Below are 59,681 nucleotides of genomic sequence, written 5' to 3' on the forward strand. Positions count from 1 at the left end.
TATCAATCAGTTGAGGTGTCATTCTCTGTCACAGGTAGATGCCCACAATATCGTACCTTGCTGGGAGGCCTCACCTAAACTGGCTATCAATCAGTTGAGGTGTCATTCTCTGTCACAGGTAGATGCCCACAATATTGTTCCTTGCTGGGAGGCCTCACCTAAACTGGCTATCAATCAGTTGAGGTGTCATTCTCTGTCACAGGTTGATGCGCACAATATAGTGCCCTGCTGGGAGGCCTCACCTAAACTGGAGTACGGAGCCAGGACCATCAGGAAGAAAATTCACGACCAGTTGTCTGGTTATCTGACAGGCTTCCCTCCAGTTTGCAAGCATCCCTACAAGGCAGAGTTCAAAGCTGAGGTAAGTGAGGATGTCTTTGTTGTCAGCCAGTTTTACCTGGCCAAGATACTAGCAGCATGAGCTGGACTTGAACTCACCATCACCACATTTGTGGGAGGCTCTTAGGTCTTTGCGCCGCGCTGGTACGCTCAAATGGTCATTCACTTTGTAGCTGCTTGATGAAAACAGTGTGAGATGTTAAGGGCTCAACTTTAAGGGTTGTCTGGTCATCAGAGACAACTGAATTCGCCTGCAGACAACCATAAAGTCCCGTCACACATGTAAAATAACCTGCGCTAGACGAAAAATCAAACCTGAGAAGCTACATGTATTTTTGCAGGTGTCACGGCCATTTTTGCGGGAGTCACGGCCAATATGACAGAAGCATGTTCAGATTTACCATACATTGCTGTGTTGCCACCCTCCACCATGTTAAAACAAAACTGTCCTCATTAAAGTTTGGTACTAACCGTGATCCCAACTCTCCTCCCACCTGGTATCCCCGTTCAAACACCCAGCCTGGATAATTATGTTCACGCCCCCATGTCCTGGTGAACAACCCCACGTTGTCTAGAGTGGACTTCATGATGTTGTCCTCTGATGACAGGGCTTCAGATTACACACCACATGTACTTTCCAATGTAAATGTTATGCTCGAACAACTCTCAGCTCAGCACAAATTGAGTCACCAATAACCAGAGCCCTCTTATAAACAGTTACAAATCTCTCTTTGTTTATAAAGTTAAATTTACGAAATCAAATTCAGAATATTTTTGTGCTGGACACAAAATTTTGATGGGCAAATTTCACTCTTCCCATGACCATCATGTTATCCTGGTTCACAGGCACCATCACTACATTATGCTATGTTAGCTGGGAGACACATGGTCCTTTTGGTCAGTAAATAAACCCAGCAGGAGCCAACCAGATGTCTTCAGAAAATGAGTTTCTTAGACAGGGCTCACTGATAATGCCATTACGGATTAAACAGTGAACTCGCCAAGTGTTGCAATCTTATCAAAGCTCACGTGTTAGAAAAAGTGTTCACAAGTTTGAAATTTACATGTAGTTTTCAAAATGTTTAAGTGGGATTTAAGTGCGAAATTATTTTTGCCACAAAGTCATTAATGCTATAATTTATGGTCGGCTTCACTGAAGTTGTCATCACCTCTGAATTTCTGTTTCAACAACAACATATACATGCGACTCATGCCTTCATCTGTAAGCACTGGTTTCACTTTCAGATGCACAAGTGTTTTACATGTAGCACTAGCCACTCAAAAATATCACTGTGCAGCCTGGTGTCATGTGATATATTTCAGACACCAGAACACTCACTTGTAATAAGTGTAAATTTTTTTGTTGTTGTTGGTTATTTGGTTTAATACCATGTTGGGAAAATAGGTATACATGTATCAATCTATTGTGCACAAAACTGTCCAGGCAACCAATTTCTGTGTCAGTTTCAAAGACAGACTATGGTTTGTCCAGGAAAAATCCTTAAAATTGAGCCCTGGTTATTGTTTGCTTGTGAATTCTGTCTCTACAGAACTGCAGAGTATTTCATCGATGAAAGCTGTTTTATGATATCTCCACAAAGCCATATTATCCGCTGATATCCTTACCAACAGAACAGTGATATTAAAAAGGCCAGTATAAGGTGCCTCTTGTACGGGATAAGCTTCCAGTAACTTAACAGAATTTTTACTTAATGGTATTATCCACTGATATCCTCACCAACAGAACAGTGAAAGTAAAAAGGCCAGTATAAGGTGCCTCTTTGTGCAGGATAATCTTCCAGTAACTTAACAGAATTTTTACTTAATGGTATTATCCACTGATATCCTTACCAACAGAACAGTGATATTAAAAAGGCCAGTATAAGGTGCCTCTTTGTGCAGGATAATCTTCCAGTAACTTCGCAGAATTTTTACTTAATGGTATTATCCACTGATATCCTTACCAACAGAACAGTGATATTAAAAAGACCAGTATAAGGTGCCTCTTTGTGCAGGATAATCTTCCAGTAACTTAACAGAATTTTTACTTAATGGTATTATCCACTGATATCCTTACCAACAGAACAGGGAAAGTAAAAAGGCCAGTATAAGGTGCCTCTTTGTGCGGGATAATCTTCCAGTGACTTCACAGAATTTTTACTTAATGGTATTATCCACTGATATCCTTACCAACAGAACAGTGAAAGTAAAAAGGCCAGTATAAGGTGCCTCTTTGTGCAGGATAATCTTCCAGTAACTTAACAGAATTTTTACTTAATGGTATTATCCACTGATATCCTTACCAACAGAACAGTGATATGAAACATGTCAAATGAGGATAAGCGTTCAGTACCTTTGCGGAATTTTGACTGAGCCTGTTATTAAAACTATTGTGTTTTCCTTAAATCACATACGTGAAAACCATCTGAAATTTGAAATATTAAAGGGTAGACCATAAAATCCCAGTGAAACCAATAAATAAGTGGGTCTTACTTTGTTAGCTGTTCATAAGGCTGTCCTTTAAAAAATTTTCATTTTGTATAACCTAAAAAAAGTAGTGTGGGTTGACAAAAACTTAAATCAGTAGGGCCTTTTTTGGAGGGTCAGTGGGATTACGCCCATTAAAATACATTTTTAATGATGGTCCCAGATCTGAGTTTAATCAGCCTTGTTCATTTTCAGCCCATTGACTGGGAAGCTGCAGAGGCAAGTCTAGAAGTGGACCGATCCGTTACTGAGGTGGATTGGGCCATTCCAGGGACAGAGGGGGGACTCAGAATGCTGGAATCTTTCTGCAATAAGAGGTTGAAATATTTTAATGCTGATAGAAACAACCCAAACAAGGCAGCACTGAGTAATCTGTCCCCATGGATACATTTTGGTGAGTGCCTGAAAGTTACTTTTCCTGATGAAAATATTTTTAGCTCATATTTGAACAAAAGTGATGCTTTTGGTTGCAGGGTGTATTTTATGTAAAGCCCCCCCCCCCCCCCCCCAACCTAAAAAAAATCTTTAATGTGCTGCTTGTTCAATACACGTAGATCTGTATTTGAGACTGAAAGAATGGATGAGGTGGTTAACCTGCCAGCACAGCGCAATGAACCAGTTCAAATCTGCAGCAACCTGTGGATGATCTTGAGTTCCCCCCTGGCTCTTTCCGGTTTCTGGCCGCCATCGTTTGACGTGAAACATTCTTGAGTATGACATAAACACCAAGGAAATAAAGTAGACTGAAAGGATAGAAACTGTATTCTTTAAAAATTCTTTCCCCTTACGAACACTTCTTACAGTTTCCCCTTCCAAAGTTTCTTTTCACAAACTACTCTTTACCTACAGTTTATCCTTCCAAAGTTTCCTTTCACAAACTGTTTCTCCTCACATAAAGTTCCCCTTTCAAAGCTTCCTTTCCCAAACTGCTCCTCCTCACATAAAGTTTCCCCTTACAAGGTTTCCTTTCCCAAACTGCTCTTTACATACAATTCCCTTCCCAAATCTTCCTTTTTTAAACTGCTCCTCCTTACGAACAGTTAACTCTTCGAAAACTTTGTCTTTCAAACTGCTCCTATTACAAACAGTTAACTCTTCAAAAACTTTCTCTTTCAAACTGCTCCTCCTTGCGAACCGTTTACCCTTCCAAAGTATCCTTTCACAAACTGGTCCTCCTTACCCATAGTTTACCCTTCCAAAGTTTCCTTTCACAGACTGCTCCTCCTTGCGAACAGTTTACCCTTCCAAAGTGTCCTTTCACAAACTGCTCCTCCTTACCTATAGTTTACCCTTCCAAAGTTTCCTTTCACAAACTACTCCTCCTTGCGAACAGTTTACCCTTCCAAAGTTTCCTTTCACAGACTGCTCCTCCTTGCAAACTGTTTACCCTTGCGAAGTGTCCTTTCACAAACTGGTCCTCCTTACCTATAGTTTACTCTTCCAAAGTTTCCTTTCACAGACTGGTCCTCTTTGCGAACAGTTTACCCTTCCAAAGTTTCCTTTCACAGATTGCCCCTCCTTGTGAACCGTTTACCCTTCCAAAATGTCCTTTCACAAACTGGCCCTCCTTACCTATAGTTTACTCTTCCAAAGTTTCCTTTCACAGACTGCTCCTCTTTGCAAACTGTTTACCCTTCCAAAGTGTCCTTTCACAAACTGCTCCTCCTTGCGAACAGTTTACCCTTCCAAAGTTTCCTTTCACAGACTGCTCCTCCTTGTGAACTGTTTACTTTTCCAAAGTGTCCTTTCACAAACTGGTCGTCCTTACCTATAGTTTACCTTTCCAAAGTTTCCTTTCACAGACTGCTCCTCCTTGCGATCTGTTTACCCTTCCAAAGTGTCCTTTCACAAACTGGTGGTCCTTGCGAACAGTTTACCCTTCCAAAGTGTCCTTTCACAAACTGCTCCTCCTTGCGAACAGTTTACCCTTTCAAAGTTTCCTTTCACAGACTGCTCCTTCTTGCGAACTGTTTACCCTTCCAAAGTGTCCTTTCACAAACTGGTCCTCCTTACCTATAATTTACCCTTCCAAAGTTTCTTTTCACAGACTGCTCCTCCTTGCGAACAGTTTACCCTTCCAAAGTGTCCTTTCACAAACTGCTCCTCCTTACCTATAGTTTACCCTTCCAAAGTGTCCTTTCACAAACTGGTGGTCCTTGCGAACAGTGTACCCTTCCAAAGTGTCCTTTCACAAACTGGTGGTCCTTGCGAACAGTGTACCCTTCCAAAGTGTCCTTTCACAGACTGGTGGTCCTTGCGAACAGTGTACCCTTCCAAAGTGTCCTTTCACAAACTGCTCCTCCTTTTGTACAATTTCACCTTACCAACTGCTTCTTTGCCGTTTTGTTTGCAGGCCAGATTTCTGTCCAGCGATGTATTTTGACAGTGAAGGAATATCGCAGTAAATACAAGGAGAGTGTGGACGGCTACATTGAGGAGGCTGTTATTCGTAGAGAACTGGCTGACAATTTCTGTTTTTACAACAAAAATTATGACAAGATTGAAGGTACATTTACTGGTAGATGTATTACCTGAGGTGTGTGATTCCAGGCCTTAACAGTCGATTTAATTGGAATCAGAGTTTTGGAAATTGCCGTAAAATTTTTTTTGAAAAAAGAGGTAAATAAATTTCATTAATACCACTTTCATGCTGAATATTTTTGTCGACAAAATATCATCTTAGCAACTCTCTAAGATGGATAAAACTCTCAGATCAATCAATAAATTTGATTGATTAATTGATTGAAAGCATGTTTGTTTGTTGTTGTTTTTTTAATAGATGGGAAGTGATGTTTGTTCTTATTTTATTTTTATAGGTTTGTTTTTAAATTCAACCTTTGTATATGTCCAGTTAGCTACTTGAAGGAATCATTATCATGAAGTTTGTCTACGATGATGTTTGTCTACGATGACGTTTGTCTACGATGTTTTGCTGTCAGGTGCTTACGACTGGGCAAAGAAAAGTCTAGAGCTGCACAAGGGAGATAAGCGTGAATATTTGTACAGTCGAGAGAAGCTGGAGGCGGGCAAAACTCACGATGATCTCTGGAACGCTGCTCAGGTATTATACATGGAATAGTAGGGGAGCTCTGAGAAACGTGAACTTATCAACTCGAGGTCAAATTTTAAACAATAAGTGTTTAAATACTTGTGAGGAACTAGCTACATCTGAAAGGCACTTGTTAGGCTTGAAAGCCAGGTAATTTGAAGCTGGAATTTTGTAGATGTCCTCGCTCTCATGGTTTGTTGTATTTTGGTGAAAATAAGCGTTGTACAACAGTTGTAAGGGTGTGTGTGTGTGCAGTCTACCATGTGTTAAAGACCACTTGTCTTCCACCAGTATGGTGAGCTTATCTGTACCTCACGTGTGGGAAAGTTTGTCAAAACTTGCCAAAGGTCAATCGCTTGTGCCTAACATTCCAGGTTCCTTCAATTATCAAACTGTCCAAATTCATCTGTTTCACTCAAGCATGAAAACAGTGTTTTGTTTTATTTTTATCCGTATCATGTAAATATGTGAAGGTTGGAGATCAGAAATGCTCAAGCAGGCTGAATGGTTTTGTTTCTCAGATCCAGATGGTTAGAGAAGGCAAAATGCATGGCTTCCTGAGAATGTACTGGGCCAAAAAAATCTTGGAGTGGACTGAGAGTCCTGAACAGGCATTGGTTGAAGCAATTTACTTGAATGACAAGTACGAGTTAGATGGGAGAGACCCGAATGGTTATGTGGGTGAGTACTGAACAGGTGTTGTTAGAAGTGATATATCTGAGACCCGAATGGTTATGTGGGTGAGTACTGAACAGGTGTTGTTAGAAGTGATTTGTGTGAATGACAAGTATGAGTTAGACGAGAGATACCCGAATGGTTATGTGGGTGAGTACTGAACAGGTGTTGTTGAAGGTGATTTGTCTGGATGACAAGTATGAGTTAGATTAGAGAGACCCGAATGGTTATGTGGGTGAGTACTGAACAGGTGTTGTTAGAAGTGATTTATCTGAGACCCGAATGGTTATGTGGGTGAGTACTAAACAGGTGTTGTTGAAGGTGATTTGTCTGGATGACAAGTATGAGTTAGATGGGAGATACCCGAATGGTTATGTGGGTGAGTACTGAACAGGTGTTGTTAGAAGTGATTTGTGTGAATGACAAGTATGAGTTAGACGAGAGAGACCCGAATGGTTATGTGGGTGAGTACTGAACAGGTGTTGTTAGAAGTGATTTATCTGAGACCCGAATGGTTATGTGGGTGAGTACTGAACAGGTGCTGATAGAGGTGATTTGTCTGAACGAGGAGTTAGACAAAAGAGATTGTATTTTGAGGTTGTGTGTGGTTTGTCTGTAGTGATTACTTTTTTATTTGTATTTTCAGGTTGTATATGGTCTATTTGTATCATTGACAGAGAATATGTATTTTCAGGTTGTACAGTACAGCCAGATCTTAACCATCAATCTTACGCCCATTGTGGCCGGTCGGCGTATGATACACAGACCATGCACCTTCGTGCGCCTAGACCGTGACGCAATCTTCCAGCCATCATATGCTGACCCTCGGTGAACTGTTAGCGGCCATCGGCCCATAATCATCAAATGTTTTAAAGCTAAATACAGATCGATTTCCTGTAAACTGTCATGTCTGTTAAGAACACAGTGATGGCTCGCAGCATATTTACTTGCACACAAATTTCACACAAAGGTCGAGTTTTAATAGCTTACTGTTTGGGAACCCTGCTGTTTTGGTCTGCCACCCATATAGATGTACATGTACACCGTTCCTTTGAGGACAGGGGGATTCACGTTTGTACTATGCATCTCAAGTATACAATATTTTGTTTTAATATAAATTACTTCACTAATTATTAAATAATAAGCCTACATAGAGGCATTTGTGGCTGTTTTATGTGCCGACATATATATGTATATGCAACTCATTGATGTCTCTGAAGTCTGCACTCTACACGGTGGCTCTATACAACCGTGACGGCGTTTTAGAATTTGGAAACGAACTTGAGTTCTTTCACTTATCATAAATTTATCACAGTTTCATGTTGGAGACAAAATTGTGCTGGAATATTTGACTTTATTGTGTGATGTGTGTCAGTCTGCGTGCTTATATATTCTTAAAAAACCTCTGTTGAAAATGTATATGTAATGAGTTATATCAGTACACCATCAAGACCTACAATTTATAAAAGTCGAACTGCTGATGCGTATAAACACCAGCAAGTTAATATTTTTCCCTTTAATCTTGAGTCCCTAAATTGAATCCCTGGTTTCATAATTGTCGATCCTATCGTTTAATAATTTTATATGTACAAAAGCGTGTTTGTTATATGACAAACATAATCCTATGTAACCTTTATATACGCATGAAGACATGCGATGTAAACCCTAAGCCTGTATATATAGATGCACCCTAAATCTTGCATAAAATGAAGCTATAAAATGTATTACATATTTTGAGAATATTCCTCCACCATTCATACATTAATTATGAAAATACACCCAGGAAAGTAAAAGTCAAAACTGAAGATTTTTGGTACCGGTAAAAAAGAAATCTATTGGCACAGTTACAGTCCAGTTTTTTGCTTTTTACTTAAGAATAGCCTAATTAAATTGCCTTTCATGAAATATCAGCCTCGTCTGTGCACACGTTATATTCAAAATCTGTAATAAAGTTGTAAAAATTTATAGGAAAAGTTAGGCGAATAATGCAAGGCCTACACTGCACATGTACATCTGATGTTGTTACATCAAACTCCAGCGAGTGAATAAATGACGTAATATGATACACTAACCATGGTGCTACGATGTATGGACTGTCTGCAGACTGGGGCCGACCCTACGCCAATGGTAGGCAGAGGGTGATGGTGTGTTTGATCAGGGACCAGCCAGGGTTGGGGTATAGTGGGCATCTATACATGTACCGTCGGACCACAATGGGCATAGGATTGATGGTTAGGATCTGGCTGTACTGTATTTGTGGTATTCGCATGGTATTTGTATTTTCATGCTATATGGGGTTTATTTGTGGTGTTCATGGTAGTTGTATATTCAGGTCATATGTGGTCTTGTTTGTGGTATTCACACAGTATTTATATTTTCAGGTTGTATGTGGTCTATTTGTGGCATCCACGACCAGGGCTGGGCAGAGAGACCTGTCTTTGGAAAAATCAGATACATGAACTACAATGGCTGTAAGAGGAAATTTGACGTCCCTGAATTTGTCCGTCAATACAAGGCAAAGAAAGCTTGAGAATGGATGAATCGTGCACAAAACAGGCTATTCAGATCCTTGTTACCTCTCAGTCTGTGGAGAACTCCATATAAGCCTGCCCATTTCTATAGTCGGAAACACTACATCCAAATTTATGCTATGTTTAACAATCACAGCTGTAAGTCAGTATCCAGTATATCATTTGTTTTGTGTACTTTAATACCTTAGTACAATCAGTGTATTACATGTTCCAGTATAAAATGTTTCATTTTGTCTGTTAGAAAATATAAAGTAAAATAATATTCATATTGAAAGATGTTACAGTTTGCTCCCTGTCATTTTGTCCACATCTTACGGAAAGTGGCCTTAAGTCTTTATCTATATGTGAAAGGACATCTTTTGATACATTTTATACACCTTTATTGTTTTTGTTTTGTTTTTGGATTTTAACCACATTGGTTATTTTGAGAGCAGTATTTCTCTTCTGGACATGATAATGTCCTCAGTCTGTTAGTATGTTATCATGTTAGCATGTTATGGAAGGAGATTTCAGAAGTCCTGAAATATTCATAGACAAACCTGGACATTAACAAACACCGGTGATCCTTAACGTTCACAGACACACCTGAACAATAACAAACACTGGCGATCCTTAATGTTCACAGACACACCTGAACATTAACAAACACTGGTGATCCATAATGTTCACAGATAAACCTGAACATTAACAAACACTGGTGATCCTTAACGTTCACGGACAAACCTGGACATTAACAAACACCGGTGATCCTTAACATTCACAGACACACCTGAACATTAAAAAACACTGGTGATCCTTAATGTTCACAGATAAACCTGGACATTAACAAACACCGGTGATCCTTAACGTTCACAAACACACTTGTACATTAACAAACACCGGTGATCCTTAACGTTCACAGACACACCTGAACATTAACAAACACTGGTGATCGTTAATGTTCACAGATACACCTGGACATTAACAAACACCGGTGATCCTTAACATTCACAGACACATCTGAACATTAACAAACACTGGTGATCCTTAATGTTCACAGATAAACCTGGACATTAACAAACACCGGTGATCCTTAACGTTCACAGACAAACCTGGACATTAACAAACACCGGTGATCTTTAACATTCACAGACAAACCTGGACATTAACAAACACGGGTGATCCTTAACGTTCACAGGCAAACCTGGACATTAACAAACACTGGTGATCCTTAACGTTCACAGACAAACCTGGACATTAACAAACACCGGTGATCCTTAACATTCACAGACAAACCTGGACATTAACAAACACTAGTGATCCTTAACGTTCACAGGCAAACCTGGACATTAACAAACACCGGTGATCCTTAACGTTCACAGACAAACCTGGACATTAACAAACACCAGTGATCCTTAACATTCAAAGACAAACCTGGACATTAACAAACACCGGTGATCCTTAACGTTCACAGACAAACCTGGACATTAACAAACACCAGTGATCCTTAACATTCACAGACACACCTGAACATTAACCAGCACTGGTGATCCTTAACATTAAGAGATAAAGCTGGACATTAACAAACACCGGTGATCCTTAACATACTGAGATAAATCTGGACATTAACATTAATGAGGGCCACCTGTCAGTACTCTCTGTTTTCGGTGCTGGTCTTGTTGAGAAAACCTCTACATGGGTGTACATGTGGTTACAAATATTCATCCATGACATGTTTGTACATTATTAATGTATGTCTTGTAACTAGAATCGAGTGACTTTAGCTTCAAATTTGTCTGAAGGGATCTCTTTGTACTACATGTACGTGTAGAACTTTTATTGCATTTATTGCACATATACATGTAGGTCTATATCAATATGGATGTTAATTCCAATATTTAATCATACTCAATAGTCATATTTTTGTGGAAAATATTTTTGACTTGAAATATTATACATGCTACCATACCTCACAAGTTTTCTATTTCAGTACACATACATCTTGTTCATTCACAAAAGAAGTATTTGTTCACATTTTTATTACCTCGTACACGGAACTTTCATTATCTGTCATGATAGCAGATTGTAAGTCCGCTCTACACTGACATGTCACTATCTGGATCTGAAGTAACACAGGTTTTTTGGACAGACCACTTATTACAACAATCATTTTAATACATGATTAGCTGAAAGAGCAGAATTCACTTCCCCAATTTCACAGGCAAGAATTGAATTAGACCAGCTGTGGATGGACAGAAAGTTACTTTTCACTCAGATCTGGTTCATGCAAAATCATTGTTGATACTAACTAGGGCCATCTTCAGTGGGATTATGCAGATTTTGGTGCAATAATTTTGCAAATCGCATTTGGTTGCACGGATTTTTTCTTGGCTTTGTAAGGTGTTGAGAAATGCAAGTATGCATTTAGTGTCTGGTTTCTCTTGCATTTTTGGGGCTTTACCTTTATATACATTGATTGTTGACTACATCTCTTTTGTATTACAGTAGATATGCTCATAAGGAATCAGATTATAATAGTGATACAAGTTCTGATGTGTGCTGTTGTTCTTGTCATACATTACAAGTATTAGTTACGTAAATTTGACATTTTCTGTTCCTACATTTATCTCGTTGTTACTTTGCCAATAAATTCAAGATTTTCAGCTAAAGAATCCTGTTCAGTACTGTTTTAATCCTTGCTCAAAACATACGTTGAGACAATTTTCCTACACAGTGGATAGTTACATTAATTAGATTTGTTTTTTTATTCCGTACAGAAGAATATTTCACTTATATGATGGCAGCCAGCATTATGGTGGGAGGAAAACAGACAGTGCCCAGCTGAAGTCCGCAATCATATGCTGGTTGCTGGCACATCTTCCCACAAATGGCCAGGTCTTCCCAAATACGGCCAGAGAGGAAACCAGCATGACCTGGACCTGAACTCACAACGACCGCATTGGTGAGTCTCCTGTCACTGCGCCATTGCGCTGGGCAGAGAAGCTAACCAGGATAGTTATAAATTTTGTGTAGATTTTAATATATTAGGCCGCTTTGGGGAGAAAGGAGTGGCAATATTTTGATACGGACACAATATAGATCTCATTTTGGACATTTTTTGGCCTGGAACAGCCAGACTTGCCCATATCAGGCAACTGATTTTTTAAGCCAAAAATCATGTGGAGCTTATTTTGTAGTACATTTGTGCTCGCGCTGTCGCATTACACTGAAACAATAGCCACAGTTGTGCTACTGCCATGTGAAATCAACTGTGACCACTTACACAACATCACTTGAAATCAAACCAGACTGGATTTGCAAGTATTTCTTTGGGAAACTGTGCTGAATAGGTTAGATGCTCACTGATGTGCATAAATCAGGCAGGTTTTCATTATGAGGACCTGACTTTAAAATTGCGAGGTTTGTCAGATACCTGGTTAAGTGTAGTGATCTTCTCTAGTTTCCTTCTTTACTACTTTGTCATTGTATAAAGAAAAATATTCATTTATATGGCAGTAAATTTAAAAAGGTGTACGACTAAAAGCTACCAAGTGTGACACAAGGAATCAGGTGTGACATTAGACATGACGCAAGACGTGACACCAAGTGTGACAAGGCAATACAGCCGGTGGAACACAAATCATGACACCAGATTTAAAAGGACCTGGTACAAAACATGACACCAGGTGTAAGAAGGCATGACACCAAGTGTGACACCAGATGTGACTCAACAGCCAGATGTTACACAATACAGATGTCACACTGAATCCATGCCTATTGCTGGTATGCAGAATAAAAGAAATCCTGACTCGTTTTAGAGCACTCTGTAGCGTACTCTCTCCACAATAGATTATTCAAATCTACCTGTATCAACCTGGAGCTTTATTGCCAGACAGATTGACGAGTGAAAAGTGATGTAATCCGTGTTAGTCAATGAACACTCTGTAAAAGAAAAATACCCTGGCAAGTCAGTACAAATTTTCACTGATCGAAATGAGGTGTGTCTTCAGTAACATTCGCATAACGTTATATATATAGGCAGATGGTCAACTAAAATAACACGTACTTCAGCAATACCTGGCGTCACTGATCACCCACAAATGACTATAAACAGTCTCAATACTTAAAACCCAATTTCTGTCAACAAATTTGGTAACATCTGACCCATATTCACCCTTCCGCTTCATTCATTTACAGTAACTTTACAACAACATGTTATGGATGGTATGCTAAGATGGTATGTCATTTCCATTAGGCATTCTGGATTATGCTGATTAGCCATCTGTACAAGGTTTGTGAGCTCTTTCAGCAGAGGCAGTCTTCACCACTCTATGGGCCTCTGTATTACTTATTTGATTGGTGTCTTACGCCGTACTCAAGAATATTTCAGTGATACAATGTCCGCTAGCATTATGGTGAGAGGAAACCAGGCAGAGCATGAGGAAAACAAGGCAGAGCATGAGAGGAAACCAGGCAGAGCATGAGAGGAAACCAGGCAGAGCATGAGAGGAAACCAGGCAGAGCATGAGAGGAAACCAGTCACAACTTTAGGGAATCCCAGGACCATGCGCACGTTGCTCTACATGAGGAGAGTATATGTAGTATAACAGGATACCTGAAACAAAAATTGGATAACAAAACAATCTTCACCTTTCTGTAACACAAATTTCAAGGGATAATTTATTTGTAGAAATCATACATTTTTTACATGTACATAAAATACAGTTTGGCATTATTCCTATGTACAAAGTGAACCAGCAGTTAACCATAAAATGTGATGTCTGGAACATTAATTGTTCAAGGCCTTTCACTGATATCACAAACTAAAATGTGCCCCTACACGAAATAAAACATTTGTATATAATTATGTGATTCTATGCTTATACATGTAAACCATGATAAAAGCATGAAGACACATGTAGAATGTAGTATTTTTGTCGTCGCCAGCTGGCGTAAAAATTACAAACATGACTGGGGAATATGAAGTCAATAAAATGATAATTAATGTAAAAATACATGAATAAAACTATACCAATTTATACACATAACAGTATATATATGTAAGAAGAAGTCCAGGTTTCCCATAATACTGACCATGATGACCTCTGACATGACCAATGGGAAAATGTATCACAGACTATATATATACTGTGTATACCGGTTACAGGACTCCGGAGCTTACACGACTCCGGGGCTTACAGGACTCCGGGGCTTACAGGACGCCGGGACTTACAGGACTCCAGGGCTTACAGGACTCCGGGGCTTACAGGACTCCGGGGCTTACAGGACTCCAGGGCTTACAGGACTCCGGGGCTTACAAGCCGGATTACTTCATCCATGACATTACACTAATGTATACTAAATAATTGTATGTCAGGTATAACATCTGTTTTCCATCTCTGTCAAGTTATTAATTATTACTATAAAACAAAAAAAAACAAAAAAAAATGTGCACATACATGCTATACCAGTACTGGTACCTGTACATATATACATAAAAGTTATACGTGCAATTTCACAAAGAATAATTGCAAACCCAACAAGCATGACAAGGAAACAAATGGCAAAATCAAATGCAAGGTGGGATTACGTGTACCTAATGTGTATGAGTATAGTATACATTACGTAATCGCACATGTCTATACCGTTACATAGTAGCCTATATGTCAATACTATTACATAGTGGCCTACATGTCTATACTATTACATACTAGCCTACATGTCTATACTATTACATACTAGCCCACATGTCTATACTATTACATACTAGCCTACATGTCTATACTATTACACATCCAATGTACATGTCAAATTGATATATATGACATGTATCTCATACAAGCATTCTCTAAAATTGCACACAGAATTGGTGATGTTACAAAATTCAGACTTTCACCAAAAACCATTGTACATTTTTCCACTCGGTTTACTCAGTTCTCACTCCAGCATGAAAAAAAAATTCTCTACATTCTCCCAGTTAATACAAATATTAACCACGTTTAAAGAAGGAAAAAAGAAACACATCACAGCTTGTACATGTACAAAATCCAAAAATAGATGTACATGTTTATCACAGCTTATGTTAAGAGGTATGGAAAAGCAGACAAATATAGCAATACACTGCCATCATCCTGAATATACATGCACGAGTCCACATGTAAGACAAAATAATAAATTCTTGCCTTAGATCATAGAATACCTACTTGCATAATGAGACTAACTTACTAAACGATGCACAGCCTGCCTTCTGAAGTTCTACCCCATTCACCAATAGGGTCCTGGCATCTCTGATCTAATCTGACTGGCTTAATAATTATATTATATGCTTGATACAGATGATATTTTCTGTTCTTCACATCAATGTTATATTGCAAACAGCATGATTCTAATATAAAGATAAAGACAACAACATTAGTATACAGGTTACATGTACATGCATGGGCTGGTTTTAAAAGCTGTCAGACACAATTCCACACATATTTACACTCCAAAGTAAACACCTATCAAAAGAGAAGAAAGCGGCCAAATTTTACGAGTTGGAAATTTCCGTAAACTGTCATTGTTCGAGTTGTTCAAGAACAATATGATTACCACAAAACTCCTAGGCCTGATTTGGCTCCAGGTGGCCAGGGGAAAAAAGGGGACTCCAGCAGCCGAATCTGAACATTAGCTGTGACATGGCTGCACACTCCTTAACATGTATGCGTGTGCTAACAAATACAACTGGTGTGGAGGGCAAAGGGTCAAAACTGTTCTCTTTATATACAGATTTTATTTCTCATAAACAAACTGATATCAGTTGCAGGTTTAACACAGCAGTATCTGAGAAAATAAAACTTGAGAACTAGACTGATATGACTTTAGAATTAGGAATGTAAGCACTTTTAATATCATGAACTCCTACCATAATCTACTATATACTCCTGAACTGATATATACGGGCACATGAATATAATCTGTTCATTCATATACAAAAAAACTATTTTGGCTTTCAGGAAACAAATATTCGAGTGACAAATGTGACGACGATCACTTCCATTCAATGCATTATAAATGAAGATTTATATAAATACAAATATGGAGACAACCACTTCACAGCTTCATGTCAATTAGGGCAAGCACTTCATGTCAATTAAGGCAACCACTTCATATCAAAGCAACCATTTCGTGTCAAGGCACTGAAGTCAACGTTGTAGTTAAATAAGGGTTAATTTCTACAAAGGCACCATATTACCTGAATCACATGTCTGGCATGGAAATGAAAAAAAAAAATGCTTAATTCTGTAACTAAAATCCAACAGATCTGGAAAGAACAGACAACTGTCATACACTAACATTTAGGTCCATGAACTGACAACAACGACACAACTGTCATACATTAACATTTAGGTCCATGAACTGACAACAACGACACAACTGTCATACACTAACATTTAGGTCCATGAACTGACGACAACGATACAACTGTCATACACTAACATTTAGGTCCATGAACTGACGACAACGATACAACTGTCATACACTAACATTTAGGTCCATGAACTGATGACAGCGACACAACTGTCATACACTAACATTTAGGTCCATGAACTGATGACAACGACACAACTGTCATACACTAACATTTAGGTCCATGAACTGACGACAACGATACAACTGTCATACATTAACATTTAGGTCCATGAACTGACGACAGCAACACAACTGTCACACATTAACATTTAGGTCCATGAACTGATGGCAACGACACAACTGTCATACACTAACATTTAGGTCCATGAACTGATGACAGCGACACAACTGTCACACATTAACATTTAGGTCCATGAACTGACGACAACGATACAACTGTCATACACTAACATTTAGATCCATGAACTGATGGCAACGACACAACTGTCATACACTAACATTTAGGTCCATGAACTGACGACAATGACACAACTGTCACACATTAACATTTAGGTCCATGAACTGACGACAATGACACAACTGTCACACATTAAAATTTAGGTCCATGAACTGACGACAATGACACAACTGTCAGACACTAACATTTAGGTCCATGAACTGCCGACAACGACACAACTGTCACACATTAACATTTAGGTCCATGAACTGACGACAATGACACAACTGTCACACATTAACATTTAGGTCCATGAACTGACGACAACGATACAACTGCCATACACTAACATTTAGGTCCATGAACTGATGGCAACGACACAACTGTCATACACTAACATTTAGGTCCATGAACTGACGACAATGACACAACTGTCACACATTAACATTTAGGTCCATGAACTGACGACAACGATACAACTGCCATACACTAACATTTAGGTCCATGAACTGATGGCAACGACACAACTGTCATACACTAACATTTAGGTCCATGAACTGACGACAGCGACACAACTGTCACACATTAACATTTAGGTCCATGAACTGACGACAATGACACAACTGTCACACATTAACATTTAGGTCCATGAACTGACGACAACGATACAACTGCCATACACTAACATTTAGGTCCATGAACTGATGGCAACGACACAACTGTCATACACTAACATTTAGGTCCATGAACTGATGACAGCGACACAACTGTCACACATTAACATTTAGGTCCATGAACTGACGACAATGACACAACTGTCACACATTAACATTTAGGTCCATGAACTGACGACAACGATACAACTGCCATACACTAACATTTAGGTCCATGAACTGATGGCAACGACACAACTGTCATACACTAACATTTAGGTCCATGAACTGACGACAGCAACACAACTGTCACACATTAACATTTAGGTCCATGAACTGACGACAATGACACAACTGTCACACATTAACATTTAGGTCCATGAACTGACGACAACGATACAACTGCCATACACTAACATTTAGGTCCATGAACTGATGGCAACGACACAACTGTCATACACTAACATTTAGGTCCATGAACTGACGACAGCGACACAACTGTCACACATTAACATTTAGGTCCATGAACTGACGACAATGACACAACTGTCACACATTAACATTTAGGTCCATGAACTGACGACGATACAACTGTCATACACTAACATTTAGGTCCATGAACTGACGACAACGATACAACTGTCATACACTAACATTTAGATCCATGAACTGATGACAACGACACACCTGTCATACACTAACATTTAGGTCCATGAACTGACGGCAACGACACAACTGTCATTCACTAACATGTACATCTACAACCGTTTCCTTAGTGACAGGATCAAAATTTCAGGTCATAAACAAAATTGTAGCACAGTGTAATCCTATGACATAACACTAACTCAGCCTGGAAACCTACTAAAGTACTCATGCAGCATTCACAGCATTTCTTTCTACAGTCCATACCATTATCTGCTATTGGATTCTGCTTGCACCACTCATGAGCTTCACACAAAGCTGTAGTTATCCATATAAATTTGCTTGGCATCTGGCATGTGAAGAGCTTCAACTGAGGTGATCACATGACCCAAGCTATCCACATACACCTTTCGACGCTCCACCTTGGCACTTTTACTCCTCCCCTTCCAAGGAACCTAGACAACAGGAAGAGGGGGAAATACAGTATGTAAATCCACAAGACAGTTGATAACATAGACAGCATATCCACAAGGTAGATATTCCAGATCAAAAAAATGGTAAGTAAATCCACAGAACAGACAAAAACAGTCAGTAAATCCACAAAACAGATGAGAACAGTCAGTAAATCCACAGAACAGACAAAAACAGTCAGTAAATCCACAAAACAGATAAAACCAAAATCAATAAATCAAAACCTACAGAGCAAAGAAGTCAAGGGATGGAGATGAGGGGTGGTGTGAATCTGAGGGCAGCTTTCCAGTACATGACAATTTACCCTCATAAATCTGCGGGCAACTGGTAGACAAGGTAGGAGGAAGGGGTGGATGGAGATCTGAGGACAACTTTTCAGTACATGTGACAATTCACCAAGATAACTGGTGGACACTATCATGACAGTGTCAGCTTGTGAAGTACTGAGATATGTCTGTCAGATGTTCTACATGTACAGGTATCACAGTGGACATAAACTTATCATCACTCACGGTAATCTTAAAGTCTTTGGGCTTGGTTTGTTTCGCCGGCACAGTTTTAGGGGTGGGGCTTGCACTGCGCCCCCTCCGAGGCGGACTCGTAGTTTTGCGCGACACCCCTGTGGTAAAGGTGCAGACACATAATATACACATCGTGCACAGTGAACACAGCATTAAGACATACACACTCAATACTGGATTTTAATATGATACTGGTTATGATGTAAAACAATAACAATTTATTATGTTAAATATAGGTGCAGTCATCAAAAAAAGAGAAAATGTTCACTTTAAAACCAAGAAATGCATGTAGTCTACACATAAACAACTGTGCAATTTACAATGCCACTGTTACATCAGAAATAAAATAACAATCCCCCAATATACAGAACATGTGTATTTCACAGTACACAGTCAAGCACAAAGAATCACATCTTGGTTGATATTCGATGATAAATAGGGCTCTGATCTTCATTGAATTACAAGAGTTGTTTCCCCTGTTCAACCTACAGTTGGTAACCCCTAATACTTCTAGATGAGGCAATAACAACTGAGAACAATAATTATTAGAGAGAACAACACATTTGTTACACATCTAGAATTCATATATATTATTTGGACATTATTGAGTAAAAATGACCGCAACAACTTTCTGACAAGCTAATTAAGCTAATGTGTGTTAGAGCGACAATTGGCCCCAACCTAAAAACTTAAAATTAAAAAAAATTAGCTTCAGCTGGTAAAATGAAAGTGTTTCTTTTTAATGGATGCAGTGCCTATTTTACATACCTGTAATACAGACACACTCCTGTTTGTGCCTGGCAGTCCAGGCCTTGAGTTTACAGGCTTTACTACAGTAGAACACCTCTTTACATCGTGTACATGGAGTCAGCCTGACACCCACAGAGCGGCCACACTCGTAACAATACTTAAACAGGGGCTTCCTGTCAAGACAGAAGATAAAACAGCATTTAATCAAGGGCTTTCTGTCAAGACAGAGAATAAAACAGCATTGATCAAGGGCTTCCTGTCAAGATAGAGGATAAAACAGCATTTGATCAAGGGCTTCCTGTCAAGACAGAGGATAAAACAGCATTGATCAAAGGCTTCCTGTCAAGACAGAGGATAAAACAGCATTTGATCAAGGGCTTCCTGTCAAGACAGAGGATAAAACAGCATTGATCAAAGGCTTCCTGTCAAGACAGAGGATAAAACAGCATTTGATCAAGGGCTTCCTGTCAAGACAGAGGATAAAACAGCATTGATCAAGGGCTTCCTGTCAAGACAGAGGATAAAACAGCATTTGATTAAGGGCTTCCAGTGAAGACAGAGGATAAAACAGCATTTGATCAAGGGCTTCCTGTTAAGACAGAGGATAAAACAGCATTGATCAAGGGCTTCCTGTCAAGACAGAGGATAAAACAGCATTTGATCAAGGGCTTCTTCTCAAGACAGAGGATAAAACAGCATTGATCAAGGGCTTCCTGTCAAGACAGAGGATAAAACAGCGCTTGATTAAGGGCTTCCAGTCAAGACAGAGGATAAAACAGCATTTGATCAAGGGCTTCCTGTTAAGACAGAGGATAAAACAGCATTTGATCAAGGGCTTCCTGTCAAAGGATAAGCAATACTTAATCAAGGATATCCAGTCAAGACAGAGGATAAAACAGAACTTAATCAAGGGACTCCTGTCCAGACGAGAGAAGAAAACGGTACTTAATCAAGGTCTTCCTGTCAGAGTATAAAACAGCACTCAGTCAACATGATCAAAGATTCCCTGTCAAGAAAGAGCTAGGATAAAACAGTACTTCATGAAGGGCTTCCTGTCCACACAGAAAGGAAAACAGTAATTAATCACAGATTTCCTGTCCATACAGAGGAGAAAACAGAATGTAATCAAGGACATCTTGTCCACACAAAGGAGAAAACAGAATTTAATCCAGCATGTCAAGGGTTCCTGTCAAGACAGAAGAGAAAAAAGTACTTAAGAGCTTCGTGTTAGATAGAGAGAACACTACTTATTTAAAGGGATTCGTGTCAGATAGAGAAAACAGTACACAATCAAGGCCTTTCTGTCAGATAAAGAAAACAGTACATGATCAAGTGCTTTCTGTCAAGACAGAGGAGAAAGCAGTGTTTACTCTTTTCCTTTAAAATCTGGCAATCATTTACAACTAGGAAAAAAGGCTGAATCTAATTTGTTGAATAATTTAATTAGGCAGCTATGGAGAACTAGCAATGGACATTTACTATTGCACAAATTTTCCAATACATGTAAAGACAAATACGAAAACCATACCGCATCAAGCATCCAAGTCAAGTTTAACTTAAGCTTCAGGCTTAAGAAAGTTAGTTCACACCTGGAAGACATTTTGATTGCTCCTACTGTACAAAGACTCACGTGTATGGCCATTGCCCTTATGGCTCTTAAAGCTATGTTAGATGTTGTGATTATAGCTTTACACACCTTTCAGCAAATGTTACTTGTGTGGTGAAAAATAAAAGCGTGTGCTTTTATATATAACCTTCACATCCAATGTTTGTTAAAACATTATTATAAAGGACAGTCGTGTAACGTAATGTCAAGGAAAAAAAAACTTTTTTTGGTTGTCTTTTGGTAACAACAAAAAAGAATGTTTTTGCCACCTTAAAACAACATATTAGCAACTGTTTCATTAAAACATGCAATTTTACCCGCACCCCCAATAAGATTCCTGCAGACGTATCAAAGCTCATCCAATATCATTCAATTCATGCATAGAAGTATTTATATGTGACACACATTTACCTGTGTTAACGCATTGCAGATCATTCAATGTTATTTGCATACAAACATTTGTCACACATTTAAAGTATTAATGCACTGCAAGAAAGAAGAAAAAGACCAAAACAAAAGACACAACAGCCACTCTGTGATGCAATATCATAAGGAAAGTTGACCAAACTGTCAAATCACTGCACAAAGCCGGAGCCAACCAATTCCCGCCCACCTGCTGAGCTGTGAGCTGAGATTACGCCTTACTGGCGCTGAGTAATAAGGTCGGGATGGGATATCTGCCACCACAGTGTCTTCTAGAAATCTTAACAGTAACAAAAAAGGAAATGTATAACTCTGCTGATTTACACAACAACTGTACAATACTGGTGGATTTGGGGGAAATTAAAAAAAATACATTCGGAACGTTTCATATGGCAATAAAACACATATATGTTCATATAAAATACACACATGCATGCATACTGGTATAAAGTTGTCTACAAAGTCTGTTTATCCAAACGACTGATTTGCAAGTGACTAGCGCTTTCACAAGCAGTATCTCACTGTTACGAACCCCATCTTCAAACATTCTATTTAAGTTCTTTTATTTCTTCCCGAGTCATTGTCTGCCCTACATTTTCCCATCTGTTTACATTTATAGCCTGCACTGTAATTCAGTCCAATGTTCTCGAGGCCTCGGTGTTTGTGAGTTTAGTGGTATTGTACACAGAGTATACATTCTGGAAATATGTATCGGTGTTGTAAACATGTTTACGATCAAACCATCCAGAATTTTCCCTTACATTAGCCTATAAATATGAGTGACAAAGTTGTGAAGCTCACAGTCATTCATTCAAGTCCACTTGTGAGCATTTATCTACTTAACTCCATTTGAGAGCAGTCATATTTACTGTCATTCAATGTGACGGATTTTGCTTCGTTTAGATTCGACATTCATCATTTATTCTCCAATTTCTGTTCATTTTCTGTACTTTGTGAGCATGTGTTTCACCACTTGCTATTTTTGGAGATGTTATTTTGGGGCTTGTATCGTTCATTGACTCTTTGTGCCATGAGGTATATTTCAACCCAGTTTCTCTGAAAGTGAATGTGTGCATAGTTAACAGGAAATATACATCGACAGCTCGACATCATGGATGCTACTGTCAACTTGTCCGCCCTGAGAAGTTACACATTTACGGGCAGTTGGGGAATAAACCACTTATCGGACTGTCATCCGTAGCATCTTAACTGTGGATTCTATATTTACATGGACTGACTCGCCTTTGGAAGCCAGAACATTCCATCTGGATTTGGACACTGTAACATACTATATATATATATATACAAATATATTTGTAATTATTTGTGTTGTTCTGTCTATTATTGTCAATTCTGTTAATATATATGTATCAAACTTATTCATGCGTCTTTGTTTGATCTTGTGTAAGGCCTATTGCTGATCTAAGAGTAAAACTGACCGGTTGTCTTTTATCTTCACTCTCCGATAGTGGTACCCTGGTTAGTGGTTCATATTGTTTTGGGGTTAATACATACTTCCGAGCCTCTCACTACCCCACTGAGTCTATGATAAAATAACGCAGTTTCAGATGATGCCATGATCTAATGTCTTGAAAAAATAGTCACATCAACCTTAACTGCATGTGCCTCATGTATTACATTCAGAATTTTTCATATCTAATACTTCAACCTGCAAACGTTGGTTTGCTTGCAGCTTGAAATCCCTGAAGTTTAGGACATTCATGTAAATAGGTGTGGGCTCGTCTCTCAACTTCAACTGCCCAGGCAGATGGCACTGCCCAGGCAGATGGCACTGCCCAGGCAGATGGCACTGCCCAGACAGATGGCACTGCCCAGGCAGATGGCACTGCCCATGCAGATGGCACTGCCCAGGCAGATGGCACTGCCCAGACAGATGGCACTGCCCAGGCTCTGCCTCTCATTAGACAAGGTCGTAATTTATAATGAAGTACTCACAAACATAAACTTGAGGCTGTCAAAGACAGAATTTGAAATCTATTTCTCTCAATTCAACCTATCAGCAGTAATTCACAAAATGAGGGTGGGTGGGGTGTTTGGGTAGGTGTATAATACTGACCTTTCTTGTATCACAGGTTTAATCTTATCCTGCCTCTTGTTACACTTGAAGGTCACCCTGCCATCCCCATGACCTGACCGTCCACTCAGAGTTGGACTCTGGGCTGCAACAACAAGCAAACAGCGAGAATTTATTCATCTGATTGTTGCTTAATGCCATTTTTCACAAAAGTTTCACTTGCAACAAATGATGATGGCAAACATACTGTACGTCTTCAACCTTTTCAAGTGCTATAGCACTTTCTTTAGAGGACGTTATGCTTACAATTATTATGAAAAAGATGCTAAAAACGCTTTGTTTGTGTCATCAAAGATGCAAGCATCATAAAACTGAGCAAATTATTTCTCTCAGAGTGTTTCAAAATATTGGTTACAGAGGTAGTTGAGAAAGTTAGGGAAGAATTATGGAATGCAGAATTAGAAGGCAAAAGCTTTGCAGTAGGTAACAACAGTGTGATCACCCTCAACTGTATGAATAGGAGTTCTAACAAAGGGACAATGCACTATTACTAGACACTATTACAAGGTACATGTACAAGAAAAACATGCATTTATGTCTTATTTGGGAACTGCAATTAAATGATCGGATTCGGATCATCACCAAAACGTGTGCTATTGTGCACAAAATTTCATTCAAATCTGTGCATAACTTTTAAAAATAATGTTGCCCCTCTCTCTCTCTCTCTTTGTAGATCTATGGCTTCAACTTTTTTTTACTCAATTGGGGTTTTAGGCCATCCTCAAGAATATTTCATTTCATATACAACGGCAACCATAATATTAGTTGAAGGAAACCAGGCTCAAACTCATGACCACACACATGTACCGCAGTTTTGTCGTCAGCAGTGTTTTCTCTCTGTCTCTCTCAGAGTGGTCAAACACAAGCACAAACTGTGACTAATTTCTGTCGCAAGCACTATCTTCTTCGTGTCGTCACAACCTCAGTATGAACAAACACAAGCACAAACTGTGACTTTGTCACCCACACTATCTTCTTCCTGTCGTCACAACCTCAGGGTGAACAAACACCAGCCCAAACTGTGACTTTGTCACCCACACTATCTTCTTCCTGTCGTCACAGCCTCAGTATGAACAAACACCAGCCCAAACTATGACTTTGTCACCCACACTATCTTCTTCCTGTCGTCTCGACCTCAGTATGAACAAACACCAGCCCAATCTGTGACTTTGTCACCCACACTATCTTCTTCCTGTCGTCACAACCTCAGTATGAACAAACACAAGCACAAACTGTGACTTTGTCACCCACACTATCTTCTTCCTGTCGTCACAACCTCAGTATGAACAAACACCAGCCCAATCTGTGACTTTGTCACCCACACTATCTTCTTCCTGTCGTCACAACCTCAGGGTGAACAAACACAAGCACAAACTGTGACTTTGTCACCCACACTATCTTCTTCCTGTCGTCACAACCTCAGTATGAACAAACACCAGCCCAATCTGTGACTTTGTCACCCACACTATCTTCTTCGTGTCGTCACAACCTCAGGGTGAACAAACACAAGCACAAACTGTGACTTTGTCACCCACACTATCTTCTTCCTGTCGTCACAACCTCAGGGTCAACAAACACAAGCACAAACTGTGACTTTGTCACCCACACTATCTTCTTCCTGTCATCACAACCTCAGTATGAACAAACACCAGCCCAAACTGTGACTTACTTTTGCCATCAGCACTGTCTTCTCTCTGTCGTCTTTCTCTCTCAAGATCCATGGCTTTCTTCCTCAGTATGGCCCCAAGGTGCCCCAGCACTTTTTTCCTGCTGTTGAACCTGTCTCTCTCGGCGTAAGTAAGGGCGTGATACGGCATGTGAGCTATCACACGATCCTGTGAACACAACACACAAACATAAACACAGTGGTACAGCATGTGGGCTATAACACGATTCTGTGAACACCAGACACAAACATAAACAGAGTGGTACAATGTGTGAGCTATAACACGATCCTGTGAACACCAGACACAAACATAAACAGAGTGGTACAATGTGTGAGCTATAACACGATCCTGTGAACACCAGACACAAACATAAACAGAGTGGTACAATGTGTGAGCTATAACACGATCCTGTGAACACCAGACACAAACATAAACAGAGTGGTACAATGTGTGAGCTATAACACGATCCTGTGAACACCAGACACAAACATAAACAGAGTGGTACAATGTGTGAGCTATTACACGATCCTGTGAACACCAGACACAACCATAAACACAGTGGTACAGCATGTAGGCTATAACACGATTCTGTGAACACCAGACACAACCATGTCCTGTGAACACCAGACACAACCATAAACACAGTGGTACAATGTGTGAGCTATCACACGATCCTGTGAACACAAGACACACATATAAACAGAGTGGTACATCGTGTGAGCTATAACACGATCCTCTGGAACACAAACATAAACACAGTGGTACATTGTGTGAGCTATAACATGATCCTCTGGAACACAAACATAAACACAGTGGTACAGCATGTGGGCTATAACAGGATCCTTTGGGACACCAGACACAAATATAAACAGAGTGGTACAGCATGTGGGCTATAACACAATCCTCTGGGTCACCACACACAAATATAAGCATGGTGGTATGGCTCGAACCAGACACAAACACTAACAGAGTGGTACTATCCTAATACACACATGTACATGTAATGTGCCGCAAATGTTACAAACCTAACTATAAGCATGTCTCACCTGATAATCCTACCACATGCATGTAATGTGCCAAAAACATTGCAAATCTGACCTTCACCTGCTGAATGCATGTCTATCCTGATAATCCAAATAAATACACATAACATGCATTGCAAACCTGACCTTAACCTTCCTGCGGCATGTACGCCTCACCTGATTGAACACGTAAAATGCGTAATCCACGGCAGTTCCCTGTAACCTTTTGGGTCCAACTGGTATCGGATTCAAGATGTTAGCACCAGCCTTTACTAACTTATCAATCTGAAGACAAAGAAATTTACTTCATGAATTCAAAGAGGAATACACAGCTGTTGAGGACATCAATTCCGGGCACCAATTCTTTACCCTCTGCATAAATTATACTGGTAATTAAAAGTAACAATAACTACGGAAAAAGGGAGAAAAACTGTGAAAAACATGAAAAAGAATGAATGATCTAAACCTGAGATTGCAAGGTATCACATACAATGGGGCTAGTACTACATTAAAGTCAGCATAGAGATCAATATATGGATTTGATCTTCTGCTCATGGCCGAGGACAAGAGGCAGTCTGCATACTGCGAAATGTTTTTCAGTGATTTCATGAAAACCACAACTTGAACAGGAATAATTCTTTAAAATTCATAATCCTGAGGTCAAGCAGGTCTCAGAAACGTTTTTGTTCGAGCAGTTTTTACAGCTTGCTTCCTTTGCCATTATTCTCACTTGCCAGCTCAAGCCCAATTTACCAGCCTACCACACCCATGTGTGCCAATTTGCAAAAAATCTTTCTGGTAGTTTTGGAGAAGATTCTTAAATGGTTATCACATAAATCCAATATGGCTGCCAGGTCATTTGACACAGGGCAACTCATTTTGATATGTACCACTTCAGACCATAGGCAAGCATCATGTAAAGTTTCAGTAGATTTGGTGTAGTGGTTTTCTCTGCAGCTTATAATTCATGGAACTACATGTATGTACATGTAAATATAGATTCACGCGACCAGGCCAGTAATGAAAACTACTGAAAGTTCATACCTGCTGTAATTTCAGGAATAATGACCATATAGATTCACGTGACTATTCAGATAAATTTCACTATAACAATACTTTGGGAATTATTACAACGCTATCAAAGGAATATTACTTTTTTTTAATTATTTACAACCTAAGCATGCTTATGCATGAACGTTCATGAAGTTCACAGATTAGACTCTTTATTTGAACATTTCTGTTCATCAGTGAACAAGCCCTGGCTATCGTATTGCATAGGTACAGATAGCTATACTTACCAGAGCTAGCTGCTGTGTGACAGTTCGTCTGTGTTCGTATTCAGTGGATGAAGCAACACAGAGAGCACTGCCGACTCCGTGAGTCAGCTGTAAACTTGGGTTGGCACCGTGGAACAATAACTCGTCAATTGCCTACAGTTAGGACAGATGGCAAATATACTGATAATGGTTGTGTTTTGGAATGACACATGTTCAGAAACAAACTTCACCTGAACATATCTGATAGAAAATGTTCACAAATATTGGCAATAGATATAAAACAATGAATTCAGAAAGCATGAGACAATAAATGTGTATAGTTATAAAACAGAACAAGAATATGTGTACAACTTACTCTCTAATAAGTACTAAGAGCTCCTAGTTATATAGCTATAAAATTTGCAAATACGTACCAGGTCATTTCCACTGGTGATAGCCAGAGCAAGGGGAGAGAAGCCCTTACACAAGAGATCCGACTTGGCACCATACTCTAGCAACAGTCTGACCACTCTGCAGGCATTCTGTAAACATAAATAAAACAAAATATCACATTTCCTGTTCCAAAAAGAGCCTACCAGATGCATGGCCCACCCAAGGGGAGATAACCCAACTGTGACAGTTATTCCCCCTGAACAGGAAAACAAAGGTTTCATGTTTACATTCCCCTATTGGGATAATGGATGAATGAAAGCTTGGATTATAATGGGATAATGGTGACACAATGCATGACACAAATGGTATAAATTAAAATGTCTATGACATGGTAAATATAAATCTGGATAATAATTTTCACAGGTGTTAAAGACTGTAACTAACACAGGTTTCTGCAGACCCCACTCAAATAGTCTAAGAGTTATTTACTCTCCCAAATAAAAGTGTCCATAAAACCATAAACAACTCCATAAATTCATGTTTATTTTATACATGCTGATTATGGTGTGAATGCTGACCTTGTTATTATCATCTCTTGAACACGCAATGTGAAGCGGAGTTCTCCCCCCTAGGAGAGCCTGCTGTTCTTCCTCTATCACATCTTTGGACCACTCTTCTGCCTATTGTGAGGTGGAAAAATAACATACAAAATACATTTACAAGTACTCGGCACTTGGTCATGTACTACAAAATGTTTCAGATATAATCAATTTAGGTAAAAGATAAATGTACATACACATGTATTAAAATCTCTCAAGTTGTAAAGTCAAAGTCTGACAAATAAATTTTATTTTACGGTCAAATAATAACTGGCCAATAATTTTTTTTTTATATTGTACAAACAGAAATAGCTATTACATGAATAATGAGTGTTGAGATTGGCATCATATGTCGAAAGTTCAGGGAAAAAAAATAACATCTAACTATTGGAAATATAGAGTTGTCCATATTATTTAGTGGTACACAGGCATATATATCACGAAGGTTCTATATGATATATGTCAGTGTTGTTATCTACTGCTCACACATTATGGTCGACAGTTGTCCACACTATTTTGCGGCACGCAAACAAACATACCAGGAAGGTACTATAAGGTAGGTGTTGTCATCTACTGCTCACACATTAGGGTCAACAGTTGTCCTTACTACATGTATTTAGTGGTACACAGATATACATACCAGGAAGGTATTAAGGTAGGTATTGTCATCTATTGCCCGCACATTAGGGTCAACAGTTGTCCTTACTACGTGTATTTAGTGGTATACAGATATACATACCAGGAAGGTATAAAGGTAGGTGTTGTCATCTACTGCTCACACATTAGGGTCAACAGTTGTCCTTACTATTTAGTGGTACACATATATAGATACAAGGAAGGTATAAAGGTAGGTGTTGTCATCTACTGCTCACACATTAGGGTCAACAGTTGTCCATACTATTTAGTGGTACACATATATAGATACAAGGAAGGTATAAAGGTAGGTGTTGTCATCTACTGCTCACACATTAGGGTCAACAGTTGTCCATACTATTTAGTGGTACACATATATAGATACAAGGAAGGTATAAAGGTAGGTGTTGTCATCTACTGCTCACACATTAGGGTCAACAGTTGTCCATACTATTTAGTGGTACACATATATAGATACAAGGAAGGTATAAAGGTAGGTGTTGTCATCTACTGCTCACACATTAGGGTCAACAGTTGTCCATACTATTTAGTGGTACACAAATATACATACCAGGAAGGTACTATAAGGTAGGTGTTGTCATCTACTGCTCACACATTAGGGTCAACAGTTGTCCATACTATTTAGTGGTACACAAATATACATACCAGGAAGGTACTATAAGGTAGGTGTTGTCATCTATTGCCCGCACATTAGGGTCAACAGTTGTCTTTACTACATGTATTTAGTGGTACACAGATATACATGCCATGAAGGTATTAAGGTAGGTATTGTCATCTATTGCCTGCACATTAGGGTCAACAGTTGTCCTTACTACATGTATTTAGTGGTACACAGATATACATACCAGGAAGGTATTAAGGTAGGTATTGTCATCTATTGCCCGCACATTAGGGTCAACAGTTGTCCTTACTACATGTATTTAGTGGTACACAGATATACATACCAGGAAGGTATTAAGGTAGGTATTGTCATCTATTGCCCGCACATTAGGGTCTGCCTGAGCCTCCAGCAGTAGCTCTGTAATCTGAACTCCTTCTATCCCCGGGATAGCCACAGCAATGTGCAGGGGGGACAGGCCTCCTTTCTGTCAGGGGCACAAAGAAACAAAGCATATAAGAGATGCTGAGTGTATACTGTGAATTTTCTACAATTTTTTTCACCCTTTGTTGCCTTTACTATCAAAGCTTGGTCAGTTTGTGACGATACAAAGAGGGCAGTAATATGTTTAACACTATCAAAGAAACTAAACAATAGACAATCATTTAGGCAGTCGTGTAGACAATCACTTAGAACAAACGTTTGTTCCCCACCAGTTTGTTTTTCAGCAATATGGTGGGCATATTTTTATGTCACATGTGAGAAAGTTTGTCACTAGCTGCCAAAGCTTGGTGATGTACCCTAAAAACATTGGTTTTCTCCACCTATAAAAATGTTTAGCCATGGAAGTATCTCAGTGTCAGTGAGAGGCCCTGTTCGGACAAAAATTGGAAATGAGACAGCCTGATATCAAATTCTGGCTAAATCTATGCTGACAGTCATTGTAAAACTAAGTGAAAAATCCTTAAGTATTAAAAACTAATAGGCTCAGCCATCGTAAAAGTAAAAAATTCTTGAGTTTGGTGTTAAAACAAAGATAAAATTAAAACCCATGAGAAGATGAATTAGAATTATAACACTTCAGAGCAATTCTCCTGCTTCCTGTCTGTACAGTTCTTAATGGCTACTGGTGCTCCACACTTTGTCAAGAGGATTTATCAGATTTACACACTTTATTGACAGTTTTGTATGGTAACAAGTTATAGTTCACCAATCACCTTCTCAGCCTTTCTATTTAATAGCAACTAATCACTTATGTATATGGGTAACCTTATTTACTGGATACTTTCATTTATCTATTTACTTGACTGGTGTTTTACGCCATACTCAAGAATACTTCACTTATACGACAGCAGCCAAAATTATGGTGGGAGGAAACCTACGACCATCCTCAAGTTGCTGCAGACATTACCACGTTCGGCCAGAGGGACGCTTTTAAATCTGTACTTCTAACATAATCATTTTTACCTGCTTACAAGATGTCCTCTGTCCAGGATGAAAAATGTAACAGCTGTTTTTCTTTATACTGATGCATATATATATATATATATATATATATATATATTCAGCTGATATTAACAGACATGATTGTGGTGAACCAAGAAAATAGCTGAAATTTACTATCATAGCCCAAAAAGGCCGGGGTCCAGGGGTACGCGCATCAAAATCTTTATCTGATCGATCCACGATACTCCGAGACGTTGCCACCATTTTTGACCGGACTGGCTCTGCTTCTGCCTTCGAATAATGGTATCTTGTTCCCGATTGGTTGAAACAGTTCGGCTTAATAAAACACACGATCTGACTGGACAATAGACTCCATTCACATAACATAATAACCTCCGGCAATGCCAGATTTCGGTAGCCATGCATCGGCAAATTGACAGAATCTTCGACTTTATTTTGAGGAAATAAATCGGAACTTTACAAAATGTTACTACACAGAAAAAAAAAAAACGGAAAACAGGTAAATTAATCGAAACTGAACAAAGAAAAAGCGGAATTCCGCTACAAAGCGGAAAAAAACCATGTCTGTATTAATTAATAATCAGTTCTCACCTGTGGCGTCAGTTTGGCTGAGGTCCCTGCCCCCTTCTCTAACAACGTCCTTACCACCTCTACGTCAGCAGCCTTTATAGCAGAGAACAGGACAGGCATTGGTACAGAGGCCACACTTGGGTCAGCACCACGTCGTAACAGAAGGTCCAATGTCTTCTTCATCAGTTCTCGTCTTAAAGGAAAACAGCCACATACATGTAGGGGCATATCCTAGTTAGCTACAGTTTGTTATTTATGGTTAATGGACCGTGGTTAATGCTGTGCTTAGTCATAGTGTATCAAACAGGAACTGGAAAAGTTTGCGGACCCTGGTTTGGTCTTATACATGTAAATGTAACTTACGAGTGATTCTCATAGTTTTCCGGGCAACAGCTGACAGCTGCTCTGTATTTTAATATAAAGTAAGCAAGAGCCATTAGAATATGGCGAATTCCCCTTCCTGCTCAATGGGCTGATTACCTAATGACATCATCACTTGCATCTATGTACATGTATCATGGGCTGAAAATAGGGTCAGACCTATGTACAAGGCAGTGGAAAGTGTGGTTCATATGCACTAATTAGCTCACCCACCCAGAATATATGCCTTCAGTAAATATGAAGGCATGATGAAGTATGTTAAAAACAAATCTAAAAAAGCTCAGCACACATGATTTACCTGTGTAAACCAGACAGCAAAGATCAAGAAGTAGAAACCATGAAATGGAAATGCTACATAAAAGCACTGAGATACCAGTATACATGTACAACTCAATCAAGTATTTTTTATCTATGAGTACCCACACTATGTTAAAAGTGTAACAACTGGATGCAGTAAGTTTTAGTTTTGTCATGGTCATAAAGCATACCACACATTAGATATCCCAGATTTCTTTTTGTTTAACTGTCAAGTTGGTCTACTGGTTGAGAAAATCAACAAGGACAGTTACAATGGAGCCCTTGTTAGTCCAGACTTACTCAGATATCTGTATGGCCAAGAAACGAGCTGTCCCCTCTGCTGCACTGTTCGCATCACGTGACCGCCGACCGCTCACCACCCGCTCATTTTGGCTCAAGTCTGTTGCGCATCTCTCCAGGATAGACTTCGGCACTTCTATTGGATAATTTCGAACAATGTTACCTGATGCAAAATCCTCAGGGGACACCAAGGCACTAGAACTTGCCGTATATTCTTCTTCACTCTCTAAGGCTGAATCACCATCTTCATCCTTCCGAATTGGGTGGAGCTTATTACTGTCAGCCGCTGTCACACTCTCTTTGATATTTGATTCACAGGATATTTCACTAGTGTCTTTTCCTGCTTGCTTAATTTCCGATGGCAGTTCACCTCTTAACGCTGAAGCTGGCAAGCCACTGTCCATGCTGATTTTGCTATCACATGTTGATTTGACCGCAACAGGAGTATCTGCCTCCCTCAATTTAGCTAACTCCGCCTCCATGCCTGTGCTGGAGCAGGCCTTACTAGCATCTGCCTGTTCCTCTACAGTGTGCTCATCAATGCAGATTTCCTTAGCACTGTTTTCACCTTTTTTTTCATCAGGTTTCCATGAGTAAGTTTCTGCCACATTAAACAGGAAGGACTCTACAGGGTAGAAATACACACAGAGGGCAGATAAGGCAGAGCAACCCTCATCATTCAGCCTGTTCACATCAGCCCCGTAGTCCAGCAAGGAGTTTACAATGGGTATGTGCACATTTACCTGAAACGTAGAAGAGTTCATGGAAAGTTTGGGTAATGAATGATGTCACTTAATAACTACTGGTGTTCTGAGGACATAATTTATTAAATGACTACAGATATGCATGCATATACATCTAGAAACATAATTATGTACAAGTATGTAACGCTGAGTAGACTCATGTACGTGTTTACGCTGAGTAGACTTACCACTGCACCAATCAGTGGTACATGTCTATGTCATGTATATGTGTGTGTGCTGAGAAGACTTACCACTGCACCAATCAGTGGTGTGTGTCCATGTCATGTACATGTGTGTGTGCTGAGTAGACTTACCACTGCACCTATCAGTGGTACATGTCTATGTCATGTATATGTGTGTGTGCTGAGAAGACTTACCACTGCACCAATCAGTGGTGTGTGTCCATGTCATGTACATGTAAGTGTGCTGAGAAGACTTACCACTGCACCAATCAGCGGTGTGTGTCCATGTCATGTACATGTGTGTGTGCTGAGAAGACTTACCACTGCACCAATCAGCGGTGTGTGTCCATGTCATGTACATGTGTGTGTGCTGAGAAGACTTACCACTGCACCAATCAGTGGTGTGTGTCCATGTCATGTACATGTGTGTGTGTTGAGAAGACTTACCACTGCACCAATCAGCGGTGTGTGTCCATGCTTATCACAAACATTCACATGGACATTCTCCTTATCCAGCAAATCCAGGACGGCTTTGTGGTTTCCTGACATAGAAGCCATCAACAGTCTCTCTGATGCTATTTCCAGGGGACCTTTTCCACGATGTTTACTGCGGTCACCCGCCAGAATCCTGCCCACATCAAAGGACACAGACGCTTCTCTGAACTGGTGATTAAGAATATGCCTTTGCAAATCAATCATTGATGGACTCTTGTTCCAAACCACATGTTTCTCAGACTGAGTTTTCTGTGCATTTGATTCTCTGCCTTTGAAGAACTCTTTATCAAAGAGATCTCTGTTCACAGCAAAGCTTCGGGGATCCAAAGTGTCATTATAGAAATGTAGCATTTTCGCAGAGATGTCCGCTTCTCCGTCCTCTCCCAACCCGTTGTTCTGGGAGGCAGGTAATGACACCTCCTGGTCTTCCAGATACGCCACATGCTCGTCAAGGTTACAGCCAAACTCTGGATGGTGCGTGATGGAAAAGGCCCCAGTTACTGCTGTGCACATCTTGATTAACTTCTCCCCACGCCATATCCCAACATCTTGGTGTCCATCAGGGTAGGTCAGTACCCCTGGGCCCAGACGAGAATCGTCTTTGTACAAACCCTGGGGAAGACCAGATGAAAGAAGAATGCTTCAAGTAACAGTGAACATAACTGATCAGTGAGTCTGATTTGCTCAGGACATCTGAGAGTTCATGATATGTGTTCTTACAGTACCTGTAAGCTGGACTCTATTGCTAATAACTGGACATTATAAATACTACATACAGGCACATTAAGAGAACAGTAGACATGTAATACAACACTGAAGAGGAAAATTATTGCAGGTTTTCATGCTACTGTCAAATTTAAAAACACTGTTGACCTTTTTGTATTTTGAAAGCAGTGCAGTGTTGGCAGGTGTGCATGGGCGACCTATACATTACATATCTGTGTTATACCTGAAACTTCAGACTGAGCTTGTTACTTAAATACCTTTACTTCAGGAGAACTCCATGTTAAAAATGAGCTTACAACAACACTAAGCAATATTTTAAGAACTATGCCTGTCCAAAGCGTCTGCACTCACAAACAAGGTGTAAAGCAAAAGAAAACACTCAAAGGAAGTATATCAGATGAAAGACAATTAGACACTGTCCAAAAAAATGTTTTGATTTATTTTGCATGATGAAATCTGGATGGCAGTCTTTGTGTGTTAGGTGGCAAAAACCTGATGTGATGTCACTGGTCCCAGAAAAGGCCACAGTAGCATCCAAACTTCCGAATGCATTTTACTACCTTGAAAAATTCTAAAAAAAAAATTAACTGAACTATCTTTAAGGACCCTGTTTAATGGTCTTTCATCTGACACACACATCTTGTTAGTGTTTCTTCTGCCTTTAAACATATTTTGCTTGTCTTTGAAGACTGCACCTAACCAAAATGTTTCTGACTCTTCCACCTTTGCCTGATGATACACAAGTTAAACAGTGTGGCAAATAAGACACACAAATGAGGCTGATGACATCATTCCAACTACATTACTGAACTTCACATTGTATATGCCTAATTCACCATCACATGAGCGCAGCAGGCAATATGTATGGCTAAATGTATTACTTAACATTATGTTTTTGAAAATACTTTTCAGCTATACCCATTAAATAAGGTTGTACATCTCTTTGAACAACAATGTCATTTCCGTCAACCAAGACATGCTTCACACTCTATGAACAATTTCCTCTTAATTGTCTCTCCACAAGCTGAAGCAACTGCTATTACGCCTGCTGAGCTAGACGGGTTGAAGCACTGGGAGCCCAACTTTCTGCTATCAAAAGATTCCACCTCACCTCGAACATGTTTCCACTTGCAAACCTGAAGCTCCCATAACCCTCTCTCCTGTCCATGTGGAATGTACCAGTGTATGAGGAGTTGTTAGGCCAGGTGTATGTTCCGCTGCCATGCCGTCTGTCATGGAAGAACGTCCCCTGGTACGACTGAAACACAAGCAATGCACGTATACATGTACTCAGTATGGAGATAAGTTAAAGAGCTACTTTAGTGTTGAGACAAGTATGTCCTAAAGGCAAGGTTAAACGATAAGGATTGGGACGGTCCGAACTGCTTTCTTAAACTGTAGAATAAATGCATTGTATTAAAGCCGTTGTTGTTAGTTCGTGAGGATAATATGGAAACAAAACTTTTCTGCCGTTCCTGACGTCATGCAAGAACACTTGATTGTCAGCCATCACTGACGCATAGCTACAAATCACGTCATACTTTCAAATGTGCATGACGTCATTCCAGCATAACTACCTTGCTCGACGTCATATCAGTCTGATTCATTGTCAAATATGAAATATTATTATTTCACATCAGGAAATTTTTTATGAAAATTGCTAAGGATTTTCATTTTCAGGACCCGTGACTTATTGAAGTTAGATAGCGTTATTCAGCGTAAATTTTTTGAATCTTGCCGTTAGCTATATTCCATAGGGTATCCTTCATATCAGTTTAATATTTCAACCTGGCCTCTCTCAGAACTGAAGGAGCACTTTAAGCCATGGTGAATCTGGACTTCACAAGGATTAATTGGTGTTTTGAGTCATTGTTCAAATGATCTTGATTCACTTCTGTGATAGTTGGCAAGATTATGGGTGAAGGACACCACACTTGGCAGGATTATCATTTATAGGTGGAGGAAACCAGAATTGGCAGACTTATGGGTGGAAGAAACCATCTTCAGAATTTTATCCAAAAATCTAATGTATTGCTATCTGATTGCGCAACCTGAGCTGTGATATAGCCTTTACCCGTTCACTAGATGAAGTGGCATATGATAAGACAGAACTACAACATAAGACATCATTTTGCGATCGTTTACAACAATTCAGTTATGTGTAGACAAAGGGCCATTTCACTAAATGTTGGGGCAGGTCTGCATCATTCATGGACCACCACAAACAGTTGATTTACAAGCCATGTAATATTCAACAACGGTATCACAAATTATGTCAGACAGTAGCATACCGTTTTAGTCTAAACCACATTCATCTGCACAAATAAATTTTTTGTGATTCATTTTAGCATTTCGTCAGCAGTTCCTAAATGACAAATATCAGAGTCGATACAAAATTCAGTTATTATGCCAAAGATTTATGGGAATTAGACGATGGCATCTCACCCGATAAAGCTCAAAATTAATTAAATCCTAGGATATAATTTTTTTCTGAATTTATCACAAATGAAGAATTTAAATTTTGCTCCTTCACCTTTCTCGCATACAAGGGATGTTTTTTCTGTTTTCTTTCATAAAATGCAATAAAACTACTGAAACAGTGTGATTAAGCCAAGGTGCTTGCTCGATTCTGTCTTGATAAGTAGGTCACCACTGCTTCATCTTAGAAGCCACCGCTACAAAACTGAAGCATAAATTCCAGCGATAGTCAAATACCTAGATAAGTTTCAGTGGTGCTTAGATTTATTTCCATTTGTTTCAGAATTGAGCATGAATCTAGCTGTACAACAATCCTATTGAAATTTTGTAAACATTTAATAGGGGGCAAAATCACCCACATAACCTGTTTGGAGGTTACGACCTGAAACAAGAATACACTGTGGGTGCATCTGCAGCTTGGCTATTTAGACAGGGTCACTGGAGTTCCTTGTAAATGATATAGTAGGCCTGCATCAACAGTTCAAGCAGTGGAAGAAATATTCTTCCAGTATATCCAATGGCTGAGAAAACAATAATAATCACTTGGGCCTTCATTGCCGAAGTCCACAATTTTTACTTGCCGTAGGCTATTGTTTAGACTGTTACACAGTAAATACCTTCAACATTAGAGAGGTAGGGTAAATGTGACGCCACCTTGCTCTCGATAATGCAGACGTGCTGAAGTTGTGTCAAGATAAAGTTTCAGTAAACTTTTACTTGGTTGAAAAAAAAAACTAAAAAAAACTATTTAATGACGTCTTAAGATCCTATAAATGGTAGTCGTTGAGTGGACATAAACATTGTCTTTCACTATCTTTCATAAATAATTATATTTACTGTCTCAGGCAAGCAGTTATATGAGTTTAATTGCAATGCAGTTCGAGAAAACATGGAAGAGTTACCTCCCCATTGGGCCAGGTGTGGTGACCTTCTCCATGGCGTAAATCATCAACAAAGTCTCCTTCATACCTGCTCCCGTCAGGCCAAACTTCCAGCCCTATGCAAACATCAGCAAAAATTGGTTTATCATGGACGATAAATACATGTTCAAGAAAGTATTAGCAGGGCGAAATCTAGAAAAACATTACAGGTTCTGATCCCACACCATAATGGTGACATTATTGGTGTGCATTTAAAGAAATTTTAAAAAAGCAACTCAAAATGATGCTTTCAAAAAGTTTATATGTCTATGAAAGAAATTTACATGAAAACTTAACTTTTCATTGGATACTTGGTAAGCCATAATAATTTTGTTTAATTTAGGCCTACTAGTTAGTTATATTACAGCTTATTTAGTTTGAGTGGCCAACAGTTTGGGAGCCCAAACGTTTTCCAGAACCAAAGTGACTTCTAGATATGGCCCTGATAAGACATAAAATAATAATGCTGAGCTCTATGCAAATAAAGATCAGTAATTAGCTGGAAATTTATTTATTTATTTATTTATTTGACTTTTTTTTTTGTACGCAGTACTCAAGAATATTTCACTGATACGACTGGGACCAGCATTGTGGCGAGAGGAAATTAGCTGGAAACTGATTATTTCGCATCGACAATATATTCTTAATGGGTCATAATAGCGTTCAAATAAAAACGTAAGGAACAGTTCATCTCTTAATAATGAAACAGACCAGTTTTTGTTAAGATAAATATTAAAAAAACAAAGCTAACATTCCCTGACGAATGAGATTGATTGTTCTGTTATTAATTTTGTATGCGTTGTATTAAATCATAGCTTTGGTGAGATGTAAATGTGCAAAAAAAAAAAACCCAACAACATCAGCATTCACAGAAGTCAAAATTTTACAAACCGAAATTCAAAAATTGAGTTAGTGCTGTTTGTGTCTTCAAACAAGGCAAATAGAAGACCTCCTAATTTCAATACAACAATTACAATGTGAAGAGTTACAGCTACTATTCATGGTCATCCTTTTAAATAAATTAATTTTGTCAAAGGCAAAGAGAGAAAATAGTTGCCGTGCTCTTTGCATTTTTATATTTCTGTTGCTGAAATTGGAGTTTTACTGAAAAAATTCAGTTTCCAACCACAAAATTTTGTCACGTGCATAGGTAATGACATCATTTAGCTAGCTCATTTATCAGTCGCTGACATCACACAAATAGTTACAGTTTATGAAACCTGAAAACAAGTTTATGTCCAATCAATACAGTAAGAATTCAATTAGCTCTGTAAAATAAAAAATGAAGAACAATTTCTGCCACCAAAGCAGACTTGTTAAATAGCAGCAGTAGGCAGTGGGTAATTAAAATGGTTCTGCACATTAAGGCCCTACATATCAACTTTTAAAGGAAGGACTGCTGCCAGTGACATTATAATACATAAAGTTTAATGTTACCTTTCCCATTCCTTTTGTTCTCACAGTAATCTCCTTCATAACGAGCTCCGTTCGGCCAGGTGAAAATGCCACGCCCTGTTTTCTTATAATCTTTTACATGGCCTTCAAATGTTGCACCACTTCTGTACCAGTAATGTTCAGCTTGATTGCTGCAGTGATTGCCAGTCTCATCTTGACAACCTGCACAACTGTCACTCCCCAGACATTCAAAACTACCAGAGGATAGACGCTGAACAGGTGTATTCACCATGATGATCTTTTCATCAAACGCTGATCAAAGCCCTCAGCCCTCAAAAGCAACTACAAAGATAACACGAAACATTCAGAATTCAATAAAAACATCCCTGATTTCTCATAAAAAAATCATTTGTTTTGATTATCTGACTTTGAACTTGTTCACTGATAAAAATATTATCTTTAAATTAAAATTTTAAGATTAAAATTTGACAAATCTAACATGTACACAAAATAATTTATAAAAGTTTACCTACTAACCTATTATATAAATAATTAATAAAAATAGTTGCCATTTTATACAAATTATGGTAGGCAAGAACTGATAGGCTTAAATCACTTTCTGGTATAGTACACAAGTTATATCAAACTGGTGAACAGTGTAGTTTATCCAGTCTTAAAATGCAAAATAATTAATTAAGCTACATAATTGTGGGGTTTTTTTGTTGTTGTTGTTTTTTTTTTGTTTTTCGTCTTACTACAAGCATTAGGGCCCTGTCCTTGTTTATTCATGTCTTTTCATTTTCATTTTATTTATCTTCAAAATAACATTAATCAAGAAATTAATATTTATTTGGAGTAGTAATTGTCTTTTTACAGCCACAATGATCTGATTTGATTTATCATTGTATGGTTTCTACCGCCCGATCATGCAAGTAGCTACAAATAACTAGCAGGTTAATGACTGAACTCATTTATTGATGATTTTTAAACCAATGTCCAATGTCAATTGCGTACCAGTTAACTATTTGCCCAAGAAACTGGTTAAAACTAATCTAATTGGTAGATTAATATTTTAGAAGCAATTTTCTCGGCTGAGCAAGTCGTTTCATTCCGAGAAGGTTGTTGTTGTTAATGTTGTTTGGTTGCAAACAAAACTTACCAACACTTGTTATATTGTGCAAGCTTCGGGCCCTATCATACTTGCCGACTAGAATATGAGTGATTCGCGTGTTTGGATCACTTATTCATCCCTTAACCACGTACATCCTAAACGGTTTTCATTTAATAATTCATTACTTAGCAAACACGACCAAACATTTCACAGCTCCTCTTGGCGCACTTGCGTTTCCGCGAAGTAGCGGTGTCTGGTAACCATGAGTAACAGGGGAAATAACTACCGCAGAGGTAAACAAGATTGCCTCCCTTGTTCCCTCTTTAAATACAAGGCCTACAGTACTTTGTCTCGCAAACCCAACTTGTTAAAACACGATTGAATTCATTGCTACTTGTGTGCCCTTTTTATTTTACAGCTTGTTTGATGTTACAAAACTCTAATTAACGCCTTCTTATATCTTTTCATACTTTGTATCTCCGAAGGCTGGGGATTAACTGCATGATTGTTTTACTATTCGTTATATGCCTATGTTTACATGCTTCTGTCTCTGCACCTTGAACTTGTTTACCAAACATATGCTTCATTATCATTTACATCTGCTTTATGTGGCTGCCAAAATAACATCCAGGGTATAATTTGGGAAATGGTAGTCCCCTGTCTATTCCAATCTTTGATAAATCCTTGGCCCATTTGATACTTTAGTATGGATGCAAACTATACAAAGCAACGTAGTGACCGCCACATATATTTACTTGGCTTAAGTCCAGTTAAAATTATAAATTGCACTGATTTGCCATTGACAGAGGTCCTCCTCTATAACCACTTCGTCACTGCTATTCAGAATACAAAGAACATATCACAACGGCCAAAAACTCCACTTAGAGAAAAGGCATGGCAACGGCAGGCCTACAGATCTATTGACACAGTGTAGACCGTAGTGTAATATAATAGGCCTATATTATTCCATAATCACTACCGACATGTATATCGCCTTGTGCAAATTGCATGAACCTAAACTATCGGCAAAAGTATCTTTTACACATTAAAAAGCAAATTTATTCATTCAAATTAGTAGGCCTTTATTATGCAAACCTATGTTAACTATTGGTTTTTGGGAGGAGTCAGATTTGGGTTTTCAGATTCAAAAGCCACCACCGACGGCACTAAAAGCACGTGCACTTTCTCACCAGTCACGTGACATTTAATTGTCCAATGAGACAGTGGCCATGTTCACTTCCGGTTTTGTTTGTTATTTACTGGTTCGGGGTAGCGGAATATCCTCCGGTAGACCAACACAGGAAAGGACAAACTGTATGTTTCCAGACTGAAGGTCACGTTTAAAGGTTGTGAAGATAGTGGTGACAGATTCAGAAAGCCCTGTCTGTTCGACTGGTATGAATTACGATTCGTAGCCTATGCTATAGCTATATTCATTATTCGCCAACATCACATTTAAAAAGTCGCATGTTCAAGTTCTGTCAATGACACAATGGCTTCATGTCGTATTTTGAAATACAGTAATCTTCGGCTGAGCAAGTTAGTTTTAGTTAGGTAATTAAGCCGTTTTACGTCGTTTCACACATTTTTTGCCACTGATTAAGCTATATTCAGATATGTGTTCTAGCGACCGGTAGGCCTACACCCAGCCAACAGCCTACCGTTTAAACTGAGTTGGTGATATGTTGTGTTGTCTTACATGAAGTTCACAGGAGTGGAAACTACTTGTTTGTCACAAGTAATCATAATGATACATCATGATTTCACAATCCAAGAATGGCTCCAGTGTCCTCTTTGAGCAGTTTCATTTTAGATGTTGTTGACTAGGAGCAGATTCAGACGTGAAGATGGCCGACTGTTTCCTTCCTGAAGATGCTACAAAGCTGCTGCGGAATAAATATGTGGTCTTTATTGGAAGTTCAGGTAATTATGATTAGCACTGTGAAAATCAAATCCAACTTCCGCGGATGTGTCATCTTATGACTGGGTTTCACTTTGAATCAGCAGGTATAGGGAGCCTCCATGGCCGAGGTGAGTACCATGCCAGCGCGACACAATGGTCCAGGAGCCTTTCACCAACGCCATCGCTGTGAGTTCAAGTCCACCTCATGATTGCTTCCTCTCAGGCCGTACAATGGTCGTGGTTCCTCCCCCCCCCCCTTTTCGGTTTCCTCCCACTATAATGCTGGCCGCCGTGGTATAAGTGAAATATTCTTGAGTACGGTGCAAATTACCATAGATAAATAAATAAATAAAACAGGTATGTCCGGTACTTCGTGCAAGGCGACACGTGACACTAGCCACTTACCACTCCTCCAGCCATGCACTCTGCTTTCCTGCTTTCAAAAAAAGAACAAATAATATAACCTTAGTTATTTCAAAACACAAACGGAAGCAGACTAACGGTTACAGCCATTTCATTTCAGACGTGCTTGGTGGCTCAATAAATGAGCTTTTAATCTGGAATTCTTAAGAGGTCATGGGTTACATCGCCCTGTTTACGCACATATAGCAATCGGGGATTCCTGCGACGTCAGCGGAAACAGCTGCATTCGAGTTTATAGAAATAACTGGTGCTTTCGATTTTGTCAATATGCGCGATTTTGCTTACCTTGAACTGCGAGATCTCGGTTATGCAACATTGCAAACATAAAAAGGTATGCTTTCTAAACTTTATGTGGAATACTTTATTGATGTATATATTATATTATATATATACATTTGATGTAGTGTTGTCTTTTCTCTTAAACGTGTTCCAAAGAAAGATATTTCAGTGGAGTGATAAAAACCAATCAAATAAAGAAATGAAAAAATAAATAAGTACAAACAGATAATACCCACTTCAGTTATGAATCTTGATTGACCGGTGATTGTAGTTTAGAGTAATTTTCCACAAATGCCCGAAGATGTATAAGTGAGTACGGAAGCCGAGAGCGTGCAAAGGCCATCTCGCTCTCTTGACCATGTCAAAATCCCATGGCGGTCTACGCGGGCAAATGTTTATACACGCGTATAGGCCTAAACGAACACAACCACGCGCGAACTTGTGCACGCACGACTCCTAACGTCATAATGTTCAAAAAATGGCACATCCACGTGACAAATTTTTATATGCACGTGGCAAATTTTCCACGTGCCATGAAATCTCGAGAGCAGGCGAGTAAACGAAATGTGTGAACATCACGCGTGCACACGAGAAAAACATTTGCACGAGCTAGTGTTCCTCCGAGATATACGTCGAATATACATGGTACATTATATATATATATATATATATATATATATATATATATATATATATATATATATATATATATATATATATATATATTGTCTTCCATTTCATCTCGTTAAGTCCTTTTTCCGTGACGCAATCAAAAGCTTAACTAATAAGCCGTGTTTTCGTAGTATACACGCACAAGGACTTCGTGACGGCTGTTTAACATGTTTCAGTTATGCGTTCAATGTACAAAGATTGAACGCCACACTGGCGGTATTGCATGATGTTCAGTTATGCGCTCGATGCATTTACAGACTTTGCCACAGCTTAACACCACACATTACAATGTTATCGTGGCATGATTCAACCGCTGGAATTACGTCCTGTTTCATTTATGCGATCAATGTAGGTCTTCAAGGACTTCGTGAGGGTTTACTACTTGGCTCATTTACTGAGCTAACGACCTGTTTGAGTTATGTACTAAGACTATGCGTTTCCTGTTACAGTGATGAGATCTATGTACAAGGATTTTGTCAAGCTTCTTCAGAAGAACGTCTGGCTATCAGACTTCGAGTTGAGGAAAAAGGTATATGCATGTATATGCTATACAGTCACTTTGTATATTTCATCAGAATAACCGGTGGCGGGTTCAGGGAAAGGGAATTTCTTTTTTTTTTTTCGTCTCCCTTATTATTCGATGGGCCTTGGTGATATTAAACAATCTGTGTTGCACGAATGGGACGCTTTATGACATAAAGCGGTCGACATTGCACAAATGGGGCCCTTTGTGCTCATTGAAGACTAGGCCTACTCATCTTCCACCAATAAGGCTTGCAAGTCTGTACGCCACGCCTGGGAAAGTTCGCCAGTGACTTGCCAAAGCTAGGTTGTTTATTCCTGACACTCGTATTTCCTCCACCCATAAAACTGAGCGCAATCGTATAAGTGAAAAATTTTTGAAATGGCGTTTAACAACATTGAAATCAACTAATAACTTTGCAAAATCGCTGCGAATACCGATTCTAAGGGAAAATAGAAGAATAATACGTATGCTGTAAAAGAAAGCCGTGTCGACCTTTTGTATATCACTATCGACAACCGCACATGGATGACCGAGAGGTTAGAGCGTGTGCCTGGTAAGCCGCAGATCGGGGTTCAGTCTCGGTCTGGGTCATGTAAACAGAACTTTTGCCATTTCCGTGTTTCATATAGCCAACATTTTTACCAAAAAGAGCAAATCGTGTTGTGAATTATCCCGAAGGTTAGCCTACGTGATTAAATTGTGTTGTGAATTATCCCGAAGGTTAGCCTACGTGATTAAATTGTGTTGTGAATTATCCCGAAGGTTAGCCTACGTGATTAAATCGTGATGTGAATTATCCCGAAGGTTAGCCTACGTGATTAAATTGTGACATGAAGGTTATTAAAAATAAAGTTTTAAATACAGAAAAAGGACTCCTGAGTTTGGCATGGAAACATTAAATAAATAGATTTTAAAAAGTCTATGCACACCGATAATTAGTATTTGATAACACCAATGTACTAACTTTCAGGGTGAGAACAGTTTCCAGGGCGACGAGTTGTTGGCGGGCGGTATAAAGATGAATATGTCAAATGGTATCCAGTACCGAGAAGTTCGCCAGTACCGCACAGATCACGTGCTCGTCAGGTTCTACTTCATCACGCGCTGCTACAACAACTACGTGGAAAGCGTATTCAAGGAACTACAAAACGAACCGAAACCCGATTTAATTCTCTTGAACTCCGGGTTGTGGGATTTGACAAGGTATTGTGTGTAAAAATATATCTTGTGGATTAAAATATTGCTTAATTACAGAAGAAAATTAATACTGAAGCCCTAGAACAAGTTTCACCTGTTATAGTTTTGAAATGTTTAGTGATCGATTTCAGTTTATAGCAGATATTCTATATTTGACTCCAGCCTTATCAGGTGTTTTCCTGGAACATGGCTTATCCTTGACTGATGATGTCGCAGGTGCGAATCCATATATTGCTAACTGTTGTGATTTTCAGTTAGCAGGCGAAGGGCTGTTTTTGAAGGAGGGCTCGAACGGATTTGCTCTTCTTATAAACTTGACCGCCTTCGTAGAAGTGAAATATTCTTGGAAGGTAGCTTCGTTAACACCAATAAACGAGTAAAAAAAATAAAACTCATTAGGTTATTAAATAAATTGTTTTTTGGCAGGTATGGTGCAAACCCAGTCCCTGCCTTCAAGAAGAATCTGAACACAGCCTTTACCCGCCTGACAGAGGTGGTCCCCAACGACTGTCTTCTTCTGTGGATCACGTGCATGCCAATCTCTCAGACGGCAAAAGGAGGCGTGTTTGTCCCGGAAGTGGAACATCTGAAAAGCCTCGTGCCCTTAGAGCTGTTGCAGGCCAACGCCTTTTCGTCCGAGTTGGCGAGATCGTTTGGATTCGATGTTTTGGATTTATGTTTCTTCTTTAGAAACCAGCTTCACAGAATTGCAGATGACGGGATTCACTGGGATATGACGGCTCATCGTCGCTTCACAAATCTCATTCTTAGTCACGTGTCCGAGGCTTGGGAGATTCCTCTTCCGGGCCGTGCCGTGGAAATGGAAACCCCCAAAGACGTTAAGCGATTGTCTGCTCCGCTAACTTCTGAGAATGGTCAAATAGCCGGGAGGAAAATTAAAACTGTAGTGCGTCGACGTAAGCCCCAAAATCAGAAAAGCGAGAAAGATGAAGACGAAAGTGATGAAGGCGACAAAGATGATGAAAGCGGCAAACCTGAGAAAGCGGGTGACGCTGTTAAAGTTGGCAATACAGACAAACCACACAAATGTGACGAATCCGAAAAAGACAAATCCGATAAAGCCGATGCAGAGGAGAAATTCGAAAGAGTTGACCAAGCAAGCAAAGACGAGAAATCTCGCAAAGATGAGAATGCCAGCAAAGACGCGAAGGTGAAAAAAGCCAACAAAACGGACAGATTTGGCAAAGTCGACAAAGCTTCATCCAGTATGACTCATGGCAGATCAAAAACAATGCAGAATAAAAGTCCAGTTCGGTTTTTCAGGTTTGAGTATCGGCCTGACCACAAGGATCGGCTGCTCACCTCAGAGCCAAGAAAGGCTAACCGGACGGAGCATGCGCACTTCGTGCAGAGTTGTAAGAAACTAGACAAAGGTCCATACACAGGTAAGTCTATCGTTGACGATGTGTCAGAAGCCCTTCATACCGGAAGTGGGTTCGCTGTTCATTCAAGACAGCATAACCGCCGACAAAGGCAGCACAGTGCCCATACCCCTCGTACAGGCGCATTTTCGGTAGTCGGCAAGGGCTCTAAGATTCCAACTGCGACAGACCTAAGAGGTCATATCCACGGTCGCAGCAGTGGCTATATCCCGGATTTGACGATGGACAGTGAAGATGGTGAAGTACATAAAAATAGACTAGTATGGATCGAGGACTACAATCGGTGAGTTATGGCATAACCTTTGACTTGAGTTATGGCATAATACTGTGACCCGTGTTGGCGTCAGTGCCATACAAGGAATTACCGATATCGACAAAGTGACGTCGTGCTAGATTACGCTTATATAGACAGTTTAAATTCCACATAGTTAATTATAGTTAACTAAGACTATCTACATGCACATTTAGATACAGATGGCTCCAAACCAACGTCAGAGCGCGCTCCATTTAAAAATCAGTATGCATTTGCTCTTGCAGTTTGTCAAAGCAAATGAGACAAAAAAATATCCGTCATATAGGTCTCCATGGCAATAAGTTTATGTTCCTTATCTTTATATCAGTCGATTTACCGCAAGTACAATGTCAAGCGGTTATTTAAACCAAAACAAAAAACAAAAAAAACTGTGGACCCGAGATATTTTGCTAGATTATTTTGTAATGCACAGAGCGTCCCGTCCGTCTGCTTGCCTCGACATATGTGACAAGGGCGGGTAACTGGAGCAGGTTTTTAACAGGTGCACGTTCTGACGTTGGTATAGGGTCATTTCTGGTCCAGACCTAACGTCAAAGCAATCCCTGTATCTGTCAGAAGGAAGACAGTATGGAGCAAGAGTGTGATAATTGATGTTAGGAAAATCGGGGAGACAATCACGCATAGTGAGCATTTGGGTCGTTGTGATGCAGTTTGGACCCCAGGACAAAAATATTGAATACCATAATGGCCCAAAGAGGTATAAATGGCATGTTTTCAGAAAGGTTAATTTAATTGTATTTTACTTTATTAAATTAATATATTGTCCTTTTGAATTGAAATTTCCTACAATGACGAAGTTTGAGAAACACTTGCAAAGAAGCTCTTTCGCAATACGATTTCTTCGCAATACGATTTCTTCGCAATACAAATCTTTAACCATTTAGCTTCGTAAAACAGGATTAAGAATAAGGCGTATAACCTTCCTGAAAATACTTTTGTCAAACAAAATTAGTTTTTGGACTTATAACATATTGTCAAAATGTGTATTCCAATATTTTTTTATTTTATTTATGTTTTTTATTTTTATATTGGTTTTAAATGGTATAGTTTTCATGCACAGCACGTATGCGTTTTGTATCAAACTATTATTAACATGAAAATACTCTAAAGTTGCAAAAAAAAAAACAGGTACCGATTTATTCTGATATTAGTGCTACTGTAACATTGTGCGGATTAATTGCTAATTAAAAAACTCATTTGGTATGTGGTCGTTTGTTTATCAAATGACATACCCCCCAAATGGCATACCGCAAAATGGCATACACCTCCCCCCCTCAAATGATATACTCCCGAAATGGCATAGCCCCAATTTTATTCAGTCTTCATACTTAAGGGAACAATACTGTGAAAAGTGTCAATTATTAAAGAGTACCTAAAGATCATGTATGCATTGCAATATAGCTGTGATTCAAAAATGTTTTATTAATTCTGTGATCTGTTTTATCCTCTGCAGCTCTTAAGAGTAAGCTAATGAGAATTGAGGCTGTTCTGTGATAATTTAAATGCTTTATTCAATAAACATGACTAAACGTGAATAGAAAGATCTTGATACTTTTTGTGGCAATATTTTATGTTATGATACAAATATCGATTTACGACAAGTTCGCAAGGTACCGCAACAAATGTACCATGTACATTGGTTAAAATAGGCAGACCACGTGACCGAAAAATTAGAAGAATTAGGAAATCTTGCTGTCAGAAACAGAGATATGACGATAGACCTCAAGACCATCAAAGGACAGCACACTGGAAAAGACTGAGTTCAAGGATAGTGAATGATAGACTACAGATCTGAAAACTTGGCTGGGAAGAATAAAACAGTTATCCGGTCTCAACAGAAACCTACTCTCCACGTCAAACGATTCGAATCTATCGATTCTATAATCTGTCAAGAGCCATCTTGTTTAACGATACGAAAAAAGTGACGTAACCAGTGTTATAGCCACTTGACTCTCTCTTCTGCGAACAAAACACCCTTTCACTGGTCGAAGAGGAGGTATAGCGTCGATTTTTAATAACGTAACTTACACAGAGGCAGGGTGTCGGCTACCAAGTCTCGCATTTCCAAGGAATAAAATAACTTCAGCAATGCCTGACATCATTGATGGCCAAAAGGTATTCTTAATATCTGATCTAGATCAATGAATTTGGTAGAATTTGGTCCGTATTCAGCTTCCCGCTTCGTTTAGAGCAGCGGCCCTCCCAAGTTGGCACAATAACCTTACAACAACAGCAGGTTACAGCTAACGATGGTTCGGTTGAGTGCACTGGTCATTCTCGGCGATGTTAATTAGCTTTCTGTATCAGATTTGTGAGCTTTCAGAAGAGGTAGTAGATGGAAGGCTGTAGTCGAACAAATGTCGTGTCAGAATACCAAGATCATACTTTTATTTGTGATGGGTTCGGTCCGGTTCTGATCAAACTTAGCTGATGGCTCAGACGCCTTGAGTTTCGTAGACTGCTTGTCCACATCAAAAAGTGTTAATTTATGAGGGCTTCATGGAAGTCTTGAATTTGTTGTCGTGTTACATGCTGAACTACCGTACGTGTCTGACAAAGTCAGCAACTGCATGCCTTGTACTAAATGATGCCTCTATTCAATAAATTGAGATTATTCCTCACGTTACTGCATGACCTAAGAAGTGTCATTGGAAACTGGTCCATATGCAACATAAAAACACTCGTGGGCAAACAAATATCGCCTTTCGATCTTGGTTAGACACGTTGTAAGTAGTGACATAACTATAGATCTTGGAGCTAAAACCGCTTACCAGGTTCAAAACTGCGATTAACCACTTCAAGTTGAGGCGATAACCTTTTTTAGTCTGTGTTTGTGTGCAGAGCGAAGCTGCTTTACGAGCAAACTGAAGACTCGGAAAATTTTGAAAATTTATTTCATTTATGCTTTTTTCATTTATAAGTCATGCACTTATACGACGGCGGCCAGCATTATGATGAGAGGAAACCGGGCAGAGCCCATGGAGGAACCCACGACCATCCTTCAAGATGGTCAAGAATTCCTCGTTTTACATACTGACTACACGAATATGACGGCCATATTGTTATTTGATATCCTCAGTAAGAATAAGCTGCATATATACCTTTAGTGCGACTGCATACGATTTCGGATGTCCTCGTGTGTCATCAAGGAGTGTGCGAACGGCGCCTTTTTTTCTCTCGAAATTTCGAAATTTTTCGACTCGTTTGCAACATGTGAACTTACTGTTGGGTCAGATCTAATAAGGTGATAATACAAAAACTAAAAATTTTGGCAGCCACGTAGCAAAAATTAATTTGCTACCAGCAGGCTTTATCCGCCTGCTTTGAGTGGGAAGGTTGTATTTCCAAGACGCGCGCGCAGTTCTTGAAAGAGGACAAGTGGCGGAGGGGATCAAACTTGTTTATATTGGGTTACATTGGCTCACTTTTTGTGTTTAATAAATATGAAGCTTAAAGAATAGAACAAAATAGAAATAATATTATAATAATAGTTCTAAACTTTCTTTCACATATACTGTATTAATATGAACAACAAAGACTGGCAAAACATGATTACTCATTTTACCAATCATCTTCAATATATCAACCGGATATCCCTCACATTGTTCAGTCCTTCTGTGACGCCATGACTATCATTGACAATGACAGAAGGATGGTGACACACAAAACTTGTGACATCCTACCATCTATAGTGACGCAACAGTCGTTGGCAAGAGCCCGGTACATAGAAACCATTTCTGTGAACCCTCGCGTTCAAGAAAGATGAAGGTTTTTTTTTTGTTGCTTCAAATGGATCACAATCGTGTCTCTGGATAGTCTGAAGGAAGAGTAAGTATTGCTTTACCCTTTTATAGTTCTTTTAATGGCCACAATGACAATAAACTGTTAAAAAGGGTGTTGTCTAGAGGAGTAACATTCTGTACTGGGTCCCGTCTCACATCCATTTTGGGCTATATTCCAAAGCTTTAATCTCTTTTGAAAAAAAACGTATTTGAAGCAACATGTAAAAACTTGTTTGAAATTGTTCCTTCAGGGCACACAATCAACAATCGAAGGATTTTCTGTGTACATTTAGGAGTTTAATATGGACTACAAGTTTAGGCTAAAAACCAGAATGCGATATTTTAGGTGTCTCTATATCAAAACCGATATCCATTTATCAAAACTGTGAATTCTATAAAATCAGTTAATGAATTCATAGGCAATTAGAAATATAATAATCAACTATATAGGCCTATGCCCTTGTGACTCCTTCTGCAGCATTAGGCTGAACTACAAATGCATCTGAAATCTGTTTCGCTCTTCCCAGCTTAGCTTTCAGAAATACAGCTCTGTACTCTTCCATTCACAAACCGGGTGTTCGATCCCTTCCAGTGTGTTGTCCTCAACATGTCAATGCCGTACGCTACAAATACGTGTACGGGTGTGTGTACCTTCATCCTAAAATCATTCTGACTTCATTTCATGTAGAACTACTAATGTGAATAACTTCACAACTGACATACGTGTTCGTGCCGCATCGAAAGCAAGCGAAACTTTTTCGATACGAGTCCGTCGCACCCTCGTTTGTGGTAGGTTTGGATTGAAAAGAAAGAATTTCACAGTGAAAAGGGTGATAGGCAACTTGTTTGCGAGTCTTAACATTAATTTTGGATTAAATAATGAATAGAAGAAACTCTAAGTGCCTATTGTTAAAAAAAGGACGGGACTATGCTACAACTAAATTTTCGACAGAAGAGGAGAGTTCACCTTAGCAATGCAGACACGTGATTCGAAATTGGCGGTTTGCAAAGTTCGAATGCATCTGTCTGTTTGGTATTAATTTCGTTGGTATAATCGGCATTATTCCCGCATAATAATATGATACGAGCTGAAAATTACTTTAAGGTTACACAGAACCTGATTTTGTTCCGTACCGCTTTGAGGACAGCACTTGCAACATCGCTGAGTTACAGGTTTATGAAGGTAGCGATTCACAGCTGAGCTTAGAATATGATCAACTAATCTCAGAACTAAACTGCAAGCTGAACACGTCTGTTTTGTTGTGTCTAGGTGTAGAGAAGAAGCAACCCTTGAAAATGTTGTAAGAAGTGTTGGAGTATTTTGGGGGCTTCCAAGTCCCGAAGCACCCCGGTGGAAGACCCTTGTATGTGACTGGGGAAATCTGAAACCTCCGGATATGTGTTTTTAACATTGTACTTCACCTTCATTTGTCATTCGCTGAATTCTTCTGTGTTACTCAAAGAATTCATACGCTAACGGCAAAGAGCGAGCATAGGTGAGGACACCCAGCCACCGTCAGTCGCTTCTGAAATATCAACTGTTAAGCAGACTAGCATTCACTTACTGTGTTCACAACAGGCATTAACGGGGTATAGTGATATGGATGTGTCATTTAGAGTTATTATTTATACTTTTCTTATGAATTTGTAAGTTTTTGTAAGAGTATCTTTGTACTTGCGCTTAGGCCTACAAACTTTTGAATATGGTATGTATTTGAGTTATTTCCCTTTGCGCGAAAGCGCCCCCACCCCCCACTGCGCACTGATCAATATTGCAGACTGCACGCACTGTTGCACTGTAAGAAACTTGTAAGTTTTGTACAGTAAATGCTAAGAGAATCACTCTTCAGGTAATTTAGATCTTCATTTTATCTTATTTAATGTAAAGCCAATGCATTATACGCATATTTTTCACTCAGTAAATTTGCTACTTTATTATATTTTCACAGCAGCGTTCGCTGTTGTTTTAAACAGGATAATGAGTAGGCCTACATTGTGTTTTCTAGAGTTAAGTGTTTGTCTAGATATGTTTTGTATCATAAATAGGAGATATTTTCATTGAGTGAGAAGTTCACAGAATGTGGTAATGCATTTATTTTCTTGTAATTCTTTAACTTGGATAAGCATATTCCTTAGATGACTGGGGTAGTGCAGTGATTTAAATGATATATAGCGCTGTTGTAGCATAATGTTGAGTAACGTGTTTTGATTATATCGTGTAAGAGTTGTTCCCCACGAACTGATATTTTATTGGATTGATCGAATTTGATTAGGTCTACACGTATTTTGTTACTTTCCTATGTATACTATAAAGTTTGAATGGCTGTTTTAGTGGACGATCTTCATGATACGTACCTTCACAAGATTTGGGTGATAATGACAGTATTTTTTGTGCGTGTGTCTGTTTATTTACGTACACAAGTAATCGTGGTCTCATTGACCATAATTACATAGTACAGGTGCGTGCGATGTACATTTGATTTAATTCCGTATCACTATTCTGATATATTGTATAATTTCTGCATTTTACAGAACTGATAACCAGCTGCCGAACTGATTAACAAACTCTCTGTCACGTCGTGCACGCTGAATGAACTGTTCCTGAAATATTCTCTCCTACTGGGCATTTTATATCAGTCAGGATTACACGCCTCAACCAGTATGCTTAAGAAATAAAACGTGGTTTACCATGCTCAAATCACAAAGATAATGCACAGCAGACGGGAGTTGCCCACTGTTTGAGAACTCGGGGCCGCTCTCGAGGTCTCAAGCTATGGATACCTCCCGCCTATTGTCTTGGTGATTTGAGCATGGCAAGCTACGTTTCAATTCTATTCCAACATACCATTATGAAATAATGGAGCTATTAGTGGGGGAAAATAACGCCGAAAACAATCGATTTCTCCCTTTTGTTAATATTTAACGGTCTAGGTTGTGTTGATTCTCGGCAAGTCCATGCCAATGATTGGGAAATAAATCATCCAATCAGCGCGAGGCACGTGACAGTTATTGACGAATAAATCAATACACATTTCCCACTAGCAGCTCTCGATGTCAGTTTGAGATCTCACTTCGAACATAACAGTTTTGCGACGACAGAGGGATGATGATTTTAAGTCGAACTAATAAGAAAAAACTGTTGGAAGTGAACGATTTATTTCGTGGAGAAATTTGTGAACTCAGTTGAAGGTTAAATAGAAGGTGCTTCCTGAGATGGTAGCGTTGCCAAGAATTTGATGACTATGTGGAGCGGATTTCGCGAAGCACTCTTAACGTTATGTTCACTTAACCACCAGGGCGACCAATACTGTAGGCATTATGTCGTCATGGTAGTTGAGAGCTCGTAACGTTAAGGGAGCCAGGCCTACTTCTTCAACTCTGGTCACACTCCGTGTCTGTCTGACGGGTATGGAGCCAGGCGCGCTGATATAAGTCACACGGGCATCCGACGACTGGGAACAAATAACGGTTGAGTGTAAAACACTGCTCAAAGAACGGCGTTTGTTTTTCAGACGGCCTTTATGCAACTTCCTAGACTCGAATCGTCCCGGTGGCCATTTGCCGACATTATCCCATGTATTCCAACAAAGGCTTGGCTCAGAACAGTTGGTGCAGTGGCTCGAAGACAGTGGTTTGTGTACCGCTGACTGAGTCCTGCATTACGGGAGATGTCGGCCATCAAGCTGTTTTCTCCCATCGCTTGCTTGTAATACCAGCAATCCGCCGCTTTTGGAGAACGTTGAAAAAAGGCATCGTTACCCATGCGCTTTTCCAGATATAGTACCTAGATGCTTGTTGTTTGATGTCACCTCTTTATATCTCACACACGGGATAAGTGCGTATTGCCCACATGATGTCAGTGATGGTAAATATTTCACCTTTAGACTTAACTGCCTGACGAATTATGTGTAAATTCATTTTGCCTTTGTCCTCGAAAAATGTGAGGGGTCAAAGTTTAAAGAAAACAGACGTTTTGACAGTGTAGTGTTTAGTACATGTGTACATGTAATATGTTAGTGCACGTAACCTTTGACGTGTAACGCATTGTATTATGGGGCATCTGAGCCGAGCGACATGCCATGACATGCCAAATTAAATAAGATTTCCACACCAGTGGACGAATTATGAGGTAGCATCACAGCTAGACAGGGAGACATCTCATTACAGATGTTCAGTGTTGTTAGCGTGTATCGGGGAGGATGCCATGCAAGTTTACGACGGTCTTCCATTTTTGAGCCAGGAAGATCAAAGTGACCTTGACACTGTTCTTAAGAAATTCGAGGATTTTTTCGTGCGACGCGTACATTGCCACTCTGAGAAAACTGGCAAAAACCTGCAATTTTGGCCAGATGGAAGATAGAATGCTATGTAATCGTATAGTTGTTGTTGTGAGAGAAGACCCGATTCGTGAAAAGCTTCTAGAACATAGAAAAACTCACACTAGCTCGACGCGTAGAAATCTGCAGAGCTTACGACGCGACACCGGAGGCGTCGCTGACCTTAGCCGACTGAATAGCAATCAACCTAAAGTACAGCGACGATCCAGGAAGCAAAATTACAAGCTAGGGAAGAAAACTTGTCAACGATGTGGAAGGTAACCACATAGTTATGACAAATGCTCCCGCAGTTAAAGACGCCCAGTGTGATAAATGGTGCAAATGGGGACATTTCGCAGCCCGGTGCCCTACACCACCTTCAGTCAGTGCAGTTCAGGATGACGAGGATTTAGCATTCCTGGGACCTGTAAGTGTCGGGACCACTACTCCGTGGAATGTTGAACTGAAAGTACATGTAGGTGACTGTGTCGATCAAGTTATTTTGAGAGTCGACACTGGTGCATACGTGACAGTTATTCCGTCAAACCTTTCTCCCCGTCTGAAGGTGAAGCTTAATAATTCGCAGAAGAAGTTGTTTGGTTTTGGTGGAAAGGAGCTTTCCGAACTAGGACATTTCACTGCAGTGCTCCAAACGTCAAAGCATTCACCTACGCAGACTTTGTATGTAGTTCAAGGTCTTATAGAGCCTTTGTTCGGCCGGCCACCAATTACCGAGCTTGAATTACTTCTGCGTGTGAATGCGGTCGACAGTGAAAACTCAGGTCACAAATATAGAGACCGTTACCCAAAGTTATTTTCTGGGTTTAGGAAGCTGAAAGAGACTTATAAGATTTGGCTTGCGAAAGACGTGGTTCCTTTTGCCATAACGTCACCGACACGTCTTGCATTACCATTGATGACAAAGGTCAAGGAGGCGTTACAGCTCATTCTGGCCTCCTCTTCTGTCGTGGGTGGGAAGTTTTGCAGCAACCCACGGATGGTTGCAGGTTACCCCCGGGCTCTGCCCGGTTTCATCCCACCATAAAGCCGGCCACCATCATATAAGTGAAATGTTCTTGAGTACAGCGTAAAAATCCAATCAAATAAATATACAAAGCCACACAATGCTTTCAGATCACAGTATATCAACTGGATAGCCTAAACATTTCTATCTCTTGTGTATAATCATTTTAAACGAAAGTGTCTAGAATGAATAGTTCCCGTCGTAGACGTATACCTGTCTGTGTTGAAAATGAAAGCCCAATATTTTATTTTCTTAAAATACCGTTATCTAGAGCAATGAAACAGACCATTTAGAAGACCTATTGCCTGTAGAAGTTATACGGTAGCCACATGGTGCCAGCTAGGTATATTTTGATGAGAATGGCCTCGAAGCGGAAAAAAAACGACGTGAAAGTTATGTTCATGTGCGTACACAAAATAGTTTATAAATCATGTCAATAGAATTATTGTTCCAGTATTCCACTAACCAGATTTTAAGATTTCTGTAATGAAAGAAGAAATAAGAGTAACTTTTAAAGTGTATAACTTTGCACAGAAAAGCGAAATACGTGTTTTTCTGTTGTTGTGGGTTTCTGGCTTACATTTCATACTCACATTCACAATTTCGTGTTGAATTTTAAATCCTCACATTACAAATGTAATTGTTCAATAGGGAAATTGTCAAGACGGAAACTTCGAAGAGTAATCCAGAAAAGGGCAATTCACCGAGGTAAGCTACATAGATATAGGAAACTGTTACAAATAATGAACATATAATTCTTAGCCTCGGTTTGTGAGGCCATTAGATATTCTATCCTGTGAATGCGGCCCTTAAAGGCTTCCAGGGAGGATAAACAATCAGCCGTATTTCAGTCTGTGAAAAAGTCTAAAAACAAAAAAAAATATACACAGATGAGTGTTTTCTGGTAAGATTTGCACTCATCTGTCTGATAATGATCATGATAACTTCAAGTTGCCTTTGATCAGTTGAGGTTCAATTCCGGCCTTGGACACGGAATCCACAAATTCTTCCACTCCCATTCTTTGTGGAGCCTTGATGACAAGTCTATCGTTCGTCTGTAAGTTACCAAAGGTCAGTGGTTTAACCCGAGGAAACCCATCTCTTCCACCCTTATATGATCGCCATCGTAGATAAATGATACACTCAGCATGGCGTTAAACGACGATCATATAGATAAACCAAGTTCTCTTTACCAATACAATTTACATATTATTTAAGACATACACAAAGGCCTTCGCGGAAGACGTTATTTCTGTAGTTTACATGCCGCTGTTCTGCAGTATATATCTCTGATGACATGCACAGATTTTGTTATGCACAAGGCGTAGTAAGTTTAGCTCATACAGGTTTTCTTTCAATCAAAGAAAGAAAGTTGGTGCCTATCAGCCTGCCCCCAATGTTGCCAGCCCCCTCCAATGCAAACTGAAAGTTTGGTCCTTTCAATAATCCTTTCTGTATATTTGTGTTAATTATATTTTTAAACTATATTTTGTCAAAGAGCTTTGTATGATAGATTTCATTTCTGCAGTTAAGAAAATGGCCTTATCAGAAGTGAATATTATACAAAATATCAGTGTATAGAGACTTCATACGAAATATTTTATTTTGTCGTGTTGACCCCCGTCTTACATGTGATCGCCAAGATGGAAAGATACATATAAAGCACATGAGTTTATAAGTGCCTGAATATCCACATATGTCTCTCTGCTGATTTATTGTCATTTCACTGCTGCCTCACTAACGCTTACTTAAAGAATAAATCATCCGATCAGAATACGCAATCACCCAAAAGTTATCTACTCATGTGATTTTTTCTTGAGTTAAACCCTTGTTGTTTAAAACAAGACTACTTACAGTCTGATGCACTGCTCTTTTACTTCTTTATTTCCAGTTTACACCAAAGGGCTAAAAAAAAGGTTCCAGGAACTTTTGCTCGGACCGGTAGAAACAAAATTTATGGCTATGCGCCGTATATTTGGGACAGACTTCAAAATGCTCAATGTCCCTGAATCAGCTGTCAAGTGGACTTTTGCAGCATACCCATGTGTAACCCCCAAATTTTTAGGGGTCTGCACTTTGGGGGTCAGATTTTCCGTGGTCCTGGCCCCGGCCCCAAAAGAGGGCATAAACGTACAGGTACAGCGTCTGGGACCGGTAAAAGGTTTGGTACGGGAGGTGACGTATCAGACCTACCATGATACGTATGAAGGGTTTGGCCTCAGAGGTGAGAGTTCAGCGGTCTTATATAGTTCCAAGTAGGTATGGTATCTCACCAGTTCTTCAGCAGGGAGTTTTTCACCGATGGCCTTCCTTTGTTAACCCTACCTGCTGAACAGCAGTCAGGTATACAAGTTTGTCACCCTCGTGTATAAATTTCAGTTTTTAATTCACTCAAGTTTGAGAGATACTGCTTAGGCAATACAACAGTACTAAAAATAAAATGTAAATCTTTTATTTGTCGTGCCAGTTTCTAACGACCTTGTACAGTTGGTTTCCGGCCTTGACCTTAATACCCCTTA

At 39.4% G+C, this 59,681-nt stretch overlaps 3 protein-coding genes across 4 annotated transcripts in view; 2 read left to right on the plus strand and 1 right to left on the minus strand.

The window, feature by feature from the left end:
• Positions 1 to 9,101, plus strand: part of LOC135479601 (deoxyribodipyrimidine photo-lyase-like) — a 14,916-nt gene extending 5,815 nt beyond the window's left edge. Inside the window, exons 5-10 of the mRNA XM_064759490.1 lie at positions 203 to 361; positions 3,022 to 3,220; positions 5,180 to 5,332; positions 5,766 to 5,887; positions 6,397 to 6,556; positions 8,932 to 9,101. Coding sequence (XP_064615560.1) covers positions 203 to 361; positions 3,022 to 3,220; positions 5,180 to 5,332; positions 5,766 to 5,887; positions 6,397 to 6,556; positions 8,932 to 9,080 — 942 coding nt within the window. The 3' untranslated portion in view covers positions 9,081 to 9,101. The remainder of the gene's footprint in view (positions 1 to 202; positions 362 to 3,021; positions 3,221 to 5,179; positions 5,333 to 5,765; positions 5,888 to 6,396; positions 6,557 to 8,931) is intronic.
• A 9,073-nt stretch (positions 9,102 to 18,174) lies between these two features.
• Positions 18,175 to 41,529, minus strand: LOC135479053 (ankyrin repeat and MYND domain-containing protein 1-like). 2 transcript variants are annotated; one of them, XR_010445818.1, is made up of 18 exons: positions 41,373 to 41,529; positions 40,256 to 40,555; positions 38,801 to 38,895; positions 36,532 to 36,678; positions 34,647 to 35,306; positions 33,275 to 34,017; positions 32,318 to 32,489; positions 30,606 to 30,746; positions 28,987 to 29,088; positions 28,450 to 28,557; positions 28,058 to 28,189; positions 26,937 to 27,044; positions 25,740 to 25,905; positions 24,053 to 24,155; positions 19,965 to 20,119; positions 19,188 to 19,294; positions 18,250 to 18,659; positions 18,175 to 18,201 (listed from the first exon to the last, which is right to left on the minus strand). XR_010445818.1 is itself a non-coding variant. In XM_064758770.1 (17 exons), the coding sequence occupies exons 2-17, from the start codon at positions 40,503 to 40,505 to the stop codon at positions 18,513 to 18,515; spliced, it is 3,336 nt and encodes a 1,111-aa protein (XP_064614840.1). In that variant the 5' UTR covers positions 40,506 to 40,555; positions 41,373 to 41,529; the 3' UTR covers positions 18,187 to 18,512. The 2 variants fall into 2 exon arrangements, 1 of the variants encoding a protein (XP_064614840.1); XM_064758770.1 differs by having other exon boundaries at positions 18,187 to 18,659.
• Positions 41,530 to 43,171: 1,642 nt separating this feature from the next.
• LOC135479733 (uncharacterized) lies at positions 43,172 to 49,534 on the plus strand. The gene is made up of 6 exons (XM_064759636.1): positions 43,172 to 43,247; positions 45,051 to 45,130; positions 46,098 to 46,330; positions 46,751 to 48,010; positions 48,596 to 48,663; positions 49,494 to 49,534. The coding sequence occupies exons 1-6, from the start codon at positions 43,172 to 43,174 to the stop codon at positions 49,532 to 49,534; spliced, it is 1,758 nt and encodes a 585-aa protein (XP_064615706.1).
• The last annotated feature ends 10,147 nt before the right edge of the window (positions 49,535 to 59,681 follow it).

Source organism: Liolophura sinensis, chromosome 12 (assembly GCF_032854445.1).
Source record: "Liolophura sinensis isolate JHLJ2023 chromosome 12, CUHK_Ljap_v2, whole genome shotgun sequence".
Classification (NCBI taxonomy): domain Eukaryota; kingdom Metazoa; phylum Mollusca; class Polyplacophora; order Chitonida; family Chitonidae; genus Liolophura; species Liolophura sinensis.

Coding starts and splice junctions, on each gene's coding strand:
- LOC135479053 (XM_064758770.1), bottom strand. CDS start 40,505: ATGGTGAATACACCTGTTCAGCGTCTATCCTCTGGTAGTTTTGAATGT. Junction 29,089..30,605: donor CCTACCTTAATACCTTCCTG/GTATGTATATCT, acceptor ACCTCACAATAG/GCAGAAGAGTGGTCCAAAGA. Junction 28,190..28,449: donor TCACCAGTGGAAATGACCTG/GTACGTATTTGC, acceptor TCCTAACTGTAG/GCAATTGACGAGTTATTGTT.
- LOC135479733 (XM_064759636.1), top strand. CDS start 43,172: ATGGCCGACTGTTTCCTTCCTGAAGATGCTACAAAGCTGCTGCGGAAT. Junction 45,131..46,097: donor ACTTCGAGTTGAGGAAAAAG/GTATATGCATGT, acceptor ACTAACTTTCAG/GGTGAGAACAGTTTCCAGGG. Junction 48,664..49,493: donor CGGGGAGACAATCACGCATA/GTGAGCATTTGG, acceptor TATCCTCTGCAG/CTCTTAAGAGTAAGCTAATG.